This window comes from Wolffia australiana, chromosome 16 (assembly GCF_029677425.1).
Source record: "Wolffia australiana isolate 7733 chromosome 16, ASM2967742v1".
Classification (NCBI taxonomy): Eukaryota; Viridiplantae; Streptophyta; class Magnoliopsida; order Alismatales; family Araceae; genus Wolffia; species Wolffia australiana.
This window is the reverse complement of record NC_135850.1, coordinates 6587071-6659159: the sequence shown is the minus strand read 5'-3', so window position 1 is coordinate 6659159 and position 72089 is coordinate 6587071. Positions and strand designations below refer to the sequence as shown.

The 72089-nt window shown below is 36.6% G+C and overlaps 3 protein-coding genes across 4 annotated transcripts; all 3 read right to left on the bottom strand.

Moving 5' to 3' along the window:
* Positions 1–4632: 4632 nt before the first annotated feature.
* Positions 4633–9928, bottom strand: LOC144713933 (basal transcription factor complex subunit-like protein). The gene is made up of 11 exons (XM_078588674.1): positions 9773–9928; positions 9573–9685; positions 9243–9498; positions 9103–9149; positions 8357–8394; positions 8231–8276; positions 5896–5949; positions 5729–5797; positions 5455–5531; positions 5201–5296; positions 4633–4864 (listed from the first exon to the last, which is right to left on the bottom strand). The coding sequence occupies exons 1-11, from the start codon at positions 9804–9806 to the stop codon at positions 4792–4794; spliced, it is 903 nt and encodes a 300-aa protein (XP_078444800.1). The 5' UTR covers positions 9807–9928; the 3' UTR covers positions 4633–4791.
* An 18868-nt stretch (positions 9929–28796) lies between these two features.
* On the bottom strand, positions 28797–31975 carry LOC144713844 (ChaC-like family protein). 2 transcript variants are annotated; one of them, XM_078588559.1, is made up of 8 exons: positions 31780–31967; positions 31550–31626; positions 29809–29859; positions 29649–29705; positions 29529–29569; positions 29365–29436; positions 29095–29174; positions 28797–29027 (listed from the first exon to the last, which is right to left on the bottom strand). In XM_078588559.1, exons 1-8 carry the CDS (start codon positions 31886–31888, stop codon positions 28927–28929), a joined length of 588 nt encoding a protein of 195 aa, XP_078444685.1. In that variant the 5' UTR covers positions 31889–31967; the 3' UTR covers positions 28797–28926. The 2 variants fall into 2 exon arrangements, with proteins under 2 accessions (XP_078444685.1, XP_078444684.1); XM_078588558.1 differs by having other exon boundaries at positions 31550–31975.
* A 13162-nt stretch (positions 31976–45137) lies between these two features.
* On the bottom strand, positions 45138–50069 carry LOC144713583 (transmembrane emp24 domain-containing protein p24delta3-like). The gene is made up of 4 exons (XM_078588197.1): positions 49706–50069; positions 46170–46379; positions 45991–46067; positions 45138–45879 (listed from the first exon to the last, which is right to left on the bottom strand). Exons 1-4 carry the CDS (start codon positions 49913–49915, stop codon positions 45735–45737), a joined length of 642 nt encoding a protein of 213 aa, XP_078444323.1. The 5' UTR covers positions 49916–50069; the 3' UTR covers positions 45138–45734.
* Positions 50070–72089: the final 22020 nt, after the last annotated feature.

The window sequence follows — 72089 nt, the reverse complement described above, 5'->3', positions numbered from 1 at the left end:
TAATCAACAAATGTTCAAAAATTGAAATGGGTTCATCGCATGCCTCAAGGGAACTATGGATTTGATGATATTCCTTAGGTTTTCTAAAAGGTATTCTTGGAAATTTATTTGTCAGGGTGTTCTGATGGATTCTTGGAAATCATTCAAATGATATAGTCTATAATATTACATGTAATATTATAGACTATATTAATCTTGTTCTTTTTTCTATCTAGAGTATACATAATATACTAGAAGATTCAGATATATCAATCATTGTCTAGGTTTAAAAGGATATCATCAATCTCAGATCCCTAATTATTAAATATGTCTAACTATGTTGAAAAGACAAATAACAGTATTTGGGGCAAGTGGGGTTCTATTTTAGGTGTTTCCCCAATGATTCAGAGCCAAAGTTTGAACTTATGCATCAATATGATTGTGTATGCTAGTGGCACCTTTTTGTGTTTAGTGGAGTTAATATCATTAAATTCTTCTACTTACAAAGAAATTCTATTTTTATTAATGTGTAATAATTATCTGAAATTCACATTTTAAAATCATCTACTCCTCTCCTGCAACAAAATTAGGGATGTTTGTTTGCAAAATTGTGTGCCATGCAACTCAATCACAATCTTGTATTTACGTTCATCAAAATAATTCCTGCTCATTATTATTTGAGTGCAATGAATTCCAAGAATGTGAAATGAGTAATGAATTATGATGATATAACATATAATAGTCACTAATATGTACATATGTATTATGTATTTTTGGAAGGACATCAAAATATTTTGATAGAACACTTTCCACTCCTACTCATTTGAGGAGCATTGCTGATCCCATAACCATTAGTATGGGGAGGCTATGGATAGATAATGAGTCTTCTTCAGAGAAATAGTCCATTCAATTGATCCAAATTAATCCCTGGATGGTTTTACTTGTAGTTTTCTGAATAACTTGAATTCATGTCATGGTTGTGTTGGTGATCATTTGACAAGGAACACCAAGAAAATCTTAACAATAAACAATTATATTTTTACTATGACACTTTATTGTGGTATTTCCAAAACTTCTCAGATTGGATTTAACAATTAGCCCAAGAAGGGGATTATCTGGTCAAGATAGGATCACCAGCCCTTGATATAAGAGGAGGAAGCTCAATGAAGATGATATAATAAAGTCCTTAGCCAAGTAGGAAGACATATCGTAGGAATTATCCTATGATTTCTCAATGCATAAGTACTAACTGGGATGTTCAATTATGAGTGTCATGCAGCGGACTATGCATACATGGTCACTGATGATTGAAACTTTGTATCACAGACTTGATAAAGCCATTTTACCTTCTAAAGCAAGAATTCATATAGCTTAACACCCTAGGGGCTTGCAGGTCCTAGTATAGCTATGTACTTAACATAAAAAAAACTTTAGGCTGTACCAATGTTTAAGATGATTATTTTTATTCAAAGAGATATAGAGGATGATAAAACACCATTTCTGTTACCATGGTTTACATTTTGATTATTGGTTTTAAAATGCTTTAGGTTTTTCCTTGTAATAGTTGAAAAATATAAAATCGATTATGCCTGAAAATTTCTGCATGTTTTACGACATATTTGAGGCCTTACGCTCATTGACAAGGGCAATGCTCTTTAGCATCATCTACAATAAAGTTTTTTCAAATATATGTAGCATCACTATTTTTGAACTTATAATGGCTTTAAAGTGGAACTAGAGCCAGACATTCCTGTTAATATTATTCCATAATCCATTTTTGATTCATGAGTGTCATCTTTTTCAACTCTCTTTGGGTCACACATATTGGATACAGAAGCGAAACCTATAGATGATTTTTTTTCGATGATTCTGGAGTTTGAAGTAGGTGAAGGACTGTTTTTTGGACATGGACTATCATCTATCTACCATAACTAGTTTGTGAGAGAACATGGCCACATAATCACAGAAGTTGTGCACAATGCCCCTCTCCACAAGCTCCGCCTCTCAAGGTTAAACAACTCTATATCTCTCACTATTGATAACTTTGGACACATGATGATATTATCATCTCTCATTGTTAGCATCTTGGAACCAGTTTACTGGAACTTTTCACCTGGCCAGCTACATTTAAAGGGTTCATCAACCTCAGAAAAACTCAAACATCTCACACTGTCAACTTCTGGTCTAGATGATTCCAAATATGATTCATAGTTGGACACATGCATAGTTATATATGACTGGATTGTACGTTTTATGATTGCACCTCTTAGTGACAGATTTTCATCACCAAGAAACTGTAAAGGACATATTAAATAATCTTATTTGATGACACTTAAAATGTGGCAATGACTCATGGATCAATTATTTCAGTTAGTGTTCGCCCGTCCCGATACCGGTATCGGGAGGGATGCTGTACTGGATGCCAAAAATCAAATATTCAGTATCTGTTTTTTCCGATATCCGGATATCGGATATCGGTTGCTACAGTGCCAATACCCGATATCGGTATCCGTCCCGATGTCGTCATCCGCCTCTGTCTCACGGGGAAGATGACGATATCAGATATCGGTGTTGGATATCGGATTTCTGATATCCAACTTAGAGGGGTTGTATAAAAATATAATTTAGTCATTATTACTGAGAGGTAGTTGGAAGCTTATATTTATTAAGTAGCACATTTAATATATACAGGTCAAACTTTATCCCATATGGAAGAAAATAGATATTTCGGACTGTATTTATTGGACGAGGTAATGATATCTTAAATATATTACATATATAACAGGCTTAAAATAAACTGTATATTATAATATTACTATATCATTTAATAAATATCATACAGCGCAGAATTTCTAATTTCTTCCATATGGGATAACAGGGTTCGAATTTTAATGTAAACTCCGAATCCTATTATCCCATATGGAAGAAAATAAAAATCTTGCACTGTATATATTAACCAAGGTTGAAAACATATCAAAAGCATAGGTGCTGGATGTATATAAATCATTGAAGGTGATGAATAATATTATTTTTTGCACTCGATATCCGGATATCAAAATCTGATACCCGGTATCCAATATCCGGATCATCCTTAGCCCTTCGATATCCATCATCAATATCCGTCTACACCTAACTGACGGATACCATCCGATATCCGATATCCGATATCAGACACTGTCCCAGTTTTTTCTGGATATCGGATATCGGTTGTCCGATACCGGATATCTGACGGATATCGGTAGGACAAACACTAATTTCAGTACACAGCTTATCACACAAGCCCATTGTAATCCTCTTGTACTAGACAACAGACATTAATTAATACAATTGCGAGTAGAGATATATCATTGTCGTCTACTCCTATCGATTCCTTTTGTGGAGCATATATACGCTGGATAGGGTGCATGACATTTTTAAGTTTGTGTGATAAAATAAAATATTTTTAGGTCTCAAAGGAGAACATTAACCTTCTGGAATCCACCTGCCAAAATAGGGATATATCATGGGCCTTTCATATAAAATTGGCTTCATAGAAAGCAAATTGAGACACTAACTGAACCAAATCATAACTTGAACTATGAAAATGAGAAAACCTGTAGATGAGGGTTTCTATCAAGGGCATAAGCAAAGATTCAGAGATATTGTACAATGAGTATACAAGTCCCTCTAGATCAAGAGAATTCTGGAAGATCTTGAGATTCAATTAAGAATCCTATCTACTTGTTATGGGACATTAAAGCTGCTATTAGTATTGTCCAAAGTACTGTTAGGAGCAACATAACAAAACACATCAAAATGAATCGATATTTCATAAAAGAAACACTGTACTTCATAAAAAAAACACTGTACTGCAGTGTCACGCCTTATGCTATATTATATGGATCATGAGCTAACCTACTTACTCAGTAGAACATCAGCTTCATAAACTTGTACACAAACCGGGAAATAAATATTGATTCATTATCTTCAGGGAGAAGTGTTAAAAATTGCCATCTTTCAGTCATACTTTCTCTTTTTTGCTCATGTTTTTATTAATGTAGATATGCACATGCCCCTATATAACTCATATTGGCCCTCATTCAGGCCCCTAGATATCCCAATTAATAAATAAGAAGCACATTTTACTAATATTCTTCAATACTGCTCTTGATGATCTATTGCAGTTCTGCATCCAAACTTCTACCGCCTTTAATTGAGGAAATCAAGATCACATGTTACAATGATATTACCTGATCACTTCACAGCTTTGATGACAAATTAAATCTGAGAAGTGGTTTTACCACTTCGGCAGAGCATGCCATGCTTCAGCATTTTATAGAGAGAAACAAAGATGAAAGAAAGAGTCACACATTCCATTAATGAATCAGACTTAAATACAACTTATGATAGAGGACCCAACGAGCCGTAAAAAAACAATTAGATAAATGTATCCAAATTGGAGTTACAACGGCAAAGATGAATAATGACAACAAACAAAGGTGCATTCCTAACAATCTGGGTAAATAGGTTTTACTATTTTGTAATTCCTCTTCATGTGGACACCACTAGTACGATGGCTTATATCGACCATGCTTTTCTTGTGATCTGTATTCAACATCATTATTCTCACATATTCTAAGACAAGGGCAATAGCTTGTGAGCATGGAATACAGATTGGTACACTCCTTATCCTCATTAAAAGAACCAATATCAGCATCTCCGATATAAATAACCAGAGAACTAAAAAACAAATGATGATCAGAGAGATCTAGAGACAGGATGATGCGAGGAAGAGAGTAGAAAAAGGTAACAAAATTAGAATACAGAGAGAATCTACGCTTCAACACTCTTTCTCTTACTATCTGTTTTTGTTTTTGAGTCTGAAGACGCCTGCTTAAAATCTGAGCTGCATTATGTAAAAAAATTAAAAATAAGATCATCCTGCTTCAATACACTTTTCTTCCATTTTGAACAAAGTCATTGCATGGATAAGCTAACATCAAAAAGAGAATTCAACTCCCCTTGCGCTACACGCTGATCAAAATGAGAACGGAGTAATATACTCAAAATACGATATGGAAAATAAAAAGTAGAACTGTGTTATATACCAAAACAAAAGCTTCATTAAGAATGAAACATTTAATAAATTCCTTTAAGACGAAATAAAACCAACAAAGCCTTCAGAAGATTACCACTAGAGGCAAAGTGGATCAGGTTTACTATGGAGGAACTAGAAACCTACCTACAAGTTGAGCATTTCTTGTGGGTCTTGCAGAAGATAGAAAGGCACACCGAACAAACATAGCCCTTGTCGATTGTCTTCTTGTGGCAGAAACATCTGAAACAGCGGCACCCCAAAATATCATAGAAGCTGACAGCTAAAGTCAAAAAAGCTTCTAAAAGGCCATCCATAATTAATGATGATTATGATGATGATGAATAGTCATTGCAGCACTAAGAAGATGCAGAGAAAAAAAAGTGAAGGTGAACGCATACGAGGCACGAAAATCAACCCCTGCTGTTCGGGGCAGCTGTAGAAAGCTTCGAGATTGCAAGTCAGCTGCGAAGACCATCTGTATATGCCACGAAAATGTTTATGTTCCAGTCATTTATTATGCAGATAGAAAGGATTATGATGAGGAATATATCGTAAAATGATTCAGATCATAAGGATGATTCAGTGATATTTAATTATCAATGAATCGGATGAGCATCTAAAATAAGAAGATCAGGGAAGGTAGAATAAAGTGAGGGATTCTTCCGTTCATACAGAGAGATATTGAAACAGAGCATCGGCTTGCTGAGGTTTTAAATAAATTCCACCGGTAATGTGGGATGCCTGCAAAGCTAGAAAGTTAGACACTGCTGTAAAGATAAAATCAAAGGAAAAAAGAAAATAATAAGTTGGAATCCTCCATAGGTGAAAGACAAGAATACCTGCTGTAAAAATGCAGAGTGTTGAACTCCCACCATGCATGCATCAATAGGAACCTGCAGAAATGAGCGACTTTGATGAGCCTCAAGTGTACTTTATAAAAGAAGGAAAAAAAATCTAACAACTGATCTTTCTCCACCGAAAGGTGGGATCAACCCACCAAACGAGATTTGATCAATAATAAAGCTGCAGTAATTGACATTGTGAACAAAAACAATGCTTTTTATAGGTACCCAATAAGCGCATGTTGATCATTTACCGGGCTGGCCCAATAAAGACATGTTGGTCATACGGTTTAGGATATTTACAGAGGTCGGGATATTTACATAAGGTTTAGGCATGTTGGTCATGCCGGGATAATCCTCCCAAGGACTTGCAGTTGTGGATTTGGGGTGCATGCATTGGTCTGGAGATGCCAATTAGTGCTCTAGATTCTTTTCACAAAAATCTCTCCCTCATTCACCTATGTTTCATGTTTCTGATAGATCTCCAATCAGGGATCCTATCAGTTTTGTATTACATTTAGTAAAAAGGAAAAGTATGCCTTTGACAGTTTAGAACTTTGGCAATATCCGTCTTGAAGTAAAAACAAAAGTAGAAGCTGCCAAGGTGTTGTTAAGAACTTTTCGCTGAAGTTCATTTGTTACCTTTCAATGCACTTCACAGAATAAAATATGAGGAAGTTTCGGCACACGAAAGACGTGGAATGGGAAATTCTAAAATCCCCATTTTTATTTCTTTTTTTCCATGACATTTTTGACATAGACGTCACCATGTTAATTATAAACTAAACAAATTAAAGAAAGATATGGTTCAGCCAATATAACTCATATGATCCTGGTAGTTGCAAAGAGGACGAAGTCAAATATTAGTGATGCTACACGCCTCTGATAGAATTCCTATAAGCACCTATGCGAGAAGAAGGAAAAGTCAATAGGGAAGCATGGATATTGGACAGGAAAACTCTTAACAGACACTTGAATCTGTCAGGATCCACGTTGGATCCTGTTGTCGTCCTCTCCCTCTCCAATAACACTTGGTGGCTAGAGTTTGTGAGAGAAAAGAATTCACTTTCATTAATTCGTAGTGGTCTTTATAAGTACAGGTTACACTGTTAATGGACAGGCCCAGTAACTGCCCTTAAGTAGCCTCATGTGTAACGGGCATAACGAAGGGTGCTTTACAAATACATCATAGAGAAAGGTTTAAAGAAATATAAAAAACAGACAAGAGAGGTTTTACCATAAAGGAAGGCACTGGCTAACAGAATCTCATACAGGTATGAAAGCCCATATATTAAGATTCGTGTGAAAACATATTTTTTGGCAGATGACACTCAAGAATTGCCTCATTCTGTAATTCTTGATTCTGTTTCTGATATACTCCCACTAAGGAATTCCAAAAAGGCATCTAGAGGCCCATTTGGCTCTCAGAATGGGAAAAGGTTATTTCCATTTCATAATTTCAGAACTATATAACCATCCATCAATTTACCTTGACTGAACAATGTATCATCTTGACAGCAAAGTCAAATTTGCAGAATTTAACAACTTTTGGATCCTCAGTCCTTCCCTTCTTCCCGTTCTATCCTACATTCCTATATAATTTCTTGATCTCAGAAAAATTTCCACTCGAGATTCTATGGACTGGTATTAGAGCTAAATGGAACTCTCAGATGCCTTTTTGGATTACCCTTACTAGTCCTCAGTAGGACTCTATCGGTTTCCTTTCTCTTTGTCCTCAATTCTACCTCATTTTTCGGCAACCTCAATAGATCACATGCAGGTCTCTATCGGCTTCTAACAGAAAAAAGACTGGTCAGCGGGATGGCCACACAGGAAGCTGAAATAAGTGGGAGAAAGAAAGAGCAAAGGGATGGTTTAACTGCTCTTGAGTTTTTGTCAACTTGTTGACTACACTCAGAGGATGTTGATGTATGAGGCTGACGCTGACTTTGACACTGGATGATCGATCACCAATTATGTCACTAACATCAACAGGCGTCAACTCATCGTCACCATCAATCGTCCATATTTGAAGAAAAAATCTTCGACAGCATCATCATAGTCAACTCAGTCCATTATCTGTGATGATGATGTTGCCGTTTACAGGGTTGACAATTTAAACTAGAATCTTACTAAGTTGACGGCTGACAAACACCGTCCATCAATGTCAATGTTATTGCCATTGTCTACAACCCAAATAAGTTTAAGCGTCAATGTCATCGTGACCTGATCAGTCTAACTTTGACCTAATTTCATTACCCACGTAGCAGAAGAATGTTAACTTGAAATCGAAATATCCGACAAAATGTGTTTTGAGGAAAAAATTATCCACCATTGAGCGTTGAGCTGAGAAGATTGCATTCATAACTGCGATATATCTGTCAAGATACTTCACCCATGTTAGAGTCAGGTGATCACTCCACTCCTCAAATTGATGAAAAGTTATTCAGAAACTTACTGCTCTGGTCCATCCGGAGAAGCCTGCAAGCAGAGTATCTACAAAAAATACTCAATTCATGCGTTATGATACTAGAAAAAGAAACAATTCAACAAAAATCAAGAACAGATTTCTTCAAGAAAGGACTCCATACTTAGGCAGATCACTTGACATAAAATAAATTGACTGGGCAGAGAAATAATTCACTCTCTACAGATGACGGCATGACGAGTCCTCAAATGTAAAGACATAAATCACATTTTTTTAAGATTATCACTCATCACACATTGAGCTGATTTCTTCATCAGCTCTCAGATCTACGAAAAACAGTTTTCTGAGAAAAAAGTTTCAACATATGCTTAATCTCGATCTTTTTTGAGATCATGATTCAACATTCTTTAAGCTGATTTTCTTTCAAAAAATCATTCTTTAAGCTGATTTCTTTCTTCATTAGCTCAGAGAACATTGATAATCACTTTTTCAGAGAAAAGCATCCAACATACAGAAGTTTATCTTGAATTTATTTCTCAGATCATCACTCATCACGATTTCAACGGATTTCTTTTCTTCGTCAGCTCTAAGAACAATGAAAAGCAGTTCTCCAAAAAAAAGTCGGCAACATAAAGACACCACACTTAATTTTTTTTTAACTGAAATCGTCACTCATCATGCTTTGAACCGATTCCTTCATCAGTTTTAAGACTCATAAAAATTAGTTTTCCTTGGTTATGAAGAAATTCAAGCAGCTAAATCAGAAGGCCACTTACTCTTGGCTGTGGGTGAATTGTCCCAGCACGAAACACCCTCTGAATATCTACAATGAGGTTAAGCTCTCCGCCCCAAAATCTCAAAAAAAAAAATAAAATCGAGAACAACACCACAAACTTCCCTATGCTCGATCGGATACAGCAAAGAGCGAGAGACAGAGAGCCAGACAGCAACGCTGAAGAAGCAATCGCCAATTTCACATCATCCCCACTGAGCTGTCGATCTCTCTCCACAAACTCTTCCAATCTTTGCAAAAGCCCTGATCGAAGTTCCAGCACACTAACTCCATCGCTTTCAGAATTGAACACGTATCCACAAGAATTCACCCCCGCAGCGATCACAACGACCTGATTCTGCGGGTTGATCAGCATAATCGAGCTTATGAACGGCAAAACCTGAGAAAAAAAACGATCAGAACAGCGTTTAATGAAGAACAACAGGGATTAGAAGAGTAGGAAGAGATGCAGACATGGCTAAGAAACTTAGAGAAAGAGATGGTTGTTGTGGGTTGATTCACGGAATTGGCGCTTGCCCAGAAGAAAGGGTTTACGTCCAGAAGAACCACAACCAAACTGACATCGTCTGCGAGAAGAAAGACAAATTGTGGATCGACCCGGCAAAGAATAGCGAAAATGAAGACATGGGTAGTGGAGAGATGAGTTTCTTCACCGCTATAGAGCTTTGCTGGAGAAGGAGAAGCCATTTTCGGAGTACCCACCAAGGAAAATCGCCTCCCCCCGCCTTCTGAATTGGACTTGCACTGCTTCTTGCTTGCAGAGTGAAGATGAAACTATTTATAGTTGTTGAGATTCTCCAAAATCAGTTGCGGATTGAGATTCAGCTTTTTTTGGGAAGTTCTGCATAGATTTTTTTATAAAAGTTTTAATCTTTTTCATGGGTTGGATTTTCACTTTGATTGTCTGAATGGGGATGGTGGGGTATTCCATATTGTGAGTCGAAAATAGTTGAAGAACACAAATTTTGATCTTCCTCATGAGGATGTATATTACATAACTGGAAATGGTAATCTCTCTAAGTCAAATCAATCATGAGAGGGTAGTTTTTTTTTTTAAACAATGAGAGGGTAATTACATTGATGTTTTAACTAACATCTACGTCAAAAGTGTAGGGCAATAAAATCAATAAAAATGAAAATAGAAAATAGAAAATAGAAAATTCTGGAATTAGAAAATAAAAATTCACCTTACCTTAAAGAAGTTCATATACCTCTAACAATGTTAGCAATAGCACAAACAAATATAATTATGCGATTTAAACTTAACTAAATGAGGAGGGACAAGGCATCAACTCAAATTCCTCCTAACTAGTTGAGATAAGATGAAACTTCTTTCATGTGATGTTAAGCTCAAGAAATAGAAAATAATAGCAAAAATACATAGAAAAGAATATTAACTCAAAATCAAATCCTTTCTAAGGTATACTAGTCCCCGGCAATGGCGCCAATTTGATGGAGGCAAGTTACGGTACTAATATCATTGTAATTTCAATCAAATAAAATTTTAAATCTAGAAATTCACTCAACTATGTATAGTAGGAGCAAGGTTTTCTCCACAGGGACTGGCCTTTAAAGATAAAATAATTATATAGTAGAATAAGAGAAAATAATCATAGATCTAGTGTTTAAAGATAGATCTAGTGTTTGAGTTAGTGTTTAGAATAATAAAGGATAATATGGATAATAATATAAAATAATGATATAGTTATAATAGAAGTGATAAAGTAATAATGGGAAGGTACTGGAAAGGTGGAAAATAAGTAGAAAGAGGTTGTTAAAGTACTAGAGAAGTTAGAACTAATTTGTAGTGATAAAAATAAGTAGGGATAGGGAGAGGCAATCTATTTATATTATAATTAGAATTGATATATTTTAAAGATATTTGGTAGTTAGTAAGTGAGTGGATGAAATTATTCATAGTATTATAATGAAGGAGGAGAGTAAGATAGATAGTGTAGGAGTTATTTTTTGAATTTAATTAATAGATAAGACAAATAAGGTGAAGAAAAATTAGTCAGGATGCTAAGATTAGTATGTGGTATAGTTACTACGAATATATATTTTAATTAATAGTAGGTTATGTCTAAGATAGAAGGGATATATATGGTAAGTAAAGGGATATTAAAATTTAGATAGGTAGTGAATAAGTAATTTTACTTTAGTAAGATAAAAGAGGAAGGGGGAATAAAAATACTAATGATAATAAGAAATATTTGATTATATATGTGTTAATTGGGTGATGTAGGTTACATATATAATATGAGTTTAAGATTAATAGAGATAGATGGGAGAGCAGCTTTTTATTCCAAGAGGACATTGTTTAATAAGATGTAGAGGGACAGGATAAGAAAGAATCGTTAGGACTAATAAGATTACTTATGAAGCATGTATTTATATTAATATTTGGTGGTAGCCATTAATAATATAATAAAGTTAATTGGATTCATCAGTGCCTGGTAATTGTTTGTCAAAATGCCTCAATGTAGCCAATCTAATAAAATACGATGAAATATCAATTCAAACTGCTTTAATCTGAATATATACATTTAGAGATTTTTCTGAACTTACTGTCAACAAGAGCAAGTTAAGAAATGCACCATAAGCACCCTAATGAATTTGAACTTACTATCAACCAGATGGGGCTGCCGATCGTTGCCCCCTAATGTTGTTGTGTGACTCGGCTCGTCTTCCTCCATGCTGGTGCATTTATTGTCATTATGAACCTTCTCTGATGCCTTCCTATTCCAGCTAAGCCTCCCTGGAGCTGCCATGGGCACCACTTCGGTCGGACGAGCCACAAACGATTCTCAAGTTACCGCACTAGATCTTGGTCGAGAGATGATGGATTCTGGGTTTAAGAAACCTTTTTAATGCTGTTGATGGAACATCTGTGGGCGTCCTCCTAGGCTGTTGGATTGCTTGTGGTAGTCCCCCTCAGCCAGAAACCACTATGAAGATAGATGATGCATCTTCCCCTAGGTGTTGGATCTTCTTTGAAAAGGGGTTAAAAGTTTGGATTGAATAACATGTCTAGACCCCTTTAAAATTGGTGCACTTTGCCATGTCAGCAGTCGTACCAGCAGCCATGTTAGTTGGTTTTTATTCTTTATTCATTCGTCAAAGGACCTCGCCATCATTATCAACGGCTGTGACCAATCAGGAGGCGTGTAAAATAAACAAACTAAAAAAATGTTCGATATACGTCGATCCCCTTATCTTAATATAGAAATTGGACAGTCAAATTAAAGTAACCCTTATAATTCATCCAGTAATGACCTGAGCTTTTGCCTGGGCTGGCTCAAAGTCTTGTAATGGCTTTCTAGTTCTTTTCTTTAAATAGTAGCCCATGATCTAAAGAAAATCAAGGGCCAAAAATCCTTTCCTTCTCTATTTTGTCCGGTTTGGCTCGGGGTTGAAAGATACTATAAGTTCACAATATCATATTGAAAAAATCTGAAGTAACTTTCACTTTATAAATTTCATTCAATGATGATAATTAAATAAAACATATCTCGGCGCTCCTCCATGGGCTGTACCCACTTGACTTGTACCCCTATGATGTGGGCCTCCTGTTTGGATGCTATGGCATGGGGTTTCTTGTGGTGGGCCTTCCATGTGCTCCTTGATTGCTTGGTGGATTGAGCACTCACCAATGTACGGTAGGCTTGAGTACTGCTTAAGCCTGACAAAAATATTTTTGATTTTTATTTTTCTTCTTCTCTTATTTATTTATTTATTCAAACTAAAATCATCTGTGAAAAAATTTACATAACCAATAGAGAGAATACTTAAGGCCAAACGTATTCTCTACCCCAATTATTTTTCTAAAAAATAATTGGCCCTGCAACTCATATAAAAATTATATAAAATGTGTAATTTTATTTATCAAAGTGATCCAATTAATGCATGAATTTCAAGGTCATTTTAAAATGAGGATAATAGATATAAAATGATGCCAAATAAAATTAAAATATTCAAAGTTTCATGCATCAATTTGGATTCATTAGACACCAAGGACATCTCATGCATCGGCGATTAAATTTTGGCTACGGCATACGAGCCTCTAATGATGGGAGTCAAATATGTCCTATCTAAGATATAGTGAGAAGTACATGGAGGCGGAATAATCAAGATAGGGATCATCTGCTCTCGACATAGGAGGAGATTGACTCAAGGATGATGATGTAGTTAAATCCCTAGCCAGGGTAGAGAGGGTTTTCTCACACAAAGGATTAGGGCTTTCTCCAATGATCGAGATTATGCATCACTACTAATTGAATGATGGATTAGGGGTTAAAGATTACCCATATCCTAAGCCATGGTGAAGTCTTTCACACACAAAGGATTATACATGTATGGAAGCTGCAGATGGTAAAGGTTCCATATGAAAGTTCATTTATAATATCTATCTTCTTGAGCATAAGGTGTAGTAGCTTGGAAATCCACTGGTTGGAAATTCAGTCTATCAATTTGGCTAAACCAAAAATTTATTATTAATATACATGTAGACATAATTACTTAATAAGTTCAGCTAATTATTATTGGATCATTAAAGTTATTAACTAGAATGATATATGGGCCTCAAGGATCACAAGCATAAAATTAAAAGGGCACTAGTGTATATACTTTATTTACAAAAAAAATCAGTAAAGTGTAAATAGAGGATGGGTACCCATTATAGGCACCCTAGGCCAACCAGAGCTGGGTTACCCCCTCTTTCTTCCTTCTCTCTTTCTTTTTCACCCACTAGAGAGTCTTTATTAAGAGAAGATCAACAAGACCTTCAAGAAGATTTTGAGAAGAAGTGAAAATCCAAAATTCCATTCATTAAGTAAAACTTCTAGAATGGTCACAATATCTGCTTCAAAATGATCTCCTAGGAATTATGGCACAGTTACTAATGAAACTCGAATTTATCATCCTTACTGAAACTCATTCAATGGGAAATTATTGAAAAACTAATTTCCAATATTTTTACTGCCTTGTCCGGGGACACTGTTGCATTGCCTTCTTAGGGTCTGTCTCATCTCATGATGGAAGAAGATGATCCTACCCTGACTTTACAATCGCATTTGTGTACTTGTTATAAGATCTGAGGTATGAATTACCGTATTTCCATAATAAAGAACTCATTAGTCATAGTTAAAACATAAATGGCCAGGCATAATATGTTATGGGTGTCTCAGATCTAAGGATCATTAATATGGATAACTTTAGTGAACTCTTTCTGAAAAGATATTGTCATATTACTCCTCAGTTCTCGGATACAGAGTTACAAGATGAACCATATGTATCACATTGGTAGAAAAAAATATTATTTTACCCAGATATTTTGATGTCCTGATTGAATATCAAAACAATACTAACATTTGATGTTAAAAATGACTAGTCAGATTAGCATAATCTCAATATAATCCCATCATCATAGTGTGTATCCTTGGACTTTAATGTAAATATCACACGAGAATATGAATTGCATTGATGTGTGATTGGCTTGAAGCCTAGAAAACATATCTCCAATATCAAACGTGGATGCTATTATGTATTTTTCACAATAACTAAGTAATTAGCATATATTAAAAGTAGAAGAAAAGGAAGGAAGCGAGTTCTGGATGGTTCATAAAATAAAGTCAATCACAATTCCATCATATATAAGTTCATTGAGATAATTTATTATTCTATATTATTCTCATGTAATGTTATAATGAAGTCTCTGAAAAGATCACCCTGACTCAATGAATTATGGTGACATAACAATACAACGACCACAATCAGTTAGACTTGTATTCTAAATATTCTTATTTGAAGGAATTGAGATGGAAAACAAAAAATATAAGATATAAACTTATCTTGTCCAACTCACATGATAAAACCATGAATGGTGATCTTTAGGAAAATAGTTTACTGTACTGATCTGTATAAAACCATGAATGGCATTATACCAAATTTCAACCAGGTTGATTTATATCAGGGTCATGTAAGTAGTCAGACTTGAGATGCCAAATACATCTTGTGGGTGTATGAATATATTCAGACTATAGTGCACGAGTCTCTAATCACATGTTTCAAATTAGTCTTAGCTTGGATATAGAAGATGCATTAAACCCCCCTTCATGATAGTGGATAAATTAGAGAAAATGGCCTCCAATGATATATGTTATTCACTATACTAATTGGAATGAAATATTAGGGTAAGATAATACAAATTATAATGGAACAGTACCCTAATCCATCTGAGGGTCGTATGTGAATGAAGAATGATATGTATGCTAATAAATGATGGTAAAGGTTCCTTGAGCGAGTTCATTTACTACCATATTTTATCTAGAAAATGGAATGTATCTTGTCACCCCACGAGTGAGAAACTAAACCCACCAATCGGGTTATATCAATTATTGCTTATTAATATGTCCAATTATATTTAATTAATAAGGTTATCAAATAAATTTTATTTTTATATTAAATTTATTAACTCACTTAATACATGGGACTAGACAGTCACACAGGTGACATCTATCGATGTTGATGGATAGTGTTAGTAGAAGTGGCTAAGGAATAACCAAAGGGGGAGGGGGTGAATTAGGTTATGTATCTAGATTATTATTATAATTAATTAACCTATGATATTTCTACCTAAGAAATGAGGTATAGGAAATGAGAGACACGAATATTTTTTAGGCAGCTTAGGCCAATCCTTAATGCTGTTCAGGGAAATCCGTCCCGAGGTGATGATGTGTCCTAATCATGACAGTGTCAATGCCCCCTACTTCGAAATAGGGCTGAAGCGCTATCGTCCTAAATCCCCAAAGTCTTCCACGTAACAACACCACTATTGGGTTCTAGAGGCCATGGTATGCATAAAGACACGGATTCCATGCAGTGGAAGACTCATAATGGAATGAAGCATATATGTTCCGATTGCATCCATGATTTCTTGGATCTAGGAGCAAGACGAGTCAAGCTGCACAAGTGTGTAGCCTCTAGACATATCCACATGATCCTTGGCATGTCGAAGCTCCTCCTCCACCCTTGCAAACTCTGTTCACCCTCTGTCATCGTCGATTACAACGACCCGGTCGCATCTGCGATTGAGAGGAGGTGTAGGGAGACGGGAGATGAAGGTTAATGCCCTTGAAAAATTCTGGCCTAGGTGCATTTTAAAAAAAACCCCATCTTATACGAAGTGGGTATTTTTCATAAAAACCCTGATAACCAAAAATAGGGGTGAATTTTTCAATTTTTTAAATCCCTTGTCATTGTTGTTTTTAGCTTATACAATAAAATTTATAAAACCATAACTAAAGATGTATAGTGATAAGTATGAGTATCGTCCAAGGGAAGCTAGTAAGGCATTCAACTAGTGATCTGCTTGAATAATTTGATCCTTATTAGAGTAAATTTAATCTTCAATGAAGATCAAATCACTCTAATTAGATGAAGAGTTTAGAAAGGGGGGTAGAAGAGATGGGAAGAGCAGAAGAATTAGAGAGCTCTAGATTGACTTCTTTGATCCAATAAAAAGGATCAAAGGGGTCAATTAGAGGGGATAATAAGGAGAATTTGTTTTAGTTTGTTTAGGGCAATTGGGTATCAAAATTCAATAGCTATTGTATCATAAACACAATCTAATTTATCCTAGAAATTAATTTTTTATATTTGTTTGAATGTGCAAATGGAATAGCTAGGTAAATTTCACAATATATTTTTCTCAATCCTAGTAAGGGCTTGTACATTCCGATCAAGCCAAGTGATTTAGAAATTCAGACCAGGATTGAGAAGAACAAAGAAGAAACTTACTAAAAAATTATTCAAATTACACTAAAAATTCAAATACAAATAGGCTTGATCTAGGCTGGTTCTCCTCTCTATCTTGGAGCTGTGAAAGATCCCCCTCCAAAATGACATCCTCCTCTTGAAATCTAGCTTTATACTTAGGTTAAATGGCAAAAATTACCATTTTACCTCCAATTAGTAATTTTTATCCATCAATCTAGGCTTGATCAAAATGATCCAATCATACAGATATAAAGAAAAAGGTGGAGATGAACAAATCCATTAAATATCACCTCAATCAGACCGTAGGATCAAAAGTTATTGTTATCTTGAGAGAAATGAGAGGAGATGAGAGGAAGAGAATGCTCCAGCCTTGGGTGGCGCCTGGTGAGGAGGAATGGTAAAAGAAAAAAACTCCAAAAGATACTTCTCATTAGGGTTTTTTTGGCTCCCCCTTTTAAGGGTCGAGTTTATAGGGGTGACATGTGACTTTTTGTTAGAGTCACATGTGACTCACTTAAGGTCACACGTGTGACCACTTAAGTAAAGGTCACACGTGTGACTTTACTTGCATTAAATGAAGATAAAAGCTCCCCTTTGTGGGTCTAAACTACAAGAATGCTCCTGCTCCTCGATCTGGTAGATCTCAGTCCAACACCCCCCCGCAAGCTAGGTGTGGATGTTGACCATGCCTAGCTTGGACACCAATTGTTGAAATCTCAGGCCAGGCAGGGCCTTGGTGAAAATGTCAGCTTTCTGGTCAGCAGACGAAACAAACACTGGGAGAATGTTTCCACACTCAATATTCTCTGACAGATAATGCCGATTCATAGCCATATGTTTCGTTCGGTCATGTTGGACTGGATTCTTAGCAATTGCCAGGGCAGACTGGTTGTGGTAGTAGAGTTTAATGCTCCCATTATAATATAGCCCGATATACTCGAGCAGATGCTTGAGCCAGCGACACTCAGACACACCGCGCTTGAGAGCTCGGAGTTCGGCTTCTGCACTGGACAAAGATACCTCCTTTTGCTTCTTACTTCTCCAAGTGACCAGACTCCCTCCAAAGAAAGTGCAATAGCCCGATGTAGAGCGACTGTCAATCACCGACCCTGCCCAGTCAGAATCTGTATAGGCTTCCAATGAAAGTCCCCCTTCTCGAGTGAAGAGGAGTCCTGTCCAACGGTGAACTTCAAGTATGCCAGAATTCTGTACGCCGCATTCAAGTGGACTTCATATGGCTCACTCATAAACTGGCTCAACAAACTTACGGCATAAGAGATATCTGGTCGTGTGTGATTCAGATAAATAAGCTTGCCGATCAACCTTTGATAGAAGGTCTTGTCCACAGCTGCTCCCTTATCTTCTTTACCGATCTTCACATTAACGTCAAGCGGAGTAGTGACTGGCTTGCAGCCCAATTGGGCAGTCTCCTAGAGGAGATCTAGTGTATACTTGTGTTGACTAAGGAAGATTCCGTCTTGAGCATAGGCAACCTCAATTCCCAAAAAATATTTTAGTGAACCAAGATTCTTCATGTCAAACTGTCGGAATAATGCCTTAGTCAATCGACTAATTTCTCCCCTATCTCCTCCGGTAATCAGAATGTCATCAACATAGACAAGTAACACGATAACTTCCCCCGTGACACTTTTCTTGATAAACATGGCGTGATCTCCTCGTGCCTGGTGATAATTCAACTCTATCATAGCCTTCGTAAAGCGCCCAAACCAGGCCCTAGACGATTGTTTCAACCCGTATAGGGCCTTCTTCAATCTGCACACTTGGTTTGGCTTACTTGTCATCTGATATCCTGGGGGTAATTGCATATAGACTTCTTCTTCTAATTCTCCATGGAGAAAGGCATTTTTTACGTCGAATTGAAGGATCTCCCAATCACATTTTGCACCTAAGGCAATCAGCACCCTAACAGTGTTAAACTTTGCCACTGGGGCAAACGTTTCACCATAATCGATTCCTTCAGTCTGTGTATAACCCTTCGCTACCAGTCTGGCCTTAAGTCTCTCCAGAGTTTTGTTAGCCAGAAATTTGGGTGTGAATACCCATCGACATCCCACTGCCTTTTTTCCTTTCGGAAGTGTAGTAAGCTCCCAAGTGTCATTCTTCATTAGTGCAGACATTTCTTCATCCATGGCAGCTTTCCATCCTGGATCCCGAAGGGCATCTTCCACTCGAGTTGGAACAACAATGTCACCCAATAGAGTAAGGAAGCTTTTATACTAATTGCTCAATTTTCCGTATTTCACATAATTGCCAATGGGGTACTTAACCTTTGCTCGACACGATCGCACCCCCTTTCTTAAAGCTATGGGCCAACCCAAGTCTGCATCAGTTTCTTCCATCTCAGTTTCTGCTCTAATAACTTCAGGTTGCTGTTCAGGAACCTCCTCAGCAGTCATTGCTTCATTATCACCTTGACTGTCTTCAATTCCTGTCTGTGCATCTTCTCCCACCAAAGGTGGACTCATTGCATCTTCACCATCATCAATCTTCTCTGGTGTTTCCACGACTGTGTTCCCACCCACATCATTTGTTGGGTTGGTGACTGGACCGGATGCTGCAACAGACCTCAAATGACGAAGAAATTCAAGATCTATCGACTCTTCTACAGCCGGAGTTGTTCTGGGCGATAGCTTAGCTGTAGGATACATCTTTGATTCATGGAACACTACATCAGCTGAAACAAAAAAAATTCTTGATGTAGGGTGATAACACCGATAACCCTTCTGGGTACTTGAGTATCCCACAAAGATACATTTGAGTCCTCGTGGGTCTAGTTTCCCTGAATTCTGATGCACTAGCACAACACATCCAAACATACGGGCAGGAAGTCCGGAAAACAATTTCATTTTTGGATAAAAAACTTTCAGCCGATCCAGGGGCATTTATAATCAATCACTTTCATGGGAATTCGATTTATAAGATATGCTGCTGTAAGTACCGCCTCCCTAATATTTCTTGGACAAACCTGCTTGGAACAATAGTGATCTAGCTGTGGCCAAAGTGTATCCCATACGCCTTTCAGCTAGACCATTCTGTTGAGGTGTGTTTACACAAGACGTTTCATGAATGATGCCATTGTCCAAGAAATACGATGTAACCTCCAAATTGAGAAATTCAGTCCCCTTATCTGATCGGAAACGCTTTATTTTTTCTCCAAACTGATTCTGTATCATCTTACAAAACTCAACTATCAGTCTTGGGACTTCTGCCTTTGATTTCAGTAAATGTAACCACATGGTCTGACTGAAATCATCCACAAATACAATGAAGTACCGGCAGCCTATCAGATTTCTACTGGACTAGGTCCCCAAAAGTCACTGTGTATGCACTCAAATGAGGACAGAAAATGATCATCTAAAGATTTAAAAGAGGTTCTCTGAAGTTTAGCCATGTGACAGGCTTCACAGAACAAGTCTTCACCCAAAAATCCACGAAATAAAGAGGGATAGCAAGTTTGAAGTAAATCAAAAGGAGGGTATCCCATCTGCCGATGAAGATGCATCACCCTCTCCTCCTTGAAGCATACCTGATGTGACACCAAACACTGCGGAGACGAGGCATCGAGGAGGAGCAGCCCACCTTCTCGCCTAAAGGACGAAATCCTCGTCCCGCAGACCTTGTCACATAAAAAACAGTCATCACTGTCTAGGATAAACCGCCAACCATATTCATCGACTAATCTTTGAATAGAGATTAAATTGGCCCTTAAATCTTCAACATGTAGAACTGCTTTAAGACTGCCAAGTGGGTTAAGTAGAATATTCCCCACTCCCTTCACCGATAATGATCCTCCCCCAGCGGTCTGAACTCTGTGAGCTGATTCAGCAAGTGAATATCGGCTGAACAGTGACTCATCAGGTGACATGTGGTCAGTAGCCCCCGTGTCGGCAATCCATTCATGGGAAGTAGGGTTACCTAACTTCACAAGGGAGGTGGAGCTCAACTTCTCCTGTACTTCTTCCACTACAGGACTCGTCACGGCTGCTCCGGGAGTTGGTAGTTTCGAAGTGGACATATATGCCTTTTTTCCAGCATTCTGATTCTTCCATGCCAATTTCCAACAATTTTCCTTAGTGTGTCGGCGCTTCTTACAGTAGGCACAGAATAAAGCGTCCCGACTGTCTTCACCTTCAGATCCAGTAGTTGAGTTCTGCTGTGGTGGGCGTGGAGTCCAGTTTCCTCGAGTCTCTGATTTCTTTGTCAAGAGCGCAGCGGAATTCTGAACTTGAGGCTCAGAGGCAACCCTTAGTCGACTCTTTGCCTGCCTTATAGCTCCAATTGCCTCTTCTAAGCTGGGTAGCTTTTCTCTGTGAAGTAGCTGACTCCTCACAGACTCATAGATCACATTCAGACCCATGAGGAAGGTGAACAACCTTTGTTTCAGAATGTATTGTCTCTCCACAGATTGTGAATTCTGGGTTGGCCATAAATAATCGATCTCCCGCCAAATTGCTTTCAGTCTTGATGCATACTGGAGTACATTGTCGCCCCCTTGACGTGCCTGCACTGCCTGGACATTTAACTCATAAATGCGCCAGTCATGAATCTGTTCCTCACTAAACTTCTAAATATCATCCCACATTTCCTTCACTGTATCACAGTAAAGGAAGTCTCGCCTCATTTCCGGTGTCAGTGACCTGAGCATCCAGCTGAGGATGAGAGACTCCTCAGCCTTCCATTTCTTGTAATCTAGGTCAGACACCCCTCTTGGATCTTCTGTCAAATTGTCCCCCAACTGGCATCCATATAGAGTGAGAGTGATCATCTTGGACCACTCGAACATGTTTCCCCCATCAAACTTGACCTCTGATGGGGGAAAGACGAATATAGGTCGAGCAGATTCCTGTGACTGAGACAGGTCAGACCCTCCTAGTCTGACTACACTTAATCCCTCTTCGATAGGAGTGAAATTCTGATCTCCATGGCCCGCCATGTGGAGACAATCAATGACAAGTGCAGGAAATACCTTTGGAAGGCACCAAACAGACTTAGAGAACTGAGGGAAGAAACCCTAGCTCTCCTGTCCAGTGGAAACTGTTGATGACAGATGCCTCCAAAACTAGCAAAAAGATGACAAAACTTACTCCAGATGAAGAGGCCTTAATGGATCAGATGCCTTTAATGCTCTGATACCATGTTATCTTGAGAGAAATGAGAGGAGATGAGAAGAAGAGAATGCTCCAGCCTTGGGCGGCGCCTGGTGAGGAGGAATGGTAAAAGAAAAAAAACTCCAAAAGATACTTCTCATTAGGGTTTTTTTGGCTCCCCCTTTTAAGGGTCGAGTTTACAGGGGTGACATGTGACTTTTTGTTAGAGTCACATGTGACTCACTTAAGGTCACACGTGTGACCACTTAAGTAAAGGTCACACGTGTGACTTTACTCGCATTAAATGAAGATAAAAGCTCCCCTTTGTGGGTCTAAACTACAGGAATGCTCCTGCTCCTCGATCTGGTAGATCTCAGTCCAAAAGTTATTAAAAAATGAATTTTGACCAACCATAGTCGTTGGATCAATATTCATTTATTTAATTAGTTTTTTTCTTACACGCAATGACGTGCCGACGGTTGATTGGCTGGCAAAATTTCAACTTCATTTGGCAGGTTGATCCTCTGAGTGCCACGTACCCCCTAGCAGAAATAGAAAGAAATAATAAAAAAATGAAAATACATATCAAAGCCACTTACCTATGAAGCTTCAATAACGCTCACCAATCAAAACCTTCCACGTCACCCAGCGTGCACGCGATATGTGTGCATGTCACGGGCGGTGAACGGTAAGTTCAGGTAGCATTTAAGCCGTCACATTCGCATCTGACGGCTGAAATTTCGCCACGTCTTCACCCGAAAAAATTAGTTTTGGAGTTTTGTTTTAAGTCCCTCATATAGTTTGCATGCACAATTTGACGCCACTCAAAAGTATTCATGTACATGCCCCTCTGCTTTCTCCCTCCTTTTTTTCCTAAAACCATGAAAACAATCCTGATTAATTGCAATAAAATCCGGCAACTATTTTGATAGTATCTTTATGATTTCACACACTACCGAAAGCTATTTTAAGGACATAATTACACAAAATTTAAGAAAAACCCCTCCAACTGTAGAAATTGCTTTAAAATAGTCTAGGATTTTAGCTTTAAAATAGTCTAGAGCTTTCAGGTATCTTTATCACATCATTTTAATCAAAATATCACCATTGGATAGTAAAATCTTCATGTAAATAATTTTTATTAAATTATTAGTAAATTCAGTCTTAAACACTCGAAGGTAGTAATTACGAATTTGAATAAGTTATTAAACCAATAAAATGAAGTCAAATTCAGAAAAATATTTTAATAGTGTTAGAAAATATGTTTATCTTCATGTCATATAAATACAATTCCTAAATGCATGATTTGATTTGTTAATCAAATGGTCAAACTAAGTAGTCTTTTAAGATAACTAAGGCTATTGTTTTATGTTTACTTTCAATCATTCAACTAGTTGATTGAGGACCTATTGTGATTGGATCATAACCCTTATTGAGGCATGCATTACTTTGAACATTCATCAAAACACGCATGAAATAATTTTACTATAATGCCCTTAAAGCTTAATCTTCAGATATTCTTTAGTTACAATGGCTTTAATGAACATTTAAAAAATAAGTGTAAATAGAGAGGGCATTCATTTTACGTGCCCATGCCACTGAGTCTTATTCCCTTCTTAATTTTTATTTGGAAGATTTTCTATAACTTTAAGGAGGATTGAAGAAGTTTTACAGGAGATCCATCATTCTGGAAATTATTTTCATACTTTTAGAGGAAAAAATCTGAACAGCTTGAAGGTACTTTTCAAGGATTAAACTTAGAGTGCAATCAGTGTCACCAAAGTTTTATGTGATCATTGAAAGTTGGTTATGATTATCTAGAGATGAATTTGAATAGTTCATTCCAATTCAAAATTTTCATTTATCCTGCCCGAATCTATTTTGGATAGTCAATCAAAACCTGATGTCGGACGTCGTCGACGACGTCGTCCGACGGGTAAATTCACTAAGTTAATTTAACTACGTGATGAGAAATGACCTAGGTCAAGTATACGTGTAGGGCCGACGAGTGGAGATTTGCCGAGTTCTGAGCTCTGGAGCCGGCGACTGAGGACGATGACGGTGATCTTCTGACCCTCGTCAGAGCAACGACAGCAACTATGGCGCCTAACGGAATAATTCTGTAGGGACTCGCACATCACGGGCGGGCTCAGTCCGTACCTAAGAAGACACTCAAATTGTAGTTTTCTCGATAATTTTATCTCACCTAAACTATCCCGAGCGCGGTGGAGTGCAGTCGAAAGGTATACTGAAAAACGTAATGTAACTGACGAGCAAGGGGAGCGACGTACCTCGTTGGTGGTGGCATTGGTTGTCGGTGCCTTTGACAGTGCACGGACTTGTGCAGACAAGTAGGTGGAGACATGTCGTAGGCGAATGTTACAGAGATCCTCGACTACCTGCAAAATTGTGGTGCAGTAGCGAAATGACGGAGGTCGGAGGACAAAAGGGTGGCTGCGAGGTGACACAGCGAACGTCCGTAGCTTGGAGGGCGAGTTTTCGTTGGTGGGGTCAGCGTGTGGCAGATTGTGTCGGTGTCACTCATTGAAGAGGAGTGTGATCGACTTGTCAGAGTAGAGAAGCAGTTGAGACGTGCAGCGATAAGGACACAGATGCAGCAGCATCGGTGCCTAGCTAGGTGATAACTGGTGGCACAGTTTCACGACAGAAGGTGAGTAGGCATCTTTGATTCACCGAGAGGATGCACCTGGTGGCACCACAAGGGGACATCCAAATGTTGCAGAATCTCCAGAATTGGAGTCTAGCGTTCGACGATTACGCAGGCCTCCAACAGGCATACATGGTGTCAAGATATCAAGGTCTTTTGCGGCACCGAATCAATCCACGGCCATGTGGGGAGAGATACCGCGATGAACACTGGGCAGGGCAACCGTAAATAGTCAAGGTTGTTGGGTGACTCAGGCTCGCGGGGTATCAGCGCCAGATGACTCGGGCTCGCGGGGTCAGCTCGAGGATGCACCGGCCACGCAAAGTGGATATCGTCAGATTTTCTTGCGGGAATCCGCGTATGTGACTGGCGGGAGAGTGAGTCACTAGCAATGTTAGGCCACCGTCGTTGATCAGGAAATCATTCATCGGGTCAGCGTCACGCGATGACGACACTGGGAAGTCCGGTCCGCAATAGCAATGTGGCCGACAACAACTCCACGCGGCGATGGTCAGGTGTTGACCCTGAGAGGTGAGAGGTCACTGCAAGCACGTCTCCGAGCGTTGTTCTCGGTGAAACCTCTTCACGATCATTCAACGGTGCAATCGGCAACACTCGACAAGCCTTCTTGACTGGGTGACGAATGACGTGGCAGGTGGTTGACAATCGGCGGAAGACGTACAACCGACGGTGTTTCTCGCGTCCATCCTACGACGCGTAGTGGACTGGAAATCATTGTAAGTAGAGGAAACTGACGATGTCGCCTCTTCCTTATCTCCCTTCTCTTCCTCTTCTTTCCCTCCTCTCCTTCTCCTTTCTTCCCTCGCTGAGACCTGGACGAAGAATAGCTGCAACAATACAACTCCATATCTGGGGAGAAACGTGGTCCCATCATGGCCTTATATAGGGCCATGATGGGCCCATTACATGGAGTCCATCAAGGGGGAGTCCAATTAGAGTCCCCCCCCATTTACAACACAAATAAGAAATTAACGGATAAGACGATGTAAACTTAAAATGATAAAAACGGATACGGAAAACACAGTGATATAGACATGTCACGATGAGTAGGATGCACTCATTGTGATGAACACAAAACAGAAATCAAAACGACTGAAAACAGATAACGAAAACACGAAGATACGGGCGCGGACATACTCTACCCAGGGTATTTAAACCCAGGCGTCTTCACGGAGGCTTTGGTGTGCCGGTCGGACTGGACACGGACCGGCGGTGATGCTGATGATGACGAAGACGGCTGTGCTGATGATTCGTTGGTCGTTTGGACGCTCTCCATCAAAACCCATAGAAACCAAGAGAGAGTAAGTACCTAAAAGTTAACCTTTTGATTTTTTTATGACAATTGAATCCATAAATACTTAATCTGATTCAATTTAGCAAGATGAGAAATCATAATTAAACATTTTAATCAATAATAAAGAAAGATAAATAAATAAGTAGGTTTTAAAAATTGAAAGGTATATCCAAACATAGGATCTATTAAATTATTATTATTATTAAAACGGAAACTCCTTAGTAAATAAAGAAACACACTCGAGTCTCAGGGTACTTTCAAGATCCGTTGTTATAAATTTAGTTGGGGAATTCATGTATTCAAAATCAAGTTACAAAAATACATTCCCTTATTGTAAGAATCTAGGTAGAGTTCCGCATTTCAATGCCAAATTCTAGTTATTCATCATAGAAACTGGACATTGAGTTCTCACCTGTAACCAAAAGTCTTTCTATTATGACAAATACCTTATCGAAGAAAGTAACCAGGTTTTTTATTACATTCTATGAAGTTTATAGTGCTCAAACAAGAAGGCTATGGCTAAAAAATGCATTTTGATGTGCAGGAAATTTCTGATAGTATACTACTGTTAATTAAAAACTCGCTATATCAGAAAGGTGAATTGTGATATAATATTTTTCAGTTGATGCTTAGAAAAGTGAGGGGTAGAGATGAATGATTTTATTTATATTTAATTAGTTAAGTTCATATTGATATGAAAAATTGGTTAGAATAGATAGTAGTAGATTGTATATTTGACTTGAGATTGAGATATATACAGACTATGAATGTTAGTGTACTACGATAGAGAAACTAGAGATAAAAGTAACACTGGATTGAGAGATAAAGGTGAGTTTAGTTGAGTATATTAGGTTTTGTTTCAAAACTGAATTTCAACATAGGAAAATAGACAAAATTGAACTGATCTATTTGAGACTGAATTGCCCAGTTAAAATTGATTGAAATTAGTAATGACTTGCCTTTAACCAAATATTATTCTAAATTTGAATTTGACACATAAAATAATTTAAATTAATGTGAGAATCCAGTTTAATTAAACAAATCTAATAGAGATTGACATTAATTGATTGAATTTAAACAGATCTAATAGAGATTAATAAACTTTAATTGATTAACTGAATTTAATTGATTGAGTTTAGTTTATTTAATTTAAACAGATGTAATCGAGATTGGTTTGATCAGTTGCAGGATTGGAGTGACAAATATATTGAGTGAATTTAAGAGTGATCCAGCAGATGGATTGAATTGAAAGTATCATATGGTGTTTGTTTTGTTGGGTACAACGGCCTTGGTGGAGATAAAACTTAATCGGTTCACTCAATGGAAGAATGAAATCACAATTGTAACGTCTCTTTAAATGCAATGAATCAAATCACCCTGGCACAATTCAGATATGCAATTTCTTGGCTCCTTGAGAAAGATAAGTTGATTTGCTCATCTGTCTAGCCTCTAGACATATCCAACATTAACAGTTAGCACTAGTGCATTTGAAAATCATCACATAACTCCTCTTTGATATTCCACTACCTTGGCCAAGGACTTCATCACATCATCCTCCTTGAAGTGTCTCCTCTTATCATGAGGACACACAATCCCACCTTGACCAATTACCCATCTTCATGAACTTCTTGATTCATTCAAGTGAAGATGATTTGAAGTTCCATGCTTACGAACTCATAAACCATAGTCAAAGTACAACTGTTCATCCACAATACATCTTTGATGTTTCCACTCTAAAGACCAATACATGGAATGTGTGATTAGCATGCCAGCCAATTATAATTTCATCACATTTTAGTTAAACTGATTGTAGAGAATGAGATTGAAGAAGCAGAATATCCTAAGAGGATTGGTTGGTTGGAGTTTGAAGAGGAGTAGAAGCCATTCTAATTTGTAGACGGCTTGCTCAGGATGAAAAGAGGAGTCTCCTAGGGCAACATTTGTGGGTTTATTTGATGGGTTGCCCTGATTGAATCAATAAGGTTTGGGGCACTAGATGATTGATAGAGAGATCATGCTGCAATCAAGGATCCAGGACATGGGAACTTCCAAGACTGGAATAGGGATTATGCCAAACCTAATCAAATGTCAACATGCTATTCTTTATCTCCCATACCATTCACCACGTAGGCCAATATCTTAAATAATATTTATTTACTTAGTAAAATAAATCAATAATTTAAATTGTCTGATTCACCCTCCTTTGTTAGGTTCTTCCGTACATGTAGAAACCAACATCTCTCTTTATGTAAATTTTTTTGCTCTTTCCTTTTTGGATTCTACAAAGAAAAAATTTCCAAGCCCATGAGCAAAATCTTCCCTTAGTTTTCTCCCATAACTCTCTTTAATCCAGATTCCTGAAGGTATATTACATGGATAGAAAGGTCAACGTCAAGAAAAGGCACACACTACCATACAAGAAAAGACTGATCATGGCCAGAGTTCCAAGCCTATGCACATGATCTTTTCTAGTTCTCTCAACATATATCATTCTCTCTCAACCATTTTCTCCAACCACAGTCTTGAATACAGTATTTTTTCAAGCCCATGATCAAGATCTTCTCCAACTCACACTCCCTCTCATCTCTTTCTAACTAAGACAAGGCACACACTACCATACAAGAAAAGACTGATCATGGCCAGAGTTCCAAGCCTATGCACATGATATTTTCTAGTTCTCTCAACATATATCATTCTCTCTCAACCATTTTCTCCAACCAGTCTTGAATACAGTATTTTTTCAAGCCCATGATCAAGATCTTCCCCAACTCACACTCCCTCTCATCTCTCTCTATCTCTACCACAGAGGATTGAAGGCAAGATATTTCTATCTGAATCATATGAAAGGAAGTCCACAGCTAAAATAAGAAAACAAGCAATCTGGAGCATTCCCAATCATTACCATTATTTCAATTTGGGGGGCACAAATTTATTAAACTCTCAGTAGTGTTCAAGCCCCCCATTACTTAGTGCTACCTCTCTCCCCAAAATGATTTTTCTCACAGCAGCGGCAAGCTCACGAACATGGGAGTCTTCACAGCCTGCAAGCAAAATCGAAGCTGGTCAAACAACACAGAATGATAAACTTTGTCCAACAGAAGAACCCACCAAACTCTATGAGGGCCGCCTCTAAATGGAATAGATAGTCTCTGTTTGGGCCTGACGGACCCCTGGCGTTGACTATCTGCCTGCAATTTCACCCAAATTCACAAGAAAAAACTCAATTCATCAAAAACACATATACTAAAAATCGAAGGTCAAAACGTTTGATTGTAAATGCGTAAGGCACTGTTATGATGAGAGGACCTTCAATATCTCAAGAGCTATTTCAAATAGACTAAAACATTTATAAGTCATGATTCCACAGTAATTCCATACATGGCCATCTCTTCAATAGATGCGGGTCCCAAGTAGTTTCTGTTAAGATCTTTATCAGCAGATGCTACGTATCTGAAAGATCCCAGAAAATGAGCATGGCATATCAGATTTGTAAGATGATTTTACGAAATCAGACCGTTGGATGCAAGGAGAAATGGGCTTACACCATGACTCCAGAGACGGCAGGGATAGTTGAGTCGGCATCCTAAAACCATCCATCATGAATGATCATAGATGCATGTGAGGTTCAAAATCATAGCTTAAGAGATATGCCGAAAACTTACAGTGAAAAAGTCAAGATACACCTTCAAATCGTATTGCTTCTCCCTTACTTCTAAATACTGCAGCACGAATCGATGAATAATGATATCTTGATGAGAATATGATATAAACCAGTTCGGATGAGAAAAAGCAGAAAAAAATTAAATGGGTGAATAATATTACTTCCAGGGCTATCTCCTCATCTTGCTCTGAGATCCGGTAGGCGACTCCCCACTAAGTCTTTGCAGAATACAAAAAATATAATTCTCTCTCAGACTTTAATAGATAATTTTAGGATAAAATAAACCTCGTGTTTAGACAATCATGCTTAATGAGGACTAAAATTGAATTATTAACTAAAACTGGGATACGTGCAGAATTGAGGAAGGAAGCACCTCACAAAACTGTAAATGTATATATAATGGTTTCAATTTGGGATGAAAATTTATAGTTAGGCAAATCCTAGATATTTTTCTTGGAAATTTCCAGCAAATCATAGAATAAAAAAGAACAAATTCTGTCGAGCATAATATGAATTGTTGACGTGGGATTCCACGAGGAAACGGGAAAGGAAACACCACACATGATGGTAGATTTGATGTAAAATGTTTTGATTTGACATAAAAAATAATGTAGTTGGGGAAGGCCTAGACATTCGTTTGTAAACTCCCCTATAAATCATTGCAGAGTACAAATAAAATCACAATTCTCTCTCACATCTTAAGCAGACGATTTATAATAAAATGCTCCTGACAAGGAAAATTGCGCAGAATCTTTAAAATTCCACGGAGGTCAAAAATCTCAATATTTCCTAACACAGGACTCCACGAGGAGAAGGGGAAGAGAACACTACAAAGGGTTAAACTTCTGTGTACAATTAAGAACAAAGCTTGAAAACAGGAGCAAAGAGTTGATGAAAACTACAATTCTCTCTCAGACGTCTAACAGGGAAGTTAATTATACATAATGCACAGAACGCGCATATAGCAAACAGATAAAATCCCAAATTTTGGATAAAACTGGACTCCGGAAAGAGATGGGGGAATGAAAACACTACACAGTGTCATAAATTTTGTGGGAAATTGTGGGAAAAGCTTGAAAGCAGTGGTAAGGAGTTGATGGAAACTACAATTCTCTCTCAGACTTCAAACAGAGAAGTTAAGTCTACAAAATCGGCAAAATGGGCATGTAGCAAGCAGGCAAAATCCCAAAATTTAGTCAAAATTGGACTCCGCAAAAGGTCTGGGGATGAAAACAACACGCAGGATCACAGATTTTGATGGAAATTATGTGAAAAACATGAAAAAAAAGGTAAAACTCGACTCCGGAAAGAGATGGGGGAATGAAAACACTACACAATGTCATAAATTTTCAGGGAAATTGTGGGAAAAGCTCGAAAACAGTGGCAAGGAGTTGACGAAAACTACAATTCTCTCTCGGAAAAGTGAACTTAATTATACATAATGCCCAAAACGGGCATGTAGCAAGCAGGCAAAATCCCAAAATTTAGTCAAAATTGGACTCCGCAAAAGGTCTGGGGATGAAAACACCATGCAGGATCACAAATTTTGATGGAAATTACGTGAAAAGCATGAAAAAAAAAGGTAAAACTAGACTCTGGAAAGAGATGGGGGAATGAAACACTACATAGTGTCATAAATTTTGTGGGAAATCGTGGGAAAAGCTTGAAAACAGTGGCAAGGAGTGGATGAAAACTACAATTCTCTCTCAGACATCGAACAGTGAAGTTAATTATACATAATGCCCAAAACGGGCATGTAGCAAGCAGGCAAAATCCCAAAAATTTAGTCAAAATTGGGCTCCGCAAAAGGTCTGGGGATGAAAACAACACGCAGGATCACAGATTTTGATGAAAATTATGTGAAAAACTTGAAATTAAAGGTAAAGGGTCGACGAATCTCACGCAGACTTGGTCTTGGAGAGGCTCCAGAGTGACAGTCCGGCCAGGGAAAGAAGGCGTACCGCGGTGGTCGGTGCTTCCTGCTTCTCCGGAGGCCAAACAAGAGCAGAAGATGAGATGGGTCGGATTCAACGAGGCGAAAAACAGTGATAAGGGAGAAGGAAAAGAGGGTGTTTTGGAGGAGATTGAAGGAAGAGATGGGAGAAATGGATGAGTTGTTTGTGATGGCGCGCCTTGGTAGAAGACGCGGCGATACCCGCGAATGAAGCCGACGAGGCGTTCGTCGTGGTGGAATCCCGCCTTCCATATCAACGATCCATAGCCGAAAACCCACGTCACCATTCCTGTTTCTCTCTCGACCTATCCCCTGCTGTCCTTCCAATCTCTCTCTGTCTCTCCTACTCTCTCTCTCACTCTCTCTCTCTCTCTCTCTCTCTCTCTCTCTCCCTCTCTCTCTCTCTCTCCCTCTCTCTCTCTCTCTCTCTCTCTCTCTCCGTCTCTCTCTCTCTCTGTCCATCTCTCTCTCAATGTCTCCCTCTCCCTCCATGGCTCCATCTCTCTCTATCTCCCTCTCCCTCTCTATCTCTCAATGTCTCCCTCTCCCTCCCTTCATCTCTCTCTCTCAATGTCTCCCTCTCTATCTCTCTCTCCCTCCCTCCTTCACTTTCTCTCTTTCTCTCACTCTCTCTTTCTGTCCCCCTCTCTCTCTCTCCCTCCCTCCCTCACCCTATTATCACTCTCTTTCTGTCCCCCTTTCTCTCTTTCTGTCTCCCCACTCTCTCTCTCTCTCTCTTTCTGCCTCCCCTCTCTCTCTCTCCCTCTCCCTCTCTCTCTCTTTCTGTCTCCCTCTCTCTCTCTCTCTTTATGTCTTTCTCTCTCTCTCTCTCTCTCCCTCTCTCTCTCTTTCTGTCTCCCTCTCTCTCTCTTCATGTCTTTCTCTCTCTCTCTCTCTTTCTGTCTCCCTCTCTCTCTCTTTATGTCTCTCTCTCTCTCTCTCTCTCTCTCTCTCTCTCTCTCTCTCTCTCTCTCTCTCTCTCTCTCTCTCTCTCTCTCTCTCTCTCTCTCTCTCTCTCTCTCTCTCTCTCTCTCTCTCTCTCTCTCTCTCTCTCTCTCTCTCTTTCTGTCTTCCCCCCTCTCTCTCTCTTTCTGTCTCCTTCTCTATTTCTCTCTCTTTCTGTCTCCTTCTCTATTTCTCTCTCTCTCTCTCTCTCTCTCTCTCTCTTTGTCTTCCCCTCTCTCTCTTTCTGTCTCCTTCTCTATTTCTCTCTCTTTCTGTCTCCTTCTCTATTTCTCTCTCTCTCTCTCTCTCTCTCTCTCTCTCTCTCTCTCTCTCTCTCTCTCTCTCTCTCTCTCTCTCTCTCTCTCTCTCTCTCTCTCTCTCTCTCTCTCTCTCTTTCTGTCTCCTTCTATATTTCTCTCTCTCTCTCTCTCTCTCTCTCTCTCTCTCTCTCTCTCTCTTTCTGTCTCCCTCTCTCCCTCTTTCTGTCTCCCTCTCTCCCTCTTTCTGTCTCCCTCTCTCTCTCTCTCTGTCTCCTTATCTATTTCTCTCTCTTTCTGTCTCACTCTCTCCCTCTCTCTCTCTCTCTCTCTCTCTCTCTCTCTCTCTCTCTCTCTCTCTCTCTCTCTCTCTCTCTCTCTCTTTCTCTCCCTCCCTCACTCAATCACTATCTCTTTCTGTCTCCGTCTCTCCCTCTCTCTCTCCCTCCCTCACTCAATCACTATCTCTTTCTGTCTCCGTCTCTCCCTCTCTCTCTCCCCCCCTCACTCAATCACTATCTCTTTCTGTCTCTGTCTCTCTCTCTCTCTCTCTCTCTCTCTCTCTCTCTCTCTCTCTCTTTCTATATATATTTCTTTCTCCCTCTCTCTCTCCCTCCCTCACTCAATCACTATCTCTTTCTGTCTCTGTCTCTCTGTCTCTCTCTCTCTCTCTCTCTCTCTCTCTTTCTATATATATTTCTTTCTCCCTCTCTCTCTCCCTCCCTCACTCAATCACTATCTCTTTCTGTCTCTGTCTCTTTGCCTCTCTCTCTCTCTCTCTTTCTATATATATTTCTTTCTCCCTCTCTCTCTCCCTCCCTCACTCAATCACTATCTCTTTGTCTCTGTCTCTCCCTCTCTCTCTCCCTCCCTCACTCAATCACTATCTCTTTCTGTCTCTCTCTCTCTCTCTTTCTATATATATTTCTGTCTCCCTCTCTCTCTCTCCCTCCCTCACTCAATCACTCTCTCTTTCTGTCTCCCTCTCTTTACCCATCTATCCATCCATTTCTCTTTCCCTCTCTATATCTCTCACCCTCTCTATCCCTCTATCACTCTATCTCTTCTTCTCTCCCTCTATCAATCTCTCTTTCCATCTTTCTCCCTTTCTCTGTCTCTCTCTTCCTCTCTCTCCCCCTCTCCCTCCCCCTTACCCTCTTTCTCCCTCTCCCTCACACACACAAACACACCCACTCTCTCTCTCCATCTATCTATCTATCTCTCTCCCTCTATCGTTCTCTCTTCCCACTCTCTCTCTCCCCATCTATCTCTCTCTCTCTCTCTCTCCCTTTCTCCCTCTATCTCTCTATCTCTCTCTCCCTCTCACTTTCCATCTCTCTCTTGCTTCATTTATATCTTCCTCCCTTTCTCCCTCTATCTCTCTATCTCTCTCTCACTCTCACTCTCTATCTCTCTCTTGCTTCATTTATGTCTCTCTCCCTTTCTCCCTCTATCTCTCTCTCCCTCTCACTCTCTATCTCTCTCTCTTCATTTATGTCTCTCTCCCTTTCTCCCTCTCTCTCTCTCTCCCTCTCACTCTCTCTCTCTCTCTCTCTTCATTTATGTCTCTCTCCCTTTCTCCCTCTATCTCTCCCTCTCCCTCTCAGTCTCTCTCTCTCTCTCTCTCCATTTATGTCTCTCTACCTTCATTTATGTCCCTCTATCTCTCTATCTCTCTCTCTCCTTCTCACTCTCCATCTATCTCTCTATATCTCTCTCACTCCATTTATGTCTCTCGCCCTTTCTCCCTCTATTTCTATATCTCTCTCCTTCTCACCTCCATCTATCTCTCTCCCGCCCTTTCTCCCTCTATCTCTCTATCTATCTCCCACTATCCCTTTATATCTATCCTTTTCTGCCTATATCTCTCTATCTATCTCCCACTCTCCATCTATCGCTATCTCTATCTCTCTCTCCTTTTCTCCTTATATCTCTCTATCTATCTCCCACTCTCCATCTATCTCTATCTCTCTCTTCTTTTCTCCCTATATCTCTCTATCTATCTCCCACTCTCCATCTATCTCTCTCTCTCTCTCTCTCTCTCTCTCTCTCTCTTTTCTCCCTATATATCACTATCTATCTCTATCTCTCTCTTCTTTTCTCCCTATATCTCTCTCTCTCTCTCCCACTCTCCATCTATCTCTCTCTCTCTCTCTCTCTCTCTCTCTCTCTCTTTTCTCCCTATATATCACTATCTATCTCCAACTCTCCATCTATCTCTATCTCTCTCTCTCTTTTCTCCCTATATATCACTATCTATCTCCAACTCTCCATCTATCTCTATCTCTCTCTCTCTCCCTTTCTCCCTCTATCTCTCTATCTGTCTCATACACTTCTTCTCTCTCTCCTTTTCTCTCTCTCTCCATATATCTCTATCTCTCTCTCTCCCTTTCTCCCTCTATCCCTCTATGTGTCTCCCACACTTTTTCTCTCTCTCCCTTTCTCTCTCTCTATCTCTATCTCTCTCTCCCTTTCTCCCTCTATCTCTCTATCTGTCTCCCACACTTCTCTCTCTCTCTCCCTTTCTCTCTCTCTCTCTATCTATCTGTATCTCTCTCTCTCCCTTTCTCCCTCTATATCTCTATCTGTCTCCCACACTTCTTCTCTCTCCCTTTCTCTATCTATCTATCTATCTATCTATCTCCCTCTCACTCTCCATTAATATCTCTCTCTATCTATCTCTCTGTCCCTGTCACTCTCCATTGATCTCTCTCCCTATATATATATATATATATCTCCCTCTCGCTCTCCATTAATCTCTCTCTCTCTCTCTCTCTCTATCTCTTTCTCCCTCTCACTCTCCGTTAATCTCTCTCTCTCCCTCTTACTCTCCATTACTCGCTCTCTCTATCTCTCTGTCCGTCTCACTCTCCATTAATTTCTCCCTCTCTCCCTCTTGCTCTCCATTCATCCGTCTCTCTATCTCTCTGTCCGTCTCACTCTCCATTAATCTCTCCCTCTCTCCCTCTTGCTCTCCATTAATCCGTCTCTCTATCTCTCTGTCCGTCTCACTCTCCATTAATATCTCTCTCTCTCTCCCTTTTACTCTCTATTGATCTCTCCCTCACTCTCTATTAATCTCTCTCTCTATCTCTCTCTCTCCCTCTCACTTTCCATTAATCTCTCTCTATCTCTCTCTCCCTCTCACTCTCCATTAATCTTTCTCTCTCTCTATCTCTCTTCCTCTCACTCTCCATTAATCTCTCTCTCTCTCTATCTCTCTTCCTCTCACTCTCCATTGATCTCTCTCTCTCTCCATTAATCTCTCTCTATCTCTCTCTTTATTAATCTATCCCTCTCACTCTCCATTAATCTCTCTCGCTATCTCTCTCACTCTCACTCTCCATTGATCTCTCTCTCCCTCTCCATTAATCTCTCTTTATCTCTCTCTCCCTCTCCCTCTTTATTAATCTATCCCTCTCACTCTCCATTAATCTCTCTCTCTCTATCTCTCTCACTCTCACTCTCCATTGATCTGTCTCTCCCTCTCCATTAATCTCTCTCTCTCTCCCTCTCACTCTCCATTAATCTCTCTCTTTCTCTCTCTATCTCTCTCACTCTCACTCTCCATTGATCTCTCTCTCCCTCTCCATTAATCTCTCTCTCTATCTCTCTCTCCCTCTCACTCTCCATCAATATCTCTCTTTCTCTCTCTATCTCTCTCACTCTCACTCTCCATTGATCTCTCTCTCGCTCTCCATTAATCTCTCTCTCTATCTCTCTCTCACTCTCCATTAATCTCTCTCTAACTCTCTCTCTCCCTCTCCCTCTCCATTACTCTCTCTCTCTATCTCTCTCCCCTCACCCTCTCCATTAATCTCTCTCTATCTCTCTCTCTCTCTCTCACTCTCCATTAATCTCTCTCTCACTTTCACTGTCACTCTCCATTGATCTCTCTCTCGCACTCTGGTCCTCTAATGCTCTATAACTTTCTCTAAATTGTCCAAATGGGTATCAGCCTAGCTTGAATGGCTCCCTGTTCTCTCACTTCTCTCCCTTCTAAGTTGTTCAAATATGTCTCAGCATAGTTTATTTTGTCCTCTCTCACACACTAAAAGGTAAAACTGGGCCTCAGCCAAGCTAAAATGGGTCTAAGCTTCATCTTTTTCTCTCTCTAAATTTTCCAAAAGGGTCTCAGCCAAGCTCAGATGGTTCCCAGGTCTCTCATTATTTTATCGCTCTATCTCTCCCCCCTTACCAGTCCAAACTAGTCTCAGTCTAGCTCAAATAGCTCTCAGTTCTCTGTCTCTCTCTCAAAATTTCTCAAAAGGGACTCGAGTTCTTCTTAGTTCAGAGGGGTCCCAATTCTCTGTTCCTATCTCTCTATTCCTCTCTCCATAAAGTATTCAAATGGGTCTCAGCATAGCAAATGTGGGTCCATCTTTTTCTCTCCCACTCATTGTCCACATGGGTATTAGCCTAGCTCAAAACAGTTCCCAGTTTTTTCACCAACCATCTCTGTCTCTGCCTGTTTATTAGGAAGAGAGAGAAAATACAGAGGAATGAGATAGGGAAAATGTAAAGGAAAAAACTCTTAGTTGGGGGAGAAAGCAGAATCAACAGACAACACATGGAATTTACTAGGAGAGACAATTTATTGGGTGAGGTCAATAATCGAAAACTGTTGGTGAGTCAAATATTTTGATGCTGTTGCGGTGAAATGCATTTGTATCAACTAGAATGTAAAAATTGTTAGTGGGGAAGAAGATTGCCTCGAATATGATATTGACTAGTCATGCTGTGCAAGATGATATTGGTGTAATTAATTTCAAATAAGGAAGAATTTTTTAACACAAATGAGAAGCCAATACATATCCCTTCCATTGTTATCTCAAGTCTCACCACCTCAATCATGAATTCACTAGCATCATAAACTTACATGTCTCAATATTTCATTTATGACACCCACACCGACTTACTCTTCCTTAAATATAGTGTTGTGACCCCATGGATAAACAGACTAGCTTTGACGCTTTGGAACACTCATTTCCTTCTAGCATACTACATCCTCCTCTTAGTCAGAAAATTTCCCCCCTCCTCGCAAACTACATCCTTCTATCCTTTGTGTCACCTATCTTACTCCCTCCTCTTAGAAATTTTCACACTCTCGTGGGTTGGATCATAAGCACATCGAATGGACACTTCCACCCAGCTGGCTCACACAATTTTCTGTACGTAGACAACACAACCTATCAATAAGTTAATTCATGGCCTTCTCACATGTCCAACATGTTATTCTCCTTTTTTTTTATAATTCATCACATGTTTGAATGTGGTCCTTTGCTGTTTGAAGTCAGATTCATCACATGTTTGAATGTGGTTACATCAATTAGTATAAAAGCACAGTACCTCAACCAACTTGGGAGATTGTGTTCTCCCACAACTCATGGTAATGGTTGACTATATTCCTCTACTAATACTGCATTCTGGCATCAACCCAACAGCAAATAACATACCTTTACTGAATGCATATGAAAATATGGTTGATTGAATTTGTATCCTAAAAGGTACCCATTTGGACCTCCAAGAAAAATCTGACTTCAAGGAGGATCTCTCTCCACTTCCAAATGGTTGGCCTTGACCCTTTTCAGGGCCATGAGAGGCTGCTCTAGGACAGGGCAACCAAGATTATCACAACATTTAGATAACATTTTTGGTGCTTGGAAAAAATAAAGGTCCTAAGGAGTATTTTAATCCGGAGCATGTGATGGATAGCTACTTTGGGTAAATGTATTTTCATAAAAGATATCAGAGAAGTATGTACTCGAGAGTCACCATTCTTGAATGGTCAACCAATGATAGTGACTACTACAAAGTAACAGTAACTCACGTTAGAAAACGTTGTCAAATTAGAAAACTCACGTTAATGTGTGGTACCTTCAAGAAGAACTCTATATATGACCCTTTTCTATATTTTTCTTAGTATTGAGAGATCCCATCTGTTAGTGCTTAGACTCTGCCACATGCAAAGCCTCAAAGATGCTTATATAATTGACTTGGGATATGATGAATACCTTGTTATGAAAGTATGTGAAAACATATATCGAGGAGTTTCCAAGGGATGATCCTACTGGTCAAAGCTCAAAATACGAAAGGAATCACTAACGTACATCAGGATCAACCTGCACTACCCAACAGTTTCACATGTTGATTTTCTTTTATGCCCATTCCATAATCCCATCATGACAAGAGAAGGGCACCTCAATATGGCTTTGTTGAACAAGATCTATACCTGGATGAGAATGAGTATGAGATAGGGCTCTTCTTCCTTGATCTGCCTTGATAACTTAAAAATCTCAACGTGATACGATGGCAACCGATAATCACAACCAACATGCTGATTTCAATAGTAATTTCTTGTATTTAATATGTTTAATCTTATGAATGTATTATAAATCAATGTTATTAAGATTTAAAATGATTTATTATATTTTAAAATGAAGCTTCAATTTTTATGTATTCCATGATATTTTAACATAATTTATGGCATAAATTTCATAAAGAAAATATTTTTATAACTTAGAAAGTATAAATTTTGGATGTACTTAAAATTTTAGTAGGGTTTAGTATATTCTTAGGATGATGTTATGATTTTTTTGGATCCTCTTTTATTTTTACGAAATTGTGTGACCTTAAATTCATAAAGAAAATAGTTTTGTACGTCAGAAAATATAATTTCGAATTTATAAGTTGACTTTTTCAACTCCTAGAATTGTGTGCCACCTTGGCACTACGTCTAATAAATTAGAGGAGAGAGAAAATCAGATGGATTATATTTCTTAAGATTGAAATGATGATATCTAATGATCTAGAAGTTTGGGTTGAAATTTTGAGGACAGTTCCAATTTTCCCTCCTTTATTGATTGACTAATTTGGATATGAAAATAGAACCCCCCATCATTGCAAAAAAGGCACCCTTGGATTTTGTTCCTAATTAATATTAGCAGACTAATTTTCTCATTCAAAATTCTGTTTGGATTAATTCTTGTACTCCAAGAGCAAATGGTTGGAAGAGTGACATTCAGATCAAGACGTGAATGAAAATCACCACTTTGCCTGTTGGGCATGATGACAAGGTTAGTGTGATCTTTATCTTTTTCCAACTCATGTCTTCATCCTTTTTCCTAGGTTTTCATTGCCGATAACCTAGGTTTCCACTATCATGCATGCCTCCTCCAAAGCTGCCCCTTGTTGGTACATATTCATCTCTATCTCTATCACGTCGGCGATGATAAAATCATCATTAATCGCCCCCACTCTGTCTCTTGTCTAGCATAGTAGCCATCTTCTCCGCCTCAACTAGCACTGTATCTCGTTGATCCATTCCACTTCACTCATGCCCATCACCATCAACCGTCATCCAAGGCTCCCAAGGCACCAACTAAATTACTTAAATTAGAGCTAGTTATTACTTTTACAATAAATTAGTATTTAAATTTTGAATAAATAGGTTAATTAGGACGATTATTTTAATTATGTTATAAATATTTTAATTTAACTTCATTATTTTGATTTTATTAATTTAAGATAAAGTACTAAATTAAATATGAAAGAACCAAAAAATATAAACTGAAGCTAAAATTCACTTATTCAATACTTGTTGTCCGTGGATTCGACCCTTACATGTTGTATTCTCGTAAGGAAAATCAAAATTTTATTTCATAAATCAGAGGCCTTAAATGACATTTCTAACCCTAATTTATGGTTCATCAGCCACTCAATTATTCTTCTCCTTAATATCATATTTGTATATCCATTCCTTACACCTACATCTTTATAGATCTGACACCCTTCAAGCTCATCATTTATGATGGGAGTACAGTGAATGCCATATCACAAGGTACAATCACCAAAATGAAATTCACGAATGATGCATCCAACATTTTATCAAGGCACGATCAATTCTATTTTGGTAGTGTGTTGCAAGCCTGTTAAGGATGTTACATAGTTTGATGTATGCCTAGAGCATTTGTTGTCATACAAACATGGTCATTGTAGATGTAGATGAGTTACTTTCTAGCAGCTTGCTTGACTACACTAACTATTCATTGGATCCCCTCCTAATGGACCTAATGAGGTTCCTACATAAAGGCTATCAGAATTCCCACTACACAAAATAATTTTTTTCCGTGTAACTACCAAGTACATCACTCTACAAAACAATATTTGGGCGAATTTTGGCAACGATTGTTTACTTTATATATATTATATTGAAATACAATATCTTGATTGGGCTTTAAATATATCTTTCTTATGGTATCCCTCTTATCTCTTTTAATAACTTTATCATTAAATGTATCCTTCCATCTTATGGTTTTCTTATAAATAATATATTTTCTTGATGAATCGGTACTATAGATATCCATCATTATGTCTTACTTCCTTCTATCTAATTTCTTCACATATAAACCTTATTATTCCATCTATCACTATTGCCACGCCTTTGAACTTTATATACATATATATATAAGTATATTATTCAGTTAATAAATATATATATTATTCAGTTAGCAAATTTGATTCTAAGTACCTTTCATCTTGTACAGATATAGATATCTTATCCTTTGTGTGTCTTATTTTTTTTAGAAACATTGTAAATTAAGTACCTTTAACATATATGACTATGCTTGATTCTTAGCCTTATTGAATTTGAGGAATATGAAAAAAAATTAAGAGTAAAAGGGGGTCAAGCTGACTGATCCGCCTAAAAATGGTGTGATTAAATGCTAGTTTAATTGTGTCTTTGGATTTAAGCTTATGTAATAAAATTTATAAGATTCCTTTTTAAAAAATATAGAAAGTATAGAATGAGAAGGGGGTTGATCAACAGGGAGGCAACTGTCCTAAAAAATCTAAATCTGTTTTATGGTTCTATAAATAAAAACTTAAGAATGAAGAAATGGGATGCCTAGATGATGAAAAACGAGAAGGATGCAAACCGACAGGAGGGGGTTAAGCGATCTTAACCTTTTCTTGAAGATTCAGATCACTTGGGCAAATGATAATGGTTTTGGTGCTTAGAGTTTGATCATCCTAAAAGGGTCAATATCTAAGTGAAGAAATGGATAGAAATAAATCACACCCCTTCTTGATCTTGACTCTCCCTTCAGGGAGCAAGATCCTGAAGGGAAACTGAATTGAAGTGCTAAATAGGATGTAGGTAACAAAAAATTTAACCTAAATGTTATCCTAGCAATGGTAGATAGCCTATCTAATTTTTGATTTTAGATTGCACTCTTGAACTAAGGTGATTCTCCCCCCTCAAGTAACTTCTCCTAGAGCACAAATATTTTGCCCATGCTCGGCGTTTTGGCAGCAAACAAGGAGAAGATCAAGAGGGAAAGAAGAAACCCACAAAATTAACCCAAGAACTCCAGAAAAATTTGACTTCAAAAGCTTGCCGTGTCCTTCCTGGCCAGCTAGGGTTGGGGCAAGTTCTAAGTGGTTTTTCCCACTTTCTCGACATTGTTAGAAATTCCACCAGTGGACGGAAAGAACAATAAAATACAAAACTACATCAATAATTCGAGGTTGGTCCGATGGTTGGATCTTACGATATCAAGATTTGACATTTCATAAGTAATGGCCATCCGGTTTTTTCATTTTCTGTCTCCTCTGGCTGTTGCCAGCTCATCTTGCTTCCCACATTAAGAAAAGAATTTATGTGCCAATAGGGTGAGGGGAAGTTTCATAAAATAGAGAAAATATTCCATAAAAATTAGCACACACATTTAGGAATTCAAAATAAGTAATGTATGCATTGTAGATGTAGTTTTTTCATGAATCTAAATTTGAAAAAAATCTGTAAAAATTCTAGACAATATAGTAAAATAATAAATTCACACTAAAGACTAAAGGCAATTTAACCAGTTAAAAGAAGGATAACTCACAAATATGGACATTTAGACACAAATATTTGTGATTATGCATGATATGTCTACAGTAATGTGCATGTTATTACTGAGCCAAAAGAAGCCCATAGTTGGTCAAAATATTTCTCTCACCTGCAGGAGGGAGTACCGGCAGGTGACCCACATGACAGTGCCTTCTAGATGGGCATGCCAGAGAAGCAAATCTCCATTAGGGGCCCACCCTCATGCTGCACTCTTAGTTGTGGGAAAGGGGCGGCCTCGGTTGGCAACCCATGTGAAAGAGTAACAGACAATCTTTTCAATTGGCTGAATATTTTTACTGAAAGAATACAATATTTTTAATCTTTGTGAGACGTGATTAAATTTTTGTGTGTAAATTTTAGTGCATGCCTGGCTAAGCTGGCAAAAACAAGAAGATACTTAATTGTAGATATTTCTTAGATTAAACTGTCATCATAATTTTTTATGCTTGAATAGAAAATTTTAGATATAAATTCCATTATTTGCTTCAAAGCTTTAGGGCCCACACAGGAGAAATATTTGGGGGCCAACCCAGAGGAGGCTTTGAGGGCTGACTCGTAAGAGGTGACATTCTCACTATCTATGGAATACTTTTGGGATTGAATATATCAGAGTTACATTTTTTTCTTGATATCTATGTTAACACGTCATGTTCCCAAGTAGTTTGCTAAAGGGATCTCACTCAAACTTGGGTTAGGTGGACAGCATTAAGGACTAGTCTAACCTGTATAAAACAGTTGAGCTCACCTTATCCTCTACCCTATCTCATATATAAGATCATCTTAGACATATTTATTTCCTAGTTTATAAAATAAAATCTACTCCAGGCAGGATAATTCTTTGACAGCATTAAGGACTAGTCTAACCTGTATAAAACAGTTGAGCTCACCTTATCCTCTATCATATTTCATATCTAAGATCATCTTAGATATATTTATTTCCTAGTTAATAAAAGAAAATCTAATCCACCCTTACACTTAGTGCAACATAAACAAACGTAGTGCATTAAAGACAACTGGGTAGGAGGAAGTGGGTTCATTATACCTGTCCTACATAAGCCAACCACACTTTAGAGATTTGGGTGTGCATTTTGTGATGTACTAGACAAATATTATTTGAATTCCTCACTTAAATGGGGTAACATTTAATATTAAAATAAATAGACATGCACATGAACCTTATGTAAAGAATCTCGCAAAGATTGGAAAGAAGAGAGGAGAAAGAAGTTGAGAAGGAAAGAGGAAGAAGAGGAAGAGAGGACACCAAGAATGGTGATTAGAAGATCGTTGTATTTCTCCGTGACGTGAAGATTACATTTAATTAGTTTTTATAAGAAGTATCAGTGGTAAAGATAGTAAGTATCCATTGTTGAAATGTATCCGTTGTAACAGATTATGACGGATATATTTATTTAAACTCAGCTCTAATCTACACCGTTATAACGAAAACGGGTGCACCGATCACGACCATTGATCAGTGCAATGATCCCTTTCTCTTATAACATTGAATTGGTTAGATCTGGTCCATTATAACTAAATGGGTGCACCGATCACGACCGTCGATCTGTGCTGTAGACCCATTATAATCCTAGCTGTTATAATCCTGTCTAGATTTAATCCTGACCATCTATATTTAATCCTATTCTATGTTTAATCTTATATTTAATCCTATCATCTAAATCTCTAATGGGTATAGTATATACGTTGATTTTTACTATCTAATCTGAATTAGGCCCTAACTCAAGATCGCCACGCATGTCCATGGACTTCGCGAGTTGGCGCACTGGCCTTCTGGTGCTGACTCCTTAACACCTTAGATAGCGGTTGTTGATGCCATTAATTACACTCATTGTTGACTCCACATATTGCAACAATAAGCTTTTCTTCAAGGATGAATGACGTCATGGTTGACATCAGCAACTGAAGTTGACAAAAGCATATTGATTCCATAAACTGTCCATCATCATGACTGTACATGCCTAACCCTACCAAAAAAGATGACTACTGTTGACCCTTTAGCAGATAAATTAAAAACCACATCTGTAATTCATGAGTATACTTTAAGGTTACTACAACGGAAGTATATTTTGGTATTTGTGATGTATTTTGGTACTTGCAATATGTGTTCATCAAAATTGACTTTTACAATAGGACAGCTAATCCTTTAAGCATCCCATTCGGGGAGTAACATAACCAAATTCCATGATTCTGACAGGCTTTGAAATGGACATGTCAGACAAAACCCATCCTTACAAAATATTTATAAATCACCAGTTTTCTGACAAAAAAAATTATACCAATACATTTCAAAACAAATATGCTGGTATAGATATTTCTGGGTCTCTTATTGCCTAAATCCTAAACATTAGTTTATCAGCCATTTTAAAAAGTAGAAATATAAATCATAGGCATTATGTTATAAGATCAGTAAAAGATGAGATATAGCCACAATAAGCTTCAGAAAAAAAAAACACTTCCCGTACAAGATCATAGCAAGAAGTTTACTGTATCCGGAGCTGATACATCTCACTGACATCTAATAATTTAGCTCATGCACCCTACTGCCTCATTAGCAATTTTTTCTCAGTGACCCACATAGGGAGAGACTCTGAGATTGAGAGTGAGTGAGAGAGAGAAGACAGAAAGAGTGATAAAGATAGATAGAGACACAGACAGAATGACATGGAGATACAGATTGGTAGAGATAGAGACAGAAAGAGTTATAGAAATGCAGATAGATAGAAATAGAGTCAGAGGGAGATAGAAAGAGATAAGTATAGATAGAGATAGAAAGAGATATGCATGGATAGAGATAGAAAAAGATAAGTATAGATAGAGATAGAAAAAGATAAGTATAGATAGAGATAGAAAGATATGTATTTATAGAGATAGAAAGATACAAGTATAGATAGAGATAGAAAGATATAAGTATAGATAGAGATAGATAGATAGATAGATAGATAGATAGAGAGTGAGTGAGAGAGAGAGAGAGAGCTAATGAGAATCTTCAGGGTTTAACAGGAAACTGGGGTAAGGAGCTCAGATTAGCTTCTTCTTTCTGAAGTAGGTCTTCAGGTACCACAGCTGCAATAAGGCAGTGAATATGCAGACAGACAGGGCCAAAATGCTGAACCAGGCAACGAAGGAGTTGGTCTTCTCGCTGACCTCTCTCATCTCAGCCTCCCTGCATCCACGTCAACGGAACTCATTAAAAAGCGATATTATTAGGAACAGACATAGAGAGAGGAAAGAGAGAGAAATATATAGTTTTGGTTTAGAGGATAAGTATTTTTACTTGCTCCTCAAATACAACAAGTTATCGTGAATGGCTTCTACAAGGCTTTCCAGCTTTGTAAGTTCGAGCTCAACACCCTGAGGGTAAACAGAGTGTAATATCAGATCAAGATCAATTATTCTAAAGAAAAATAATTTTCTCAAAGAAACAACAAAATTTAAAGCAAAAAGTCAAAGTACCTCTAACTTTTCCTTTTTCGCAACGGAATCCCAATCCTTGGTGGCAATGCCCGTTCTCCAGTCAATGTTCAGGGAAATCTCGGCATTAATCGGATTCTGGCCAACCCAGAAGCAGGCCAGATAATTACCGGACTCCGTCGTGGTGAAGGCAAAAGTGTCTGTGGTAACATTCTCCTTGTGATGTAGCGAGTTTCCATAAGGTGATGTAATCTGTTGTAAATCAGTGATATTAGCAGCAGGATGAGAAGAAATAGCTGGCAGAATTTCAAACCAAAAACTCCAGGAGTTCAATTTTTTGTAATCTTGTGAGAGGAAATTAAAAAAATAATCAGGAAGATTTGTATGAGTGCAAGGATGTGTGTAAACAGGTATACTGTTGAACTCTGCAGGGTAGGAGTCAAGAGTAGGGTTGCCAGACATGATGAGTTTGTCATCATCATCCCTATATTGTGCTATTCATAGGTGGCTTCAAAAAAGAAGACAATGACAATATTGATGGTTGGATGACAAGGACAAGTCCTGTAAACCAGAAAATGATGACAAAACATCATCATCCTCCACATGCCATTTCCATTGTTGACTCTAGACTTGGGTCAGCATCATTAACATCCCCAAATCTCATCACTATCATCCATGTTTTGGCACAGGCTAATACTGTATTTTGTACCGGAATATTGTGAGGGGCTGATTAAACCAAGGACTATGCGCCGAAGTATTTGTCCCATGGGAAAACACTAGAAACCCACCTGTTTTCTGGGTTTGAGAGGGCATAATTTTCAAGAAAATGGATATTATGGTATGTTGGAAATTTCTTATGGTAATCATCCACTCACTAAATGTATTGAGAAGACCAAAGGGTGCATAGGCATGCCTTTAGATAAGGACTATATTAGGCCCAATTTCTATGAGAGACGAAAAGCTCATTGAATGATAAGAAGTAATGTCACGAATCAGTATAGAAAATTTATTTTCCAACGTTTCAAATGCACAATTAGGAAGCATACACTTGATCAGGTCAAGAATTGTAAGTAGGAAAAGAGATTGATGAGATTCAAGAGACTACCACTGTGCCAAAAGCTATAGTTGGTGGCAAGGTACTTTTGTTCTTTAACTATTATCCGCAAGGTGTTGACTTTGATAAAGATATAATTTGAGGCCAAATTATAATGAGAGGGCGCATTAAGAGGACTCCGGGATTTGTAATTATAAGTGTATATTTTGAGAGACCAAGATCTTAATGGGGAAAGAAAGGAGAGTCAGAGAAGGGGCAAGTAAGATGATACACAAGGAAGTTTCACTGAAAATTAAAATACACAAGATCACGTCACAGCTAGACAGCTTATTTCCTAGGAATACTTCAGTCCATGACATCCCTAACATTGAAACTTGGTTGAGTAATGATTTTATAAAATATGTGAGCGATTCCCATGGTGAATCCAAAGTTTAACAATTAAAGGGAAATATCACAATATCCTTTTTCAAACGTCAAAACTAGCCTAACTAGATCCACTCGTCCAGTCATCTGTAGAAAACTCATAAATATTAACACCTAACTAATTACACCTCGTCCAGACACATAGCGAGCAGACAGCGAACTATTCTTTTGCCTGTACTACCGGCAAATGTGCATGCGGACTTTGAGATGGTCCCATGTTTCTCAACTCAGAACCTAAGTTTCTTTTAAAAAGAAACTATCATATGGAAGCAGAAAACGGGGATCAGTGTGAAGAAAGTGATATCAACATTTTCAATCAGTAAAATAAGTAAATCAGCAAGAAGATGGTGATTCAAATGCCAAACAGTCCTCAATGATTCTAAGATAATATCGTCAGTTGAAACCTAGTTACAGTGCCACGTCCAGTGAAAGAGGAGAAGAGGAAATTGTTAGACAGCAAGGTGGAATTGTTATTCCGTATTTTTACCTGTGTGTATTATGTTTTTTTTTGTGAAGAAAGTAAGTAAGACCAAGTGAAATTGATGATCAACCTGATCAAGGAGTTTTATGTCAACTCATATCTCTCAATTTGCCAAATTACCTCCCGTCCCCCTGCTTCCTCAATCTTCTCCGATCACCCAAAATTAACAAAAAATAATAAAAAATGGGACTAAAATCACTCTGATTGGTGGCTCACTAAAAATGGTCTAGAATGCAACAGTGAGAATAAAACTGTAAATAACATGATGGGGTAATGCAACATGCGTCTTGAGGTGACCCTGTTCTGAACGACTCTCATTAAATTATAAATCCTATTTGGATGAAAAGGAAAAACGGCAAGAGAGGAGAGAGAAAAGTTAGAAAAGACAGAGAGCAAATAGAGAGAGAAGAGGGAGAGTGAGAGGAGAGAGAGAAGAGAAAGAGAGAGGGTAGACAAAATATAAATATAGTAGGCAAAGAAATTTTATTTTTTGCTAAAGGATACCGTTGTACGAGCCTATAGAACAGATCCTGTTCAAGTAAGGTCGTAGTAGGCAAAGAAAATTTATTTAACCGTTTTTCCCCACTTACAGGCAAATAAACCTCCTGAAACCCTAAATGAACTAATATTCCCAACTGGGTGCTCAACATACACATAATGACGGGGATTCCATTCAAAAAGTGAACACAATATGTTTTGACAGAGTTACATTCAATACAAGTTTAAACTTGATCCAAAAAAATTGTGGTAGCAAAATATTATCTTTGTCAGATTTCCTAAAATTTCTTCAAAAAACGACTGGCGTTCCGTAAAGAAGAAGTTTGGGATTGAAAATAGAACCATGAATATAACTTCATTGAGAATAGGTTTATTCATATTTTCCATAAACCTTACACAATATAGCCTTAAATAGAAGCAGGAAAACGTCGATAAAAACTGAAAGAAAGGAGGCATTATACCACCTCCTGCTTTACCAGAAATAAAAAAAACAGACTTAAGTACGAATTAATCCAAAAAAACTGGTAATCTTCCCTGAACCTCTGAATTGCATCAACTTTTGTCGATCTACAAAGCGATCATACGATTGGAAGCAGTAAAACAAAATAATATTAGTCGAAATCAAGCCATCGAAGAGTTGAGGAAAGACATCCATTCAAGAGCAAATCTTGAGGAACTGATTTTCAAGAGCAGAATGAAATTCATCCATTCATCGTGTTTTTCTAGTCCATGATGCATATGCGTCATGCCTCCAGCAAGAAACATCAACATGCGCTTCAATCTAAAACTCAAAAGCCTCATTCGTTAACTATATAGAAAAACATACAAGACGGAGAAATAGAATGGGCAAAACGCCAGTCAGGATCTAGGGAAATTTGGTGAAAAATTTACAAAAAATCTCAGTTAAATCTTCACATAATCGGACATCATTAACGACCGAATCCCGATCTAGAATTTTGTTAAAAAGATAACCGCATCCAAAACAATCCAGAGAAACGCAGCACAAAATCCACCGATTAAATCTATCATATTCGACCCAGATGACCAATGACGCTACAGATTAATACAAATAATCGACGGATCGGCCTCAGAAAGAACCGAAAAAGAGAGCGTTCTAATTACCTTGCTGGAAACCGTGGGGGTATCGTTGAAGTGATTCTCGTAGAACACAGAGTACTCGCCCAGAACCACAACGTGGGCGTTAATCTCCTCAGAAACGCACTTTGTCCCCGAATTGGGCAGCTTAATCCAAACCGATTCTGCCATTCCGGCGGACATAATCACCACGGCGACAATCATCGCCGCGACGGTCGCTGACCCACGAATCGCCATGGCGAATACCTTCCAAAATTCCAAATTGAAGGAAGATCTGCAAGAACAAGATGAAAATGGAGAAACCCAGATGACCAGATCTCCCAACAAGGAGCTTCTTTTTGAAGGGTCGCCAAGGTCAAAACTTCCACTTCGGAACGCGTTCCACGGGCTTCTTCTGCCTGCGGATTTTGACGATATTAAATACATTATTATAAGTTTCTACTGGAGTGAAAACTCTTTTCTTATTATTATTACTGAAAAAAATAGATGATTGGAACTTATGAGTACATTTAATATAAAATACATTGTTATAAGTTTCTACAAGAGTGAAAACTCTTTTCTTATTATTATTACTGAAAAAAATAGATGCTTGGAACTTATGAGTACATTTAATATTAAATACATTATTATAAGTTTCTACTGGAGTGAAAACTCTAAAAAATAGATTTAATATTATTCTTACTGAAAAAATAGACGGTTGGAACTTATGAGTATATTTATTATTAAATACATCATCATAAGTTTCTACTGGAGTGAAAACTCTTTTCTTATTATTCTTACTGAAAAAAATTGATAGTTGGAACTTATAAGTACATTCAATATGCCTATGTCGTTTAGTTGGGAGGTAATTCTATAATCATCTGTCTCTTGATGGACCTGGGGTGAATTTGATGATATCAAAAAGTTATAATAAGTTTCTACTATGATATTGAATAAGATCAATGATTGCAACTTGGAAGTATATTTAATTTGCTTAAGTAGCATGGTTGGGAGGCAATTCTATAATCTTCAGTTTATTGATGGACTTGGTATGAATTTGATGATGTTAAATACTTATTTTAACTTTCGAGTAAAGTAAAAACTCTTTTCTTAATAATGAAATTGAATAAGATGGATGATTGGAACTTGGAAGTGTATGTAATATGCTTAAGTAGCATGGTTGGGGGGGAAATTCTATAATCTTCAGTTTATTGATGGAGTTGGCATGAATTTGATGATATTAAATACTTATTTTAACTTTCGAGTACAGAAAAAACTCTTTCTTAATAATGAAATTGAATAAGATGGATTATTGGAACTTGGAAGTGTATGTAATATGCTTAAGTAGCATGGTTGGGGGGGAAATTCTATAATCTTCAGTTTATTGATGGACTTGGCATGAATTTGATGATATTAAAAACTTATTTTAACTTTCGAGTAAAGTAAAAACTCTTTTCTTAATAATGATATTGAATAAGATGGATGATTGGAACTGGGAAGCGTATTTAATATGCTTAAGTAGCATGGTTGGGGAGGCACTTCTATGATCTTGAGTTTATTGATCGACTTGGCATGAATTTGATGATATTAAATACTTATTTTAACTTTTATGTAAAGTAAAAACTCTTTTCTTATTAATGATATTGAATAAGATGGATGATTGGAACTTGGAAGTGTATTTAATATGCTTAAGTAGCATGGCTGGGGAGGCAGTTCTATAATCTTCAGTTTATTGATGGACTTGGCATGAATTTGGTGATATGAAATACTTATTTTAACTTTCGAGTACCGTAAAAACTCTTTTCTGAATAATGAAATTGAATAAGATGGATGATTGGAACTTGGAAGTGTATCTAATATGCTTAAGTAGCATGGTTGGGGAGGCACTTCTATAACCTTCAGTTTATTGATGGACTTGGCATGAATTTGATGATATTAAATACTTATTTTAACTTTTGAGTACAGTAAAACTCTTTTCTTATTAATGATATTGAATAAGATGGATGATTGGAACTTGGAAGCGTATCTAATATGCTTAAGTAGCATGGTTGGGGGGCAATTCTATAATCTTCAGTTTATTGATGGAGTTGGCATGAATTTGATGATATTAAATACTTATTTTAACTTTCGAGTAAAGTAAAAACTCTTTTCTTTTTAATGACATTGAATAAGATGGAATGGTTGGAGCTTATGAGTACATTTAAGATGCTTAAGTTGTTTGGTTAGGCAGGGAATGATATAATCAGCAGTCTAGTGATGAACTAGGCATGAATTTTGGCTTACTATCCTTGTGATAGAATTTGTCAGGATATGGGACCAGTGTGGTGTCAACTTATTTTGTAAAATTTTAAAAATTAAGAGATACATAGATACTTTGATACCTAGATACATAATTATTAAATGATAAATTTGTTTGATCAAATGGAATTTAAACCATCAGGTAAATTTATTTCAAAATTACTTAGAGCGGAAGAGTATTGCTCTCCCAATTTTGTATTCATAAATGGTAGAATAAAACATTTTGTCTACGAAATATACATATTTGTAGATTCAAGAGTAAGGCACAAAATTATACTACCAAAATTGGTGTTTTGATTAATACTAGGATTATTGGCTCACACTTATAAGGGACTAGGTTGGGGTCAACTTCTTATGTTTGAAGGTCAATCTGATTATTTGATTATTTTGTATCATCTGGGAAACACCAAATTTTAGCCTCCATGGATTTAAAAATCAAAGAGCCCCTGTTGTAGCTCATTACAAATCACCTATTGGGAGCTAATTTATTGTGATAAGTGCATCAGCTTGTATGCTTACATTTACAAATATAGACACAGTTCCAACATATGATTTATGCTCCATGATACAGTCGGTATCTAAATTTAAAGTGATAGTATTGGATTTAGGTCAGATCTTTGCATTTTATGTAGCACTGGATAAATCATTGAGATTATAGACTGCAAAAAAATAAATATATAAATTCAAAGATTGAATAGTAAGGCATACACTTGTTGCCTAATTTAGTGTTTTGATAAATATTCTGGTATAAAAGTTTAGTGAGATAACATTCAATCAATATATTTGATTATTTTAAAATTGCCTTCACCATGGGACATGGTCTGGTCATCTCAAGAAATCTTAAAATGAAGCAAAAACATAATTTTAGAAGGACATAAGACTAATAGCTTGTATGTTGATGATTATAAAGATAATTGATTTTTCAAAGATTATGGTCAATGCACCAAACCTGGAAAGTTTGTCCTTGAACTTTTAGGTCAATAAGATGACTATGTTTTTGCTAAGAGTTTTTTTATAAATATTGAAATAATATGGTTCTTTTATTACTCAAACAATGAGCTCAATGTTCAAATATGATGATTCTTTTTTCACATCTTTTTTCATTTAATTTTTGGCAAATACATGGGAGTTAATCTTAATGAGCCACTGAATTTATGTAATCAAATTTTTAAGGTTTAGAAAGCATAACTGTAACATTTTATTTAATAGAATTTCAAGGGTCATGATAACTGATTGACTAAAGTTTGTTCATGTATTTATGATTAATTTATTACCTTTGAGTGAACTAATTATATTTGAACTTTTTGATTAGTTGAGGAATAATTCTTGAGTTTTGAAGGTTGATGATCTTCTCATTGATGTTTAGATTATATCCTTGACATTTCAGGTCAATCATATGCCTAAATAACATTATTTTATTTGTTTTGAGTTTCAAGGGACATAAAAATGAGGCAATAGAAGGAAGAATAAAAATAAAAACATGATAAAAAAAAAGAAGTGATGAACATTATGTGACCGTCAAACCAGTCCCCTTTCACATATATATATACACACACACACATATATATGTCATGTTTAGGTTGAAATAAATACTAATTCATTGTTATTATTTTATGATGTTTTAATGGAGCACCAGAATATGAGCAATCACTTTGTGAATTATGATAATATCATAATATAGTGCATCATTAGTATTTAAACATGTATTCTATACATTCTTACTTGATGGATACTCAAGAAGGACATCGTACTATCAAAAAAGAAGAGGATTGTATGATCATACTCAGAAATAAGTATGGCTCATCGTGGGTGCTCTTTAGGAAAAAAATCACTGAACTGATACATACAAATAACTATATGTTGTTATAACTAAACGAAATCGGGATAATTCATATTGTCATATTATAAATTATCAGTATACCTGAGACACTAAAGAAATCTTATGAATGGATGGCCATATTTTCTATACACTTGACAACTCCCAAAACTTGAAGGTGACTGAGTAGTCAAGATGGGATTGTCTGCCCTTGATCTAGATGAATCAAGAATGAAGATGATAGGTTAGTAGACATTTTGGATAAAGCTTTCTCCAATGAAACCAATTACACATCAATACTAACTGGAATGATAGATTAGGGCATGATGGTTAACCATATTTAAGTCATTCGTGAGTCTCATCCAGATGATGGCTTCTACATATACGATAACTGATAATGGTGAAGGTTCCATGAGGGAGTTAACATACTAATAGGTACGTTCTTGAGAATGAGGTGTATCCTGGCACCCGATGGGATAGAAACTGAACATATCTGTTTAGGTTAACTGGATCCTTTATAAATTGTGCACTAGTGGTCAGTAGTTACAGGTGGACTTGAGCGTCGTGTTCCATTGACTGATAATATATCAGATCCATAGACGAAGCCATTAGCTCAATGTATTTTGAGCATCACTCAATAATAAAGGGTTTGTTCACTGAGTGTGATTTAGTGGAATTAGTTCACTGAATTGATCCATACGAATACCTGAATGGTATTATACCAAACTTTCAATCAAGTTTATTCATGTCATGGTTTGTAAGTAGTCCTTAGACCTAAGACACCAAAGACATCTTGTGGACAGAGAGTTGTAGTTTGACTATGACGAATGAGTCTCTAATCATGAGATTCTAAACAATCTTAGTTTGGGTGAAACAAGATGTTTACAAAGGCAATCGAGTAGTCAAAATGGGATTGTCCACCCTCAATATAGGAGAACACAACTCAAGGAAGATGTTGTGATGAAGTCCTTGGCTAAGGTAGTAAATATTAGAGAATAGTCTTCTAATGATTTCCAAATGCATCAGTACTAACTCAGACGACTAATTAGGGCTTGATAGTTGGTCATACCCTAAGTCGTCCTTGGGGGGTCCAATGGATGAGGGAGTATAGATACACGGTAACCGATGATGAACAGGTTCCAAGGGTGAGTCGATATAGACTCCTTTGTATCTTCTAGAGCACGAGGTATAGGTTGGCAACCACGTGTTGGAGACTAAACCTATCGATTGGGTTAAATCGATCTGACATTAACATATATATATATGTTGATATAGTCAATTAAGTTGGAAGGCCAATAAAGGTTATTGGGCTGCTCGAGTCATTAACTAGACTGATACATGGGTGTAAAGGTCTCACGCAAATGATCTTTGGATGTCGGAATATATACTTAAGTTTTGGATTTTTTATGAAAAATACCCACTCAGTATAAATAGGGGAAGGCCCTGAATGAAATTCATCCATGCCATTATTGTTTAGGAGCCTTTCCTCTCATCTCCCTTCTCTCCACACCTCTTCTCCACTCTCGATTTTATCGGGATGGCGTAGTGACAACAATGGAGGGTGAACGGAGTTTACAAGAGTGGAGGAGGAGACTCGACGTGCCGAGGACCACATGGATACAAGTGAATTTTTGTCATTTTTAGACGCTTTATTTTAGAAGTTTAAATTTGTAGACAACCTCATATTGTGATTCATACATTGAGACAGAGTTTTGACAGCTTTATAAATGAGGGGATAAGGGAGATTTAGGAGACTTGGATTTTCACCAACACAAAAGACGTGGGCTGGTAAAACATGCCAAGGTCGGTCGGCGTCGATTAGCACCCTTGCTCTTGTATCATAAGATCATGGCAAGCTGGTACCTCTGAAACCCCCTTAGTGAAATATGGTACCAAATTATTAGTTTGAAGTAGATTCAAATTGTGGATATTTGTCTCTTTTATCTTTTTCTTTCAGGCACTAGGTGGCACACTGAATTTCTGATATTCCTTCAATATTTTCATTTTATTGTATATTAAAATCTCCAGATAAATATCTAAATCTATAAGTACATCTATATTCACTCCCTCGTTTGCTAGTCTACCCTCCCATTAATTCACATCGTTATTCCTTAATTTTTCTCATTACTCCTCTTATCATCAATTTTATTCCTCTACATTTATTTTATCTTATATATTATTAGTTTATCTCCTTCTTATAACACTACAATGAGCTCCTTTCTCCACACATACTATAAATATCTAACACTTGGTAATAATAATTATAATTCGAATAAAATGTGCCATTTCTCATAAATATAATTTGTATTGTCTTGTCCCTCTTTTTTATAGGTATTATATTTCATCATTTAATGTTTTATTATCATGTCATAACATCCTTAGTTATCACTTTATTATTCATTGTAGATTATTACGTAACTAAATACTCATTAAGCCTTGTTATTGTCTGAATAGATGTTCCTATTCTTTTCTCAACTCTTCTCTTTTATTTTATTAAAGAAAAATAAAATTATAATGACAGAAAAAATACCTCTTAATTTTCCTCGTCACTAACATTTGATATTATTTCACATAGTCAACCATTCTTAATGTGCTCAAATAACCATTCATAAAGTTATATCATGTTTAAGGGACAGAATGATCTTTAATAAATTAAAATTTTTAGATAATAAAATCATTCGGATCAATTGTTGTTGCTTTGTCAATATATTATGTTCATGTTAATGAGAAAATCTAACAAATGAACTATGGAATGAGTCGATAGCTTCTTGTTTTAAACATCCTTCTTACTCTTATCACAAACATTGGCTGACAAAAAATACAAATTAGAAGTTCATAATCACAAACATGTTAATGATTCATTTTCATATTCATGTCAACATAGAAGTTATTTTTTAGTGAATGGAGAAAGTACAATTTAAATTATTTGTTTAATATTAATTTAGTTTTTTAAAATCTTCTTAGATATGATTTACATAGCTAGTCTCAATTCATGCATTATATAATTACTGGTTGGAGTAATGAAGGTATAGTAATTTACAGAATGGTAGAAAAATTATGAGAATAGTTTGAAACGTATTGAAAATATGTGGCTTTCAATTCAGTCACACTTCTATGTCTCATTTCGGCTAATTAAAATTAAAATTTATTTATTTTCATAATACAATTTAATGAATTATCATCAATTTATAATGAAGTCCTCAAACATGTGCAGTGACTAAAAAAAATGTTACAAGACGATAATAAAGTCATCAATAGTGTATCAAAATATATTCCACTTATTCCTACACAAAGAATATTTGAGGACATCAAAATGTTCCATTTATATGATAATAATTAAATCCTAATTATATGATAATCATTGATGATCCTGTGGCTATTAGTGTAAAGACACTAAGGATTGATGGAATGTGCTATTTAGGAAATGTTTCACTGAATTACTCTATATCAATCCTTGAATGGTGTTATATATTACCATTAATTGTATCGCGGGTGGGTGCTATTGTTAAGCTTTACATTTATGCTTTATCGTGTTCTTCTTATTTTCAATACTTTTATTCTTCTTGTCAATTTTATTATTCAAGTCTTGTCCTATTTTATTTTAATTTTTCATGATGTGCTTTTCTTCCTTTTCATACACTTACTCAATATGATAATATTTTCAAAACTAACATTAATCGATCTTGTTGCTGTTCATCTTCTTCTTTTATTTTCCCCTTTTCCATCCTCATTTTCATCCTATTTTCTTGACTCATTATATTTATATTACTCTCCTTTTTGTTCATCTTCTTTTTCTTCTTATGGTTCCATATCAGTGTACTTTTTCTTCTTCTTTAGAGTATTTCTTTTTCTTCCTCTTATTCTTTTCTGTATTATTATAAATCTTCTTCGTCATAACTTCCTTCTATCCTGTTCTTATTGTTCTTTTATATGAATGTTATTATTAAAATTATTATTTTCCTTTATTTTATTTATGTGATCATTCTATTATTGGTTATTATTATTAGTTTCATTTCTATTATTAAATTTATCTTCTTCCAATTATTCTTCATACCTTATGTGTAACGGTATTATCATTAGTACAACCCGTAGGATTCTTGTTGTTCTCCTTATTTACTTGTTTCTCTTATTTTTATCTTCTTCATTTTCTTTTCATGCCTCTTTTTATTCCACTCAATGTGTTTGTTTTATTGATTTTTTTTGTTGTTATCCCTTTTTCTTATATTTATTTTCATGACTATTTCCATTCCTTGCAATGTCCTTATTTTTTTGTTCTTCCTTCTCTGTTTTATTTTTCTTGCTTTTCTTTTGTCTCTTTCTATTCGTCTTCATGCCCTTGTTTTTTTTTGTTAGAGTTGGCCCCATCATTTACATTTTTTTCTACCACGTGCATTAAACTGTTTACTTCTTTTTTTCTTCATCTTGTTATTCTTGTTTCTATTGTTATTCATCTTATGTGTCATACTAATTTATATGATCCTTAACTGTCTATGTGTTCCCATTATTATCATTCTAACTTTTTTTACTTCTTATTTGTATATACTTCTTATTGTTCTTGTTATTTTTCATTATTTTTGTTTTGATTATAAACTTATTTTTATACTGTTATGCTTTTATAATCCTTCGCACTTGTGTTGTTATTTATTTTTCTTTGTAATATTTTTTGTTTCTTGTTTATCTTATTGTTCATGTTTTTCTTGAATATAATCATTTTTTCTGATCTACTTTTTGTTCTTCTTCTTTGCTTATTAATATGGTCATCTTGATACTCTTTTTTCTCAGTGTTATTATTATTGTTAAACCTATCATTTATTCTCCTGTCATTTTTTATATTCTTTATTATTTTCCTCTTTTATTCGTGTTCTTCTTGTCCTTTTTTATTGGTGTTCTTCCTGTTCCTCTTTTTATTATATTATTATTTTTGTTAATTTTATTCTACTTTCTCTTCTATTTACCTTGACATGGTTCTACATGAATAAAGTCATATGATGACCTATTTTACAATTTCATCCCTCATCGATGGGAAACATTAGTTTTAGTATGTGCTTCATAAACTAGGGGAGAAAATTTTTATTCAATCTATGCCTTCAATTTACCATACCTTCATTTTAATTTAAATGATATTTTTCAGGATGATCAATTTGGATCTCTATTATTTCAATTTCTTTGATATCTACGTGATATTATGTACATCATCGGGTCTACATGATATTTTACTGTTCATCATAAAGTATAATACTTAATTTAAGAAAAATAAATAACAAGAAATTATATTAAAGTTATGCCTGCATCTCAGTTCTCTCACATCTCCCCCTGAGTACCTGCACTTATGAGTCCCTAATGGCAACCATTCCCTGGATTTTGCACCAATTGATACCAAAAATTGGTGTGCTAATTAATTTTCATTTTTAGTAATTGATTTTAAGCAATAAAATTATAAAAAATATTTACTCTAGAAAAATTTAAGTAGTTGTGATGAGTAAGGATTGTTTGCACATGAATGATGATTATGAATATGATATTATTTTAATATTGATTAAAAATATGAGTAATGAAATTGATTAAATGTGAGGTAGATAGTCAAGGGATATATGAAGGTGAGAAGGTGATAGTAAATATTTAATAATGTTAAGATAATTCATATTTAGTAGATAGGAGATAATGATCATATGGGGCTATTAGGTGAGAAAGAGATGATGGGGTGATAAGGAAGTGAATGGAGGGATAAAGGGAAGTGTATATGTGTAAATGGAAGTGAATATTTAAAATTGGTGATGGTAACAAACACAAAGCACCATGTCACAAATTCAGACAATAGATGTACGGAGTGAGGTTAATCATGGGTTTTTATATGAATCAATGCTCAGTTCATATATCTAAGGAAAGAGATTCAAATATAACAGGAATACAAATGTGTCCTGAAAATTTCAACTCATAGACCTTATCAATTGCTATATATCAAGCTTTGAGGTTGGAGCAATCCTGAATATTGAATTAATTAAAGTTCTCTCTCCTTTTCTTAGCCCATTGAGTCACATCAAGGGTTTCACATCCTTGATGTTTCCAAATAATCTTTGTAATCATTCGCTCACATTTTGTCACTTTTTTATGAATAGAGGGCTTTATAGTTGCCACGTCTCAATTCTAGAATAACATTAAAAATGAAATATATTTAAGAATTATGAATGAGTCACATGGTGGCGCAGCACATCATGCCACATCAACTTGATTTCTTCTTTCTACCAATCACATCTTTACACCTGTGTGCCACATATAAGTGTCGTATTTTTTACTTTAAAATCATCAAGGAGCAGATAAAGTAATGATGAGATTAACACCTGATCACTTGTACCTCACTTCTGTGATTTCATTTACTGTGACACTGATATGTCCTTTTTCTATTGGTCCAAGTCACCATGCTATATAAAAGGTAAAAAGACATTACGTAATCATTGGACATTATGGTCTCACAATGATTGGTTGCCATTTGATCAAGTCAAATGGAAACATGTGGCAGGTCAGAAAAAAAATGCTACTTAGTTGTTATAAAATAAAATAGAATTAAATGAAAACATAAATATATATTCCCTTTATAAATATAACATCTCCATGATTTCAATGTCAGAAAGTTCTAAAAAATGCTCCAATCTAGAAATATTTCAGTTCAGAGTTTGATACTGAAAAAAAACGCTAAACACCAAATATCCACAAATAAATTGAAAATTAAATTTTAAATTATACTTTATCTTTTAGGATTCATCACACAAATATTACCAGTTTAGTACACAAATATGCATATTTTGCGATAATAACCTAATAACTAGCAAGTTATTAGCCACTATGCTTTGTACTCTCCATTTGGCATGGTTTTTTATAACTTCACATTCATGCCACCATCATTACCTTCCATTGAACAACACATTTATTCCCAATAATCAATAATGATTATTTTAGTTTAAGATGTAAATTTGGATTTGAATAATATAGAATTCATTCGATAATGGAAACCTCAGAATAAATAGGTAAATTAAATATAAATAAATGAAGATAGGCTAATATTATAATGGGCAGAAACGTATGTGTCAATTTAAAATCACACACTTTAATAAAAAAAGTCTTCATATTGATCTCGGTAGTTGTAGAAAAATATGAAATAATTGTTCAAGGATCAGATATCAGAGAGGGGGTAAGTGAGTCATGTAAATAAGTGGAAACTAAGAGAGTCAGATTATATAGTAATGAGAATATTCCAAGTTTAATACGAAACATTTGTTTATCATTATGAAAACATATTTAAATGAGATAATTTTTTCTTAATTACTGGAAGGTAGCAGGCTCAAATAGTTAAAACACGATTATCATATTTTTTTAATTGAGCTCTAAAGTGGCAAACTTGATCATCCTCAATCAATACCAATTAATATCAATCTAAAAGGATTGAGTGACTAGCTTTCGAGAATTAACATAAATTATTGCAATATATTTGACTGTTCAACTTTAACAACGACACAAGTCCATGACAATAGTGGAAGAGAACAAAACCCAAATACAATAATGACCTAATGAGCCGGTTTGGCACTTAATGGGTGAGGAATTTCTCAAAGCGACCCCTCTTATCTGAGCCAATTAGGCCAAAGCTCAACATAAACTGATGTGCTAATTTAAATGAGTGGTTGCTTGAACTAACCACCAAAACAACTGGGTTCAGTGAGGCGAATGGCCCAATAAGCCAAGAGATCTACCCAGGCACCAAAACTACTTGAGTCACCAAGGGTATGTTAGAGAGTAATATACTAGAAAACAATTGGTGTAACCTAAAGAAAAAGGAGAATTCACGAGCCAACCATAGCATTGAAGCAGACTGCAGCCACTCAAGTTGGTGAGCTGCATAAACATAAGCCAACCACAACGCTCATGTAGGCCTCTGGCATTTAGGCAGAGTCAATAGGCAGTAGTGTGCAAGTTAAAGTGTAAAGCCCTACGTACGCTCATGAGAGCTTCTCGTTATAAATTTAAAATCACCTTTGCTAGCATTTCTATGAGTTTTTTGTTTCCTACTATTTACGATAAGGGTTTAATCTTGTACACTTTACATTTAAAGTGTAGCCAGGTCAAGGATAAGTCATGGAGAAAGCAATGGCCTGTGGGCCATGGAGCTAACAAAATAATAAGAACCAATGCATGAGCTTTGAGTCGACCTGACCCCAAGCCTATGCCATAACAGACTAATTTGAATAATCTTTACCATCTAATATGTATCATCTAATGTTATTTAGGAATATTGGGGCAAATACATGTTCTTAACTTATTTCATTTTTTTTCTAAAGCAATGAAGCAATCATTGTGGGCGTTGACAAAGTGAATGAGAAGCATAGCCATTGAAACCTTCTAAACGGGGAAGATTTATTGGGATCAAGGATCATCATATCTGAAGAGGGTCCATGGCTGAGATTTAATCACAGTCATTGAAACCTTTTAAATTGGAATTGAACGGCTAGAAAAGCAGTTTTGGAGATCCTCCAATAGGGCCCCCCTCTTTGAAGGTGCACACTGAATCCTGGTAACAGATAAGTCGAAGGAGCAGCCCATGGTGACAATGAAATCTCTAGGAATCATTACATATCGAGAAACAAAGAAGCATGTCAGTCCTGATGTATAATAAAAACCTTTAATTCACTCAAGACCGGCTTTCTAGAACAAAAATGATCGCTTCAATTTGTGAGGAATATCCTCCTCTTTGTTTTTGTTTCTCCTTAGTTTTTTGTTGAACAAAATTACAGGTCGGAATCCAAAGCAATGGCACTTATACGATGATATGAAAGAAGAGAAATGGTTGATGAGACTGAAGGATGACTCCACTGATAGCTCAAGGTGTAAAGCTGATAGGAACCATCCTGCTATTTCTTTTCTCATTTTTACTTTTTTCTCATAATAACCCTTCCTGCCTTCAAATTTTTCTCTACCATCAAACTATGCATATAGTTAATTATTTCCATGTCTACCTACATCTACATAAAATCTCTATATAAATAATAATATCCCATACTAATGCTATCTTAATATTTATTCTTCTTGTCCTCGAAGTCTGTAATTTATTTGATCACTAAATGTTATACACTCCAGGGTGTAATTATGTACATGTAAGTATTCAATGGCCAAAGCAAAGTTAGTTAAGCCCATGAGTTTATGCACCCATAATTTTTCTTTATCATCTGGCTCATTAATTGGATATTTTTTTGAAATTTGTGTTTGAAATTTTCTATGGAGGTTTCCCATTTTAATGCGTATAAAGGGAGGCTTCGCCGATTGAGGTCACCTCAGGCTTTAGAGGCTTGGCCGATTGAGATCATCTCAGGCTTTAGAGGCTTCATCAATTGAGAACACCTCGTTTACTCGTGGTTAATAAAAACCTTAGTCTTCGAAAGCATTCAGAACATTTCTAATTAAATTAAGGATTTGGTTGGATATTATTGATAATTGATTTTTTATTTAGTATGTTGAAAAGATAACTGCTTGTAGATGAAAGCACATCTATTTCAAGAATAAGGTGGTATGTGTTTTATTTATGCAGATACTTGTTCGCAAAAATGAAACTGAGTATTTGGCCAAATACTACTGATAAGGTCAAATAAGGGTAGTCATTTGAGTGAATTCTTCCTCTTAAGTGCCCTAAAATGTAGTTCAATAATACCAAAAACTCTCATTTCATATAATAATCAGATCAAGCCTTATACTTTTTTCAATGATTAAAAAGATAATTTTTTCTTACTAACTTGAGGTTTCCATCAATTCTTCGACATATATTTTACCAGTTACATAGTTTGCAATTTTTTTAGAGGCTTCCAGGAATATTTCTAAAGCCCACTAGACTCAATGATTCAAGTGGGACGTGGATCTAATAATTTCCCTACTATATTGACTTTTTAGGTCAAAGGTTGACTTCTGGTGGTCTAATATTATAAAATTTTATGAGGAGATCGAGACTTGATTCTTGAGGCTTGGGGAAAAGTTTCAGATAAAAAAGAGCAATGAATAAAAAAGTGCATGCTAATCAATGGAGTTGACTCTACTAATAGGCTTGATGTGATGGAGCTTGAAGAAAACCTTCTAGAAGGTCTTTAGATGTTTTGAAGATGTTCAAGACACCTGAGGAGGACTCCATCTGGAAGTTATTGTTTGTATGAGAGCCTAGGGTCAGGATCTAGTCCAGGATTCATGAGGTGGAACCCATCCATCCATCCATTCCAGCTCAAATCAAAGGGCTAGGGATGATTTGTAACTAACTCTAACCAACTTGTCTTTTCCCTCCCCATTTGAACTAGAGGAAAATATTCTGATTGGTTGGGGCCTGATCACCAGAGTTAAGGCCTCAAGAATGCAATCCTGGATGTTCATCCCTGATCCAACAACCAGGAATGACTGAAAAAACACAAGTAACCCTATAAAAAGGCCCCCCTCACCCTCCTTGAGGGTATCCATGAATTGAATATTGTTTTTTTCCCTTTCTCCATCATTTGTGCTTGTTTCTAGGTCCACCTTCATCCTGAAGGGGCGAAGAGTCTTCTGGGGTTGTTCTAGACCTTGAAGCCAAAGAGTAGGGAGCTGAAGAGATCAACCGAGGCTATTAGGTGTGACAAAATGGTTCATCTCTCCTTCTCACTATACCTCTTCCCATTGTTTTCCTAAGCTTCTTGAAACTAGACAGATAACCAACGTCCTAAGCTTTCCACCACCTACTCACACGTGTCAAAAGACTTCTGGAACTCCAGATATAGCTGTTTTGGTCCACAACACGTGAGAGCGCCGTCGCCGGCGGAACCAACGGCGAAGCGCCGAAGCCCAACACACATTTTGAGGACTTTTGCCTGCCTAATCAGCAGTGGAGTGTCAAGGCCTGCGTGCACCTCTCTCTCCTCACCCAATTTTCGGGAAACGTTCACGAACTGAGTTGACTCAGTTCGCTAACAATTCTGACAATTCTCTCCCATCCGATTCAACAACTTTGTACCGGATAACTCCTTTACATCCTTATGAACTTCAAGATTTTTTATCTCTCTCAAGAGGCATTAAGAAATTCTGAAAAATTCTCAAAAAACATTCTCTGTCTAGGCTCTTAAATGAAAATTTTCCATACCTAGTAAAAATAGTAAGCATCTCGTTTCTCTGAAAATAAACCCTCTTAACAAATAAAAACCTTATCAAAAAAACTTATAAAATTCTGGAACATAAAATACAGATTGAGATTCATCCTAATTAGCTACGGAGAGCCTTGTCAGATTGACCCTTACTAATTACTACTAGTACGGTAAAAAATTTGTTGAGTAAGTGCATACTTACCTTACAAATGACCTAGTTAGTGATATTCTCATCATCAACTTTGAACCTCTAGTTTGGACCAATCAACCATCCACATTGATAGTTGTAAATTTGATGATTATTAAGGCTCAATGATAGCATCTAATTGTCCCTAAGTAAGTCTCATAGAGTGTGACTCATTATTATACAAATTTGGTGAGGTCAAGAGGATCACTTACCTGACAATATATAGTAGAACTCACAAGTCTCTAGTCATGGGATTAAAATCAATCTTAGCTTTGAAACAACAAAAAGGTATCTGGATCATCAAGATAGTAGCGTTCACCCTTGGTAAAGCAAGATATTGAATCAAGGAAGAATATATATTTATTTTAAGGCTATGATAGTGAAAATATTATATGAATATTATCTTATGATTTCTGTTACACATCATTGCTAACTAGATTAACGGAGTAGGGTTGGGCTGTTACCATACCCTAAGTTATTTGGGAGTCTCACATGGATGAATAATTATATGTGGGTAATAATGATGATGGTAACGATTCCATGGTTGAGTTAATATACTCCTCTATTATATAGAGCATGATATGTAGCTTGGGACCTTACATTGTACCAAATGAACATATCAACAAGGTGAAGTAATCCATGATATATTAAATTAATAAGGATGGTGAATAAATTTAAATGGGCCACTAACCTTGCTAACTAGACTGATAAAATGGCCCATAATTTCACATTAATAACATTTTGTGGAAACTAGTGAATGTAGTCAAGTTTTTAGTACTTTCAGGAAAAAAATATGGAAGAGTATAAATAGGGGCACCCAGTTTTTATGTCCACATAAAGAAATCTTGGGGGCACCCTCCATCGTTCTCTTCCGATCAAAAAATCATTCTTATTGTGTTTCTGAATTGTGAGAAGATCTACATGGTCTTGAAGAGACATTGTTCAAGACAACCCAAAGGAGATCCAATTGAAGCACGTGTGAATATAGAAAGTCCCAACTTAGTTTTGATGTAACTAAGAGGATGATGGAGTGGTGAATTATTTTTCTAATGGTTCTTTATATCTTGTAGATTCTTTTAATAGATTTGTGTATTTACCACTCCTTGCTCAATCTTATCGTAAAAAAGTGTTTTTATCCCGGTTGATGTGCCTAAATGTCCCTTGTGTCTAGTTAGGAGTATGTCTGCCTCCACTCCGCAAAAACTCACATGTGAATCCTGATCTGTACAATCCTAGCAAGGGTTGTACGGTTCCTTTGATACAAGGCATAGCGAATGCCCCCATGGCGATTCCTATCGATCACCCTTGTCCTATATCACTACCCACTCCCTTATTGACCTCCTCTAATACCAAATGGCCCCACTCCCTTGGGTTGACCTCTTTTATAAGATCCCACATTGTCCTTGACTTGTTATACCTTCACTTGGTATGATTCTTGATTCAGGTAGAGGCTCATGTACCCCGTGGACTTTCAATCCATATGGGCCCTCTAGCTCACAAAAGGTCAAAAAATGATGTAGAGTGTTCTTTTTGATCCCATATATGTATACTTTAAACTCTAGAGAAGTAAATATGAAAACAAAATAGTTAAATTACTGAATTAGAGTTGACTTTGACATAGGGTTAGCTTTGACATAGAATCAACCTTGACTTGTGTGGACCTTGAACTGGGTTCATCTTGACCAGGTTGACCTTGACTAGGTTGATCTTTGATGAGTTGAATATTGAATGGGTTGACTTTGACCTTTGACTGATGCATCTTTCTATGGAGAAGCAGGTTCAAAAAGTACTAAAAATAATACAATCTTTTAGTTCTTTGTGAGCTCAAAACCTCTTTTAGGCAGAGTGTGCAACGACTAAGATTTGACTGACCTTTTTGGATATATAGTCTAAAAAAAGAGAAGAATTACAAGAATAACTGTTCAACGGAGAACAACTTTCACATTCAATTCATAGTGAACCTTTTTCCTTTCATCGTTCTTAAACCTGACCAAAAATTTACTTCCCCTTTATTGTGAATTCCCCATGGTAGAATGAACCACATTTTGACCCTATTTCTTCCATCTCGTGAGCGCCAAATAAAACCCCCCTCTCCATTAGAGTCGATATCTCTTTTGGCTGTACTTATGTTGTAAGCTATGAGGGTTTACCCAAACTAGTTACATCATTCCTATAAATTGTGCCTTAAATCTCTATATTTGGAAATATGTTCACATGTTTCTATTGTCCGTGATCATGTTGACCTTTGGCTGGGTTGCCCTTGACCAGGTTGACCTTTCAATTTAGGCTGATTAAGGGTTTTGATTCACTTTCTCTTAAATACTGGATGTATTATAAACAAAGTTCTGTGGTGGGTGACAAAAAAGAATGAATCAGACAATAAAAATACTAGTTAGCCTGTTATCGGTGATGGAAGCGTAACTTTGGAAAATAAATGTAAACATGAACATAGATTCTTATTGATCAATTCAGATGCAAAAATATGTAAACAAGAAGATAACAATATTGCCCTTATCAATATATGAAGAATACATGGAGTAAAAAAGAAACCATGGAATCCTATGTATTACTAATGTGCTCCATTCAGAAGTTAGAGAAAAAAAGAATGGAGGGACCAAAGTGGACCTCCTCGAGTTGTCTTCTAGATCTCAAATCCCTTGTATAGCTACTTGTCACGCAGTCAAACTCTGAGCTAGGACAATTGATCAAATCTGACGCGTCTAGAGCTCAAATCCCTTCTATAGCTACCTGTCACGCAGTCAAATTCCGAGCTAGGACAATTGATCAAATCTGACATGTGCTGGCCTATGTGGTTGGAGCAGAACACTGAACAACCTTGATCTCTTGTAGCGGAAGTCTTTTGTAATAGCTTAAGATTGCATAGAAGGGGTTAGAGGAGAGGGTGGGGATGCAGCTCTGTCAAGGAATAAAGGCACTACATTCATATCATCAAAATGGTTTCATTGTCGTAATAGGAATTACGTGGGGGAAGACTAGGGTTGATACCAAAGAAATGAGACAAGGTCCCGCGCGCCTTGGTAGGGGCGCTATTGCGCCTTAAGGCCCGCAGCACTATGCACGCGCCCGCTGGCCTTGCCGTTACACGCGTGCCCCCGAGATGGGCATTGGGCAGACTTTGGCATGTAGATCACACACGCCAGCACGGCCTTAACAGTCACACATGCCACCAGCACCCGCGCTGACCCCTATCGTGCGATCCGCTTAGATGCCGCTGTGCTTAGTGCCTCAAGGTGGGCACTGCATGCTCAGCACTACCCTTAGGGACGTCATGTGCCCGCATCGTCTCAGTGCTCATTGTGCGCCAATGCCTTAGTAACCTGGCAGGATGTCTTTCCCCCTGCGCCTTGCACACACGATGCGCGCAACAACTGCGTGCAGCTGTGCGGATCCCTGCATAGAACCTCGTGCCATGCACGCCAGCCATGCACAGCTGCATAGTGCTTTGACCTAGCACATGCGGGTCTTTCCCTGATCCATCACGTTGAGGCACCGACGGGCACATTCACCATTCATAGTGTATCACCACTATACGGGTGATGGCCTGAAAGATCAAGGTTGGGTGTCACTACCCTTAGTGTGTTGTAGCATCACACTAAAAAGAACTCAGTCATTACATATCGTGAGTCTAAATGTGAACACGCCCTCCCAATAAGCACGCAGGCCCTGGGCAGGGATGTCGTCTAGTTATGGGCCTAACACTGCCAGAAAGACCTTAATGTGAGAGGTTTTCTTGGATCCCTGAAATCTTTAAAATATCAATGTGAGAGATAGAGGCACAAGTAGAGAACTAGGGTCTATTTCAAACATATTAATGATCAACCTAAAAAACCCCTTTCCATGGATAGAAAATTGCTATTAAATATGAATTGAAATGAGAAAAATGAGATATGAAATATTTTCAATTTTGGCTCACTCATGGTAAAAAATATATAATAAATATCAACTCACAATAAGTATTTATCACCCATCAATAAACTCTTAGATGAAAATATTTATTACCCGTGAATCAAACTCTTAGATGAAAATATTTATTATCCTTGAATCAAAATCTTAGAAGAAAATGTTTATCACCCATAAATATTTATCACCCGGGAATCAGACTCTTCGATAAGAATTAATTCAACCGCTATTACATCAAAATAAGACTTGTGCCAATAGATAGCTCTTGTTTTCAGAAACGTAAATGGCTTGAAGAAACTCATAAATGAAATCATGTTTTAGGAAAATTTATCTGCACAAGATGAAATAAGCATAAATTATTTTTAGGTTTAATATGGTTTGGTTCTGCATCTTTTCCTACTCAAAAATCATTTTGGTTCATCAATCAACCTAAGGTACATTTAAAAACTTCCTGGTGTTTAAATTTTATCACTAAAAAAACCCTTTGAATTTATATTTTTATATCTAGCATAATCCTTCTCAAACATGTAAAGAAAACACTTCAATGCAAAAGACAAAATAAGATGACGAAAATAGTAAGATATATTAGGGTATCTTATTTCATTTATTCATTTTTTATATTAGTTTTTGTAGGAAATATAGAATAGCTTTATACGAACAAATACATTCAAATTTGAGATAAATCCATTGATATTTTTAAAATAGGAGCTAGTTTGTTTTAATCAAATGTAAACAAACAAAAGGGCTCCCATTTTACAGGAGAAAGAGGAAAAATGGAAGAAACATAAATTACAGAGATGCTACTTGTCTTGATGTGATCATATTGAAAATAACATGGATGACACAGACCTCAAAGACTTGGTGATGTCGACTCACATAGATAAAACTTGATAATGAGAGAGGGAGATATATAATTATTTAAAATGTAACTTGAAAAATAAAAGATACTGTGTTATTTTTGCACTGAATATTTATTGAAAGTTTTTGAGATTTAGTCATCAAGATGGTTCTTGGGAGAAATAGAGAGAAAACTAAATTCATATGTGGACGAAGACACTAAAACCTTTCTGGAATATTAGTTAATGGAAAAATAATCGTGAACTGATAAATCTATTGTCGTAAAACTGAATCAGAGATTTAAATATAAATGCACATTTAAATAAATCTTATTTACTGGGGATATTAAATTATACAAAGGAAATTGAGAAATAAAGTTTGACAAAGAGAGTATATTTATAAATATAAACCGAATACAAGCTTTATTTCATCTACTATTCTCTGATAAATTAATAAATAATTATATTTTGTTATATTTTGATAGAGAGACTGAGAAAATCAGAAAATGGAGTGATTGATAGTGAAATAGTGTTAAAGATTTGGTGAAAATCATTAGGGTAAGATTAGAAGTGTGAGATATAAAAAAAATGTGTAATTTGATGTAAACTGGATAATTATTATCTAATCATTGAAATATTTGGTTACATAAAATATGCGATATTTTAATAATCAATCCAATGATTTACTAATGCTTTTTGAGGACACCCTCAAGATTTTGCTAACAAATATACAACAACTAAGGTTATTTACCCTCTTCCCATCCACCAAGACCTTATTGTGTTATTCCTACTTCAAGTTAAAATTTGGATAATTATACTTTTGAGTTGGAGCACCCCATGGTTATTATTCAAAATTTTTTAGGTAGGCCATTAAATGTTCTTCCAAATAACATGCATTTAATATTTGGTTGAATTGCTCCATGTTCTTCTCTTCTACCACGCGCCACCTGCAAATTCATTAGGATCAGAAATTTGAAAAGAAACATGGAGCATTAATAGAATCTATATCAATTAGAACTATACAGCCCTTCATAAGTGGGTTGTCTGGGCTTTTGATTGTACCATCGGGCTTGTTTTTAGCTTTTGGTTGGCCTTGTACAATGATTCGGGTTGTCGTTAGCTTACCCATTCTTTATTCTTTTATCTATTATTTATTATTATATTGTGTTATGTAAATAAATGTAATATATTATATGTATTTGATCTTAGAGGTCTACTAAAATTAAATAATAAAATAGAAGTATTTATTGTATTTATCCTTTGGAGTTTTATGCATGATATTTAAAATATATACATAAAATTATTAGGAGTTAGGAGAATAAATTTAATAAATCTACTTTGTATAAAACGTTTGCAGTATGCATCACGAATCAGGTTTTTAAACAGGAAGAGAGAGAGAGAGAGAGAGAGAGAGAGAGAGAGAGAGAGAGAGAGAGAGAGAGACAATTAGGATCATTGTATTAATCTATAAAATATCTTGTCACATGTGGGTTAGTATTATATCACTATATAATAGACTGTTATGTAGGACTTAATCCTAGCCGTGATAACTAATGTAACGGATAGATTATGACAAACTTGAACCATTCATTTAAGCCTATTTATGTGAAATCCTAACCGCTAGATTTGATCCTGTTTAGGTTGAATCCTGACCGTTAGATGTAATCCTATACTGAATCTTATCCGTTTATTCTCTTAACGAGTAAATGGATACGTCTTCATTTCTTACTTGCTAATCTTTGAGTTCAAGTCCTTTTGGGCCACGTCATCTGAAGTCTCCATCGCTGACTAGGCTGTTGTCAGAAAGCGGAGTTGAAGGCTCGCTTATACGTTTAATGTGCACGTATCCATCATAATCAGATAATTATTATGTTAATATATGTGAAATATGTTTACAAATGAGGAGACGCATTGATACAAAAAAAAGTTCTTTCAGATATTCCTAGTTCCATTGTTATTTCTTAAGGTTTGGTTATTTCTGGATATTCTCAGATATGATTTTTATTGAACACAGTCTGAGAATCTAATGTGGAAATATATTCTAAAAACTGGCTTACCTATTCCTTGTTATAATTTACATGAAGAATTAAAAATAATATATTATGACAACATCTGAAGGACCAGATTGATTTCTATGTTAATCCTTTTAGGATTAAAATGTAGTCTATAAAACTGCTATCATAAAAAAAAACTCACCTGAATGTACCATTACAGGCTAATTCTGGGAATGTTTGATTAT

Coding starts and splice junctions, on each gene's coding strand:
- LOC144713844 (XM_078588558.1), bottom strand. CDS start 31,888: ATGGTGACGTGGGTTTTCGGCTATGGATCGTTGATATGGAAGGCGGGA. Junction 29,570..29,648: donor TGTATCTTGACTTTTTCACT/GTAAGTTTTCGG, acceptor GGATGGTTTTAG/GATGCCGACTCAACTATCCC. Junction 29,437..29,528: donor GCCGTCTCTGGAGTCATGGT/GTAAGCCCATTT, acceptor GGGATCTTTCAG/ATACGTAGCATCTGCTGATA.
- LOC144713933 (XM_078588674.1), bottom strand. CDS start 9,806: ATGGCTTCTCCTTCTCCAGCAAAGCTCTATAGCG. Junction 8,277..8,356: donor TCTCCGGATGGACCAGAGCA/GTAAGTTTCTGA, acceptor GTATCTTGACAG/ATATATCGCAGTTATGAATG. Junction 4,865..5,200: donor AAGAAATGCTCAACTTGTAG/GTAGGTTTCTAG, acceptor TACATAATGCAG/CTCAGATTTTAAGCAGGCGT.
- LOC144713583 (XM_078588197.1), bottom strand. CDS start 49,915: ATGGCGATTCGTGGGTCAGCGACCGTCGCGGCGATGATTGTCGCCGTG. Junction 46,380..49,705: donor CCCCCACGGTTTCCAGCAAG/GTAATTAGAACG, acceptor GATTTACAACAG/ATTACATCACCTTATGGAAA. Junction 46,068..46,169: donor CGAAAAAGGAAAAGTTAGAG/GTACTTTGACTT, acceptor GTTTACCCTCAG/GGTGTTGAGCTCGAACTTAC.